General features: G+C 40.1%; 1 protein-coding gene across 1 annotated transcript; it reads right to left on the bottom strand.

Annotated features, from left to right (window-relative positions):
* Positions 1 to 258: 258 nt before the first annotated feature.
* On the bottom strand, positions 259 to 44747 carry ARSJ (arylsulfatase family member J). The gene is made up of 2 exons (XM_074154851.1): positions 44371 to 44747; positions 259 to 1660 (listed from the first exon to the last, which is right to left on the bottom strand). The coding sequence occupies exons 1-2, from the start codon at positions 44745 to 44747 to the stop codon at positions 259 to 261; spliced, it is 1779 nt and encodes a 592-aa protein (XP_074010952.1).
* Between the last annotated feature and the right edge of the window lie 16201 nt (positions 44748 to 60948).

The following is a 60948-nucleotide window of genomic DNA, read 5'->3' as shown; positions in this document are numbered from 1 at the left end:
GGTGTTATCGCCATTGTTACATGGAATGTAGCCATGATGGGTGAGCACCATTCATCCTGTAGAGGAGAAAGTTTGTCATGTGGACACTTACGTACACTCAAGGCAGAGTGTTGAGATATCTTGTGCTGGTGAAATCAGAGAAAAAATTAAAACATGACAACTTTCATCCATAGTGCAGAGCTAGCATTTCTAGTATATGCTGTCAGAAGTTCAAGAAAGTTGGGCCAAGCTGACCTGGAAAAAGAGTGTGCTTAGAGTCTATCCACCAGCAAGACGTGAACGGCAATGTAATGATTGCCCTTTTTTCCGATTTGCTTTTTTCCTGTTCTTATTCTTCTTTTGCTTATTGGCACCTTTACTTTTATCTGATTTCTTTTTCTTTTCATCCTCCTTAAACCATGGACCCCAGACTCCTCCATTCAGCTTCGGGTTGCTCCGAGGGTCCTTAGGTGGGTATCGAACGGGAACTGCAGTCTTATTGAACTGTGAAAGCCTCCGCAACAACTGCTTCACTACATCTGGATACCTTGCGGAGAGGTCCACTCGCTCGTATGGGTCAGCGGTTATGTTGAAAAGCCACACTGTTTTGCCAGCTGACCAGGAGACGCGTTCATTGTGCCAGCGGTTGGGGCCCGCGTTACTGAAGGCCTGTGGAGGTACCCAGTCGCTGTATCCCGGATTTCCTGTCAGTAGTTTCCAGTGATTCACTCTGATGGCAGACTGAATCGCGGTGTTCCAGATCCCATAGCCAGCTGCCCAGGACCCATTTTTGGCTTTGGTGTAAATCGGGTCAATGTTGTGTAAGATGTCCACCCGTGGAGAACGTCTGCCTTCGCTAATGGTTTCCCATATATCATAGCCATCCAGCTGGATATCTTCATCGATCTGCCCTTCTGCCAGTGTGATCAACGTGGGGAACCAGTCCGTGATGTGCACAAGCTCCTTACACACAGACCCCTTGTTTTTCAGAAGGGGGCTATGGACAAACCCAACAGCGCGGATGCCTCCTTCCCAATAGGTCCCTTTGCTTCCTCGGAGAGGCCAGTTACTTCCTCCTGCCATTGGCTGCCCACCATTATCTGAAGAATATATGATGATGCTGTTCTCATAGTAACCATACTTCTTTAAAGCAAGTGTTACGTTGTTTATGGCTTCATCCAAACAAGCTAGCATCGCAGCGTATCTTCGCCTGTTGATGTTATTGATTGATCGATAATGTTCAAAATACTTGCCCGGTGCCTGAAGAGGGGAATGAACAGCTTGGTAAGCAATATATAAGAATATAGGTTTCCTGGGGTTGTGTGAAGCTAAGATTTGTTGTACTTTTTGTGTGTACATCTGTGTCGAGTAGATGCCGTTGTCATGATCCCAAGCAGCATTGTCGTTCTCGTACAGGTCGTAGCCACATATCCCAGGGCTGTCACATTTGAAGTGAGTGTAATAGTCTCCGCTGCCTAAGAGCGAGCCAAAGAAAGTGTCAAACCCTCTCTGCGTGGGCATGCATTCTCTGCGGTAAAACCCCAAGTGCCACTTGCCAACCATGTGCGTGGAGTAACCAACCTCCTTCAGCTTCTGAGGTAGCGTGACGTTATCCAGAGGTAAGCAGTTGGGCTGGGTTGGCCGTATAATGGAGTGCTGGAGGCCGGTGTGTATCTGGTACCTGGGGGCAGAGAGGAGACAGGCATCAGGTGGGGTGGAAAGAAAGAAACCCTCAGTCCCTTACGCATGGACACAAAAATATTCCTATGCATGCAGCAATTTTCTCTGGATATATTTGGAAGTGCCTATGTCAAAAAACTAACAAGGTCATACTATTAAATCTGCTGAAACAGGAGAACGGCATCCGTTTGGCTTCACAAGGGTGTAAGAGCGGTCCCTCCCCCCTCCCTCCTTTGGCCAGTGGGCAACAATGCTGAACAAGAAACATGACACAACAGCATCACACACTTCCCGCCTTCATCTATAATGTTTTAATTTCCGTTTTAATTTCCTTGTAGCTGTGAGCAATGCCAAAGGATCTCAGAGGCAACGTGCTGCCTGTGAACCATTATTTGGGCAATACTATTTTAAAGCCAGCAGTCAAACTCGGAGACCTTTCTGGTATCCGTTCCGCATTATGGTCATCCATCATCCCATTGGCATGTGGGCTATGACTGAGCACAGATATTACTAATATTATAGCAACCGAGTCAGTCATCGGCATGCACATGATGGAACACCCACAGTCCCATGCTCCAGCATTTGTCACCCGAGTAAGACACATAGGCAGTTCCAGTGAAAGAGGTTTATGGGCGATCACTCAAAAGGAAGCGATAATTTAATCGCTGGATCTTGTGTTCAGCAGTCGTTTTCTGTCCTTGCCTAACTGTTCCATCAAATGTTTCCATCCATGAACTGAGCTAGTCAAAATACCTATATATACAGGAGCACAGATATTTTGAGGTATGTTTTTTTCCTCCACAGAAAGCTTTCACATGTCTCCATTTAACAATGATTATAGACGATTACATGGATAAACACAATTTTTACAATGCCTCATAATTTGCTAGTGGTAAACATATCTACAGAATATAAATATGCTGGACTTTGAGCATGTAACAGCAGTATATTTAAGGGATAGGATAATAAATTCTGCAGTGCCGTACAATCTATGCGTAAAGAATACATATGGCCTCCACATGATTAGAAAATGAATTCAGTGTGGTCAGTAGTAAGTGTCAAAAATCAAGGACAAATCCGTCTATACCAGTTTGACACTAAAAAATAAAACGTGACAGCACATTGTAAACCAAAGAAGAGTGTGAGAATAGATGAAGTTCTCGGTCATGAATAGAACAGTGAGGTTCACCAATACTGTGAATCTTCCCCCAAAACACTTTCTTATTAATTTGTGCTAGTAGGAGTTGGGACTTCCTGACATATTCTGCTAGTACTGCCAATCTGATGGGCCTCCTGAGCTATCTAGAAAATCAAAAACATTAGGTTCTGCCTGTCCATAAATAACTTAAAGTCTGCTTTTATACAATGTCTTCCTGGCCAAGATCTTAGAAGGCACCATAGATGTCTTTAATGCCTGCCAATCTGTAATAATTGTGTAACTGCCATTTTATTCTTGAACTTACTTCCACAGAACCAGAAGCTCTAGTCCTCACTAATTTATTGCAGAAGTCTGGGCGTTGCTCTCCTCTGCTTTAAGCTAGCCTGTACCCAGTAAGTTGCAATGCTGCTGCTTTTCTTTGTCTCTCTGGCACTGTGTCAGAGCATTGTTCCTGTCACCAGTTTGTGGATCTGGAGCCCTGCCTCCAATTGTCCCCACGCTCACAAGCTGGTGTTGGCCCAGGAGATACTGCAGTAGTTAAAGCTACGCTCAAAATTATGGGTTTCTGGGATCTGCACTTTGCTTTTGTAAAAGAAATGTCATGCACACACAAATACCCACATCTTTGCCATGATTCAAGTATAATATTCTTCTTTTAAAACAGGTGAGCTACAATAAGGAAACCAGGCTGACCAATGGCAGTGCCCCGTATTAAGTTCACTCCATCTTTGAGAGTCCTCAGGGAGCTATATTCACAAGGCATTTAATTTCCTTCCCCTTCTCTTAACTCTCAGTAAAACTCTCAGTAAATTCCCTTTATTTGAGGGAATATTATATAGGCCCCATCCCTGAAGGTGTTCAAGACCAGGCTGGATGGGGCCTTGAGCAACCTGGTCTAGTGGGAGGTGTCCCTGCCCATGGCAGAGGGTTGGAACTGGATGATCTTTACAGTGCCTTCCAACTCTAACCATTTTATGATTCTATGATCCAACTGAAAAAGTCCTTGCCCCCTCCCTGCTATTTTAGTAAATAGCTTCTGCTTTTGTAATCCTTGACAGCCTCCTCTACCTTGACATCAACCCCCAATCCCAGCCAGACAGTTTCTCCCCTGATAAATCAATTGTGCTGGAAGTCAGAATTTTCTCTAAAAAAGCCATGTTGTTGTAACAGAGATCCTTCCACCCTTCTCCTGGTGGAACAGGCAACAGAATTTGCAACACATTGCCAACCAGCGTGCCTCTTGACAAAGCCTATGCAGAAAGTACGATATTCATACAAAGTTAATTCTCATAAAGAATTCATAAACAACACGTGGCTTCCCCAGCTAGGGTTTTTCAATTATATATCCAAGCATGACGTTCCTACGCTGTTAATCTGACAAATCTGACAAACCAAAAAATATCAAGAATTCGCCTCAGTTATACGTATTCTTCTTGGGGAAATCATCTGGCATACAGCAATGCATTCTATTTCAGCAGTCCCCTCGGTAAGTTATTCAATATGCTGGCTACAACGCACATACAGGTGTCCTGCTTCAATTCTCTGCCGCTGTCTTTTTTCATGAGACTTTGGTGTGTTTCCCATATGCGTGTCTATGCTATTTATGGCATAACTATGCTTCTGAATATACATATATGCACACATCCAAATAGATGTGCATCTTTATATTCATATATGTAAAAAGGGACCTGCAAAATAATCAGTTTTATGTAAAAATACTTCAACTATAGAAATGTTTCAAAGAAATACCAACCTCTAATTATCAGAATATTCTTTACTATTACAAAAATGGTGAAGATCTGTTTCACTTTTCTGTGCCACATGCCTTCCTAATTGATCCATTATGTGCCAATATTACTTTTTCAGTGAAAGTATTTTGTTTCCAAAGCACTTGCAGACCATTCAGGGAAAACAAAGTAATCTGAGCAAAAGACAGTTATTATGTGGAAGTAAATGGCATTAATAGCAAGAGGAAAAGTGTCTCGACATTACTGTTTTGAAACTGTATCTGTACTGTGCAAGAGAAGAAAAAAACTGAACAAGGCAAAACATAAAGGAAATAAGAGGCAGATGCTGATTTAGGGGGAATTCTCTAGAAGATAAACTCACGAGCCCACTGACTGCCATGAAACGTCTGTGAAATACATACTATAGATCTCATCGCTTTCCACCACAAGATTAGCTAATTCTTTAGAATAAATTGGTTGAATTTAATCCCAAATGCAGAAAGCAAGTCATGATCATGAATACTCTGGAATTCATTATCATATTTACAACAGTAGTTAACAGTTAAATATAAGCAAATGCTGACAGGCCACAGAATCTAGTTTTATAGTTTTTTAGACTTTGACCTTTGTGGACATTATTTACATAAAGGCAATATGCTGATAATATTCTGTATAAAGTATAGGTGTTTTGAGACTTGACCCCTCCAAGGTTCTAGATCGTGTTTGCCTGTTAGATACCTGAAATTTGAAACTTGCACAGCAAGGAACTAAATAAAATATACGTGAAATGTTCAGCTAATAACTGAAAATAAATTTATCCTCTCTACATGGGGATGGCTCTTTGCGCTTTTTCTACTCTAGTTCTATTTCACTAGCAGGGAAGTTGTTCAGATGTTTACAGTAAAAACACTGTGATAACTGTTCCAGCCAAGGCAGCTGTTTCGTGCTTGTTGACTGTTACACCGCTTTGTTTACTTGTTTGTGGTGGAAACTTTAAAGCAAGGGACTCCCAAAGGGAGTATCTTGATGACTTCATAGGACCTTTGCTTCTTGGATGAGAAGGAATATTGAGAGGAATATTTCAGAAGTTTCTGAAAATAAATATATAAACAAACAAATCCTCCATCCTGAGTCTGAGCTCATGATACTGCCTTCCAACATTATTTCCTTCCTGTTTTAATCTAGAAAGACACAAAACCAGCGGCTTTTACATTACTCCTACCTTCAATCTCAAGGTGAGGAGACCATTAAATTGTTAAAGGTCAAATGTACATTCAAGTGCCAGAGTCTTTGTGGTTGTAAATCACCACGGGGACACTAAAGTCATTTTGGCCTGAGCTTGAAGAATGCATTAGCTTTTGTAGGCTTAATTTTCCCCTTCTGATGCCCTCAGTAAAGCTAAATTAGTTTCCCAGTTCTCATCTGGAGAGCAAACCCAAGTAGAGAGGTGGATCAATGGCAGTAATCTTTGCACATTTTCACTACTATTCCCCTGAAGCAGAGAGCAAGACTGAAGGTCTGTCTAGTAGAAGAGATTCTCCTGGCATGCCTCACGTCCCCATGGTTCTTATGCAGTCTTAAACATATGTAGTCCAAACCAGTTTTCCTTCAAAAAAGTTTCCCTAAGGAGTTTTCTATTCAGTATTTTCCCCCTTAACTTCAGGGTGGGTTCTGCACTGAGAAAGAAGCTGGAATGTTTCTAATTTTGTAATGTGCATGTAGAAAACTATTGATTTTAAGCTTTCATAACTTTAATATACTGCATCAATTGTCTTCAAACTGAGATTCTTTTAAGGCTCACTGAAGATTAACAAAGAAGCACAGTTTGAAGTTTCTAATTTCAGGAACTTTTGCTAGCACAGTTCTAGTTAGTACATGTGGAAAATGTATTTTTATTACTCTTGCATAGCTCAGGATATGTTGAACAAATTTTCTCAATTTTTAAAATAATAAACTCTAGCCTAGGACTTAGAAAATAATATTTTAAATAAAAAAATAATTTCCGAGAAGGAGTTGCAAACAGAGCAATAGCACCAAGGTACACATGCCACATTAATTAAAGGGATCATTACTGATGATTATGCATGCCCTTGTTCAAAATAATAAAACACAGCAAGTAGCTACCACTCTACAAAGAAGTTTAGGGACTGGTAAATAATAGTCTTTGCATCTTACCTGAAACTTTTTATAGCACAACAGCTAGAAATATAGCTATTCCAGATGAGTAAAGAATACAGAAATTGGTGACATTTTTGCTTGCAGATCCCCAGTCCTCAGAGCTCAAGGTTAGAGGGGAGAAAAAAACCCTCAGCATCCCACTTGCCACCAGCAAATCATTAGAAGCAGGACTTGATGACCAGTAAGAGAAAATATATATAATTAAGACTTTTATATAGCGGATGGAGGCTTTAGCATGGAGCCCACGAACCTGAATCGTTTGAAAAGCTGTTCCTTTGGGCAGATATGTTTACTCTCATTTACTTCCAAGTTGTTTCAAGCTCTGCAAGACACTTGTGAGGGAAGCAGAAGCTGGCCAGAATCTCTCTTGCTTTCAGACCTCCAAACAGGCTGGCGAAGTACATGGCAGTGAGATGCAAAATTCCTGATCAGACATGGACCAACATGAAAGAATCACACAAAAATGATGCTGCGTCAGAAATATTTGCCATAAAAATGGAATCTTTCATGCTGAATCTGCTAAGTTTTTAAAACTAAAATCAGAGAGCAAAGCTGGAAAGGGGGCAGGTTGATAGGGAAGGCACTGGTGCAGAGAGATAGAGCTAAACTGATTTCAGTGAGATGCAAATAAAGCTATCGCAGCCTGACATGAATTGCTGCAAAGCAGCCAGCAAGTATCAATTCACAGTCCCTTCAGATTGATGACAAGGAAAGCCATAGCCTGTAGCCCCAGTGCTTCTTTCTCATTTTGTATTAACTACACTTACTGATGTTTTTCTAAACTTTCACATCTTATCCAGTCTTTACCTAACTTAGAGATGGGCGACAAGTCTTGCCTTTCCTAATTTCCACTTATCATGCTTCCATGAGAGCAAAAGCTGGCAGCGGGCATCTCAGCATTTGTTACGGTAGCAAGTTTGAATATCTGTTCTAGACAAAACCAGGTTTAGCTAAACTACATCAATCATGTTTTGTCAGTATTGATGGCCTATGGCAACTGTGCACTTAGTCCGTGGGTTACATTTTCTAAATGCTAGCAAAAAATTTTTGATTTTCATGCAATGTATGAATTATTTCATATATTTCATGCTTCTCAGAAACAATCTTAAAGAGCCTTGAGCCTATACTCTATAAGTTACAGTTTGTCTTTCAAAAATAGCAGCTGTGCAGCAGCGCGGGAGAAAGTGTTCTTTTTCTGTCCTGAGTTCCGGATACTTGGTTCCAAAGTAAAGTTATACCCAAGGCTTCAGTTCAACATATAGTTTAAATAAGAATGTGATTTCAGCCAGGTAGTTGGCTGAAACAGGACCAAAGTAAGCAATCAAAGTTTGTGCCATGAACGTGAGTGATGCTCTAGGTATGGAAATAAACTCTCCAGTCAGCCGTGCAGCATTTTGTCCTGGTTAAAATTCTGAACAACACCAAGGAGTGAAGGAAATGCCTTCTACATTAGAACATGATCTGTCACAAAACATACCCTTTTGCTGAACAATATAAGTTAAGGGTAGAAAGGATGTATTGGCTTACGCTGCCTATTCTTCTATGTGCTTAAGATTGTGGGTAAGATATTTTGCATATCTACAACACTGTCCCAGTTGTTTTAATTAGATATGAAACACTTTTATTGATATGTGCAAATGGTACTATAGCTAGGGAGTTACTCCTCTGAGATGGTTGGTGCACGACTTACAGAAGAAAACTTCCTTGTAGAAAAAAAGAGGAGCAAAACTTATTGCCAGAGTATGGAGACAGTTCTTCACTGGGATATGAGTTACAGAATCATAGAATGGGTAGAGTTGGAAGGGACCTTAAAGATCATCGAGTTCCAACCCCCCTGCCATGGGCAGGGACACAGGAGTTACGTCTGGAGGGTTCAGATGAGCTCTGCTGCAGCAGGTGGCATACAGAATACTGTGCCACGGCCTGACCAGCACTGCTTAAATTTTTTTTTAGAAATTTGAGGGAGGCAAAGACTGTCCGTTTTCTGAAGTAGGCATGATCCCTCTGGTCCCCGTAGTCCTGGTTCCCAACTATTCACCTGGCTGAATGCACACTGGGATGAGCCCTGGGAGCATGCCATTGCTTCAGGTTTCTTGCTGTCCCTGGGGAAGAAACAGAGGTGTGCAGACAGGGAAGCCCAAGGGAATCTGAACAGCCCCCTCAGAACGTTTTCTCTGCTCAAGTCTTCTGCCACTGTTAGACGTGTGCCAGAAAAAAACTCTATGAATCTGTCAAGTTGTGGATGCCCCATCCCTGGAGGTGTTCAAGACCAGGTTGGATGGGGCTTTGGGCAACCTGGTCTAGTGGGAGGTGTCCCTGCCCATGGCAGGGGGGTTGGAACTAAATGATCTTTAAGATCCCTTCCAACCCAACCATTTTATGATTCTGGTTTGATCATTTAACCATTTTTATCTTCTACCTTATAACTTCAAGATTTTGGGGATGGAGGCAGATTATGGATGTAGACAGATCAGAGAAGCAAACGCAACGTTAAAGACAAAATGTGAGCTCTGGACCTTTGTAGACTTTCACTGTGTCAGCCCACAAAAAACAAAACTGAAGTTTTCACATGCAGACATACACACATTCATTTCATCTTCAGTTGTATTCCTTGAATTTTTACGTGCTCATAAATCAGAGCAGAAAAATACCCACTTCTAAACCAAGTGTTTACATAAAAAGTCTAATTCCAATTATTTACTGTTTTATAAACTCTGGCAGTGCTACTGCAAACATTGGACTTGAAAGATTCTGAATCTTGCTCTACTTTCAAGTTTTTGAGGGGTGGTGGTGGGGTTTTTTTTGTGTTTTTAAATGAGCTAAGGCTCTTCCATCAAATCCAGGGAAAGAACAGAAAAAAAAGTAACAATTTAATCGTGGACTAGTAACGTTAGTTTTGTTCCAGTTACCTTTTTCCAAGGACCTACAGGAGCTGAGGTATCCTTGTTTAACCAAACGCCATTTGGATTTTGATGCATTGACTCAACCTCAAAGTCATTTGGAAACTCTGATCTCATGCAAGCCCTGACATTTGGTCATTTGAATAATGTCCTTACACCACTATATTGCTTATACTGCAAATGTATTTTTATCATCCAGCACTTAGAAATGCCACCCAGAGTTACACTAACAAAAATAAACATTTATCAACAGCAAGAAAAAGAACCAGAGGGACTTCCAGTGAAATCCTTGTAGCGGTTCAGAAGCTTCAGCGCAGCGACGGACCCTGCTGCTGGAAAGCTGGAGACCCAAGCCAGAAAATGCAGGTTTTTGTGGCTCTATATTCTGATAAATTTTGCATCTCAAAGATATGCACTGGCTCTACTATCTTTTATCTCCCCAGCTCCTGCTGACCCAACGGGCACCCCGGGAGCGAGGCAGAGCTTGGTGAACAGCGGGAAAGAAACCGCTGTCTCTAGAATTGCTAGCTTTAAAGGGAAAATAACTGGCTGTGGAACCAAGCTGGGAGAGAAAAGAAACAGCAACCTTTATCTGCGTTTCCTCGGGGTTATTCTCCCTGGTTGCAAGGGCAGGGAAAAATAAAAATCATCTAATGAAACTCAAGCAGAAGTTTCAACTTTAAATCACTCCACAAATTAAGTTGTAATTAGTATTTTCAGACACTAATCCCTATTTCTTACAAAATGTTATTAAACTGGCAGCATATCCACCACTAACCTTTCCTGTCATTGAGACAATTTATCTGCTCAAATGGAAGTACATAAAGGATAAAGGAGAACGTGGGAGTTGGCAGCAGCTGGAATGCAGATGTGTATATGCAACTGTTGTTTTCTTTGCTCCCAGTTTGCCGCAGCTGTGGAAATAGAGCACAACAGTTCCAACTTTATCACTAATGTTATTCATTTGGAAAAAAGGGGGGAAAAATGTGTGATTGCATAATCAGCGCTCTTGGTGTCATGTCTACATGTAAGTGACATGAAAAGAAAACAATTTTACTAAATACTTTGCATGCCAACCACAAATCCAGACATTGCCACCAAATTCTGGGCTCTCAGCAAAACCAGATCCCATTGGATATTACACCTAATCAACATGTTACAAGGAAAAGAAATGCAGCACTGGCAGTTCAACATACTGGAGCTACACTGGCAAGAAGAGAAGTTCACATAAACAGACCATCCCTGCATCTTTCTCTGAAGCTAAGGCAAGCAAACAGCAAAGGAAAGCAAATTCATTAGTAAGGGATGAATTTTTTTAGTCCCAGAAAAACCTCAGAAAGTCTCAGAAAACCAGAAGAAAGTTAGATAAATGGAGTCTAAATGCCATAAAATGGCACCCAGAAGAATTTCCCCCTTGGGTACTTCAAAAAGTGGTCTGCAGACCCTGTTGCAAGCACTGCATGAGGCAGGAGCAAGACCAGCATGTCAGAACAGGGACATGGCCCAGACCAGTTTCTAAAAGCTTCTTCTCTTGTGCTACAGCACGTAACCCCTGAGCATTGCAAGTGGGTAAAAGTGGCCTTTGTTTTAACCTGTGTGTTCACTGCTATGCTGGAGAGAATACCATCTCAGATACTATTCATATCCTGGACTAGTCATTCTTACAATAGAGTAAATTTCAACATGTCTCATTGAAGCATTCTGCCCAAAAGACTACATTAATTGGTAATAACACAGGCATTTTTACATTACCAGAAAAAACCCACCAACTTGTCACATACACATGTGAAATATTTTTCAACTAAAATTCTCAAGGCTGAAACTCATAATTCTGTGACTGTTTAGGAAAATTACTTCATCTTTATATAAGAATTTATTCAGTGAATGCACCTAAGGGATGTGAAAGATATTCATTTTATGGCTGGCTTTCATAAGAAGACATCTTTCATAAAAATGACATACTTGATAGTGGTCCTTAAGGTAGCAGCCAAACAGTTATTTTCTTACCTTACACTTTAATTAAAGTACCCATTTTGACCATGAAGTACTATTTCTGCATGAATATTGTCCTTATGTATTATTCATATATCCAGTACTTAGAGTCTATATCAATCTAAAAGCTGTAAAATGACCTTGAATTGACAGCAAGGATAACTGAGGACAAAATGACAAGATGTAAAATATAGGTTAACTACCACCATATCATGGTTTTATATGATATCATTTGAGAGAGATAATTGCTTTATAATTAAAGAACATTAGGACATTGGAAAAAATCAGGATTATTTGGAGCTTTGGAGACATCTCAAGTGTTTTACATACCTTCACACAACATCCAAACTTTGTGAAAGCTATAATTTTCTATTAGCCATTGAACAACTATATAAACATATAATTTCTGAGCATGACATTGGAGAATGTCATGGTTTCATCACTTTATTGAGCTTAAGTATATCACAGGCCATTAAGTTTCTTCTGAAACTTTAGATTAGTCTTTTAAGACTCTAATTTAAAATTAGAGATAAATTATTATTGAGAGTATGCTAATCAAGTGGTAATGGGCACGGTCTGTCTTTGGTATTTATAATATTTCTATTATCCTGCTCTGTGATACATCGCAAGATCAACTGTCTCAAAGTACCTATTACGGGAAAGGGAGAACAGATTCTAGCCCCCTTAACCCACTCAAATAGAAGGATCAATTCCATCAATTTCAACTGAATACTCTTTAGGGTAAATTTTTGTTCAGTGTCATCAAAATATCAAAATGAGTCCATGAATTAATGCATGAAACCCCTTTTATAGCATAGAGATTAATTGTGAATGCTGATTAATTAAGAAAAATTCTTGGATGATTATTTCTGTTTCATCTCAACATTGCTATTCTATTTGTTCTGCTTAATGTGGTCTATCTTATAATGCTATTGTAAAATGTATATTTGCATCAAAAGGAAATTATTATCTCTGTCTTCATCTCCCATATCTCATGCAGTGATGCAACACAGAAGGATATCCACCTAGAGCAATGCGACATAACTGAGCATGGAAGTTTAAGCTTAATTACACATTTCACAGAATCACAGAATCTTCATGGTTGGAAGGGACCTTTGAGATCATCGAGTCCAACCACAACAACAACAAAAAAACAACCAACCCCCCCCCCTCCAAAAACCCAAACAACCACCCACCCACAACTACACACCACACCCACCCACAAACAGACACGACACAACCCAACAATCTTGGGCACTAGAGCATGCCCTGAAGTGCCATGTCTACACGTTCCTTAAATACCTCCAGGGATGGCGACTCCACCACCTCCCTGGGCAGGCTGTTCCAGTGCCTGACCACTCTCTCAGTAAAGTAATTCTTCCTAATATCCAATCTAAACCTCCCCTGCTGCAACTTCAGACCATTTCCTCTGGTCCTGTCATTATTCCCTTGGGAGAAGAGTCCAACACCTACCTCCCTACAACCTCCTTTCAGGTAGTTGTAGAGGGCAACGAGGTCCCCCTTCAGCCTCCTCCAAATTAAAGATGCCCAGTTCCCTCAGCCTCTCCTCATATGACTTGTTCTCTAGACCCCTCACCGGCTCGGTGGCTCTCCTCTGGACACGCTCCAGCACTTCAATGTCCTTCCTGTAGTGAGGGGCCCAGAACTGAACACAGTACTCGAGGTGAGGCCTCACCAGTGCCCAGTACAGAGGCACCATCACTTCCCTACTCCTGCTGGCCACGCTATTCCTGATACAGGCCAGGATGCCGTTGGCCTTCTTGGCCACCTGGACACACTGCTGGCTCATGTTAAGCCGGCTGTCCACCAACACCCCCAGGTCCTTTTCTGCTGGGCAGCTTTCCAGCCACTCTTCCCCAAGCCTGTAGCGTTGCCTGGGGTTGTTGTGACTGACACTTGTAATTGATACTGCTGACACACCAGTTGCATATTGAACGATAAACGGTTTTTCAAAACTGAAAAAGTGAGAGTGCCCAATCCACTTAAGCAACATAACTTTAGGTTTCCCATGACTGCAACGCCCACCCAGAGACCTCCTGTTGAAGATCTTTAACATCAGCATTCTTGTCAGCAAGATAAGGATGCCCCTCACTGCTGTCTCTACAGGTACTCTGGGACAGACACAAGCCAGAAATCTAGCAGAGCTTCTGCTAGAACCTGAGGTAATTCTCCAAGAGAAGCTACAGCCCTGATAAAATGAAGAATAGCTTTATCTGGATAGAAGAAAAAAAGTGCCTTTTGACTTATCCACAAGATAGACAGTTTTCTGGGCTGACATTTACTGGCAACAGCAGTGGCCCTGAATCATTAGCAAAGGGAATAACCTTGACTTGAAAGAGAGGGCTGGGAGCCAAGAGACACACTCTCTTCTGGGTCCTGCATAGTTTTAAGCCTGAGCATTGCATCCGACCTCTAATTCTTTTGTCCTTCTGACACTTTCATATTCATTTCTGAAGGCTTTTGTGTTTCTCATCCCTTTAAGCAGGGATGGCACTGTGTCTGGTGTACAACACAGATAACGCTCAAGACGGGCTTTTTAATCTTCTGATGAAACACACTGGCAGGATGCAAAAGAGCCTCACTCTGTTGCTAAAACCAGTTTGTAACTGGATTTGTTAAAACAACACTTACAAGCATCTACTTATTTACCATGATTACTGGCAGTTATGTACTAATTCTGTCGCATATTGCTGGCTACGGACCTAGATCCTGCTTCCTCATTAAATTCAGACTGTTGTTAGCGCTACTGGATTTTCTTTCTTATTTTGCTATTCTCCTGAGAAATAAAATTCATTTTTCAGGACTGACCACAACATGCAAGGCCATTATTGCTCAAGACAATGGCTGGCGTTGAAGGTGCTCTGTGCAGTTCCCAAAGAAATAACAGATTAAGGTGAAGTATTTTATTAACCTTGGTCCCAGATGAAAGGTTCCTGATTGACGATGTGGGGAAATGAAACATCTTTGTTTATTCACAGGGGAGATTCAACATGGAAACGAAATGCTTTCGCTGCCGTTCCCTGCGTGGATGTAGATGTGGGTGTGCTTTTGTAGCAGAGGAAGGGAGGAGTGGGCAGCAGTGTTTCAGGGCTGTCAGTCATCTGTGTGACAACTTTTAACTAACACATCAGGGATATTACATACTGTATAATATGGTATAAAAAGGAAAGTAAAATGTCTCTATTCAAAGCACGATGTATTTCTTTAGGGATTTTTAAATTCCTGTAACATAGTAAAAGCATAGAGATAAATTGAACTCTTTCCCCACATATTCTTAAACACTGCGGCCATCAGTTCGTTTCTCTCTTAAAAGCTCCGTATGCTGGAGGTCAAAAGGACAAAAGCAGCTTCGGCAGCTACGGTGCCCAGCTCACTGCAACCCTTCCCTTCTAACAGGAGCAAATACTGAAACACCCTGAGATCCAGCTCCCACAGCTTTCTCCGACGCTGCCAGCAGAATGCTGGGACCTTGGTGCTTCCTAGGGCTGTTTGCTGCTTCTCTGCCCAAGGAATGTGAGTGGCTATCTCTGCACTCTGTCCAAATTAGGCAAAGGCTAGGAAAAAAATCAAGGCTGCTACGTGGGAATCAGAAAGCTCTCTGTTTCAGTGATTGATGGCAGACCCCACGTTTGGTGGTCGCATGACGCCAGGGCACAGGGCACTAGGAAACCCCCTCCCCCCTTCCTCCTGCACTTGTCCCTTCCCTTTAGTCTCCTACACCATGGAAGAGAAGAAACTCAAGTTAATAAGGGACAGAGGTTAATGGCACATCTGTTTCTAGACCTCCCTGTGACTAAATAATGAAGTGATTTGGATAAATGCTTCTTTACTTCCCTCCTAAATCCAGCTTAGCAAAACAAGTAGTGCTATCTTGGATGTCACCGCTGTGCTCTCTAATCCTTTCTAACGGTCAGTAATTTCTTGTTTATACTGTTCCGAGTGCCCAAAAGCCTAACAGAAACTGAGGTCGCAGTGTGATAGGCCTGGAAATGAAACGGTGTATAAGACAGGTGGTGAATGGAAACAGGTGCCTAATCATTGCTAGTCCAACAAAAATCTAGAAACTACGTCTCTCACGTATATAGCAATTATGTCTAAAACCAGACAAAGCCTACATAAAATATTTGCTATAAAATGTTACTATATTAACGAAACTATGCCTTATTTAAGATGTTAGTAGGTGATTTTGATCCCAGACAAAACACCACAAGAATGACTCATGTAACGCAGTGAGCTCAATAAGCATAAGCGTAAAACGGACTCACACTAAGTTTTGGCAGTATACATTCAACAAATTAAACAATTAAATCCTAGTACATTCATGGAACCATTGGTGCCATCACTGCTGTATGCTTGCCTTCTGCAGGGATTTCAACCCCCCCCACACACCTGAAAGCATTTGTTTAATAGAGCAATATTAGCATCACATACCCTACGATAAGTGATTTAAGGACAGATATTCTCTTGAAAATGTGTCATTCATATTAAGGTAGGAAGTATACTATTCTGTATGTATAATACTCTATACTGTAGAAGAACTTCAAGGCAAAGAATAACTTGGCAGAGGTGGACGGGATTATAGGCCTGATCCAGACATCAAAGCTAAGGATGACATTTTCACTGACTTCAAAGAGCCCCTATCCAGATCTCCTATTTTCAGTACTTTGGATCAAGCTGCCCTTTCCTCACTCTAAGGCACTCAAATGGGACACTTGATAGTAGCCCATTCTGTTCTACCAAAAGATGCTCATACGTTCATATTTCTCTCGTTCAGCTCTATGCTGTTCTCGAGTTCACTACATCCCACACATGTATATTATACAGAAAGAGTGAGCATAAATTATGGTGTTGTGTTACTAATTGATTGCATATATTATCATAGATAATGAATTTCCATCGCTAACTTCAATAGTTGAAAGACAAAATCAACATAATATTGTAAGTTAAAAACAATTAAGAAAAACTGAAGTAATTTCAATTGTGATCTTTTAGCATATGAGGCATTTACTTTTTCAAAGATTTCTTTTGGAGTCATAAGAAATAAAACTGTTTTAAAAATTAAAAAGGGAATTAAAAAGAAAAGTAGTGAATCCTGGAGAAACATTAGTTGTTAAGGAGAAAGGGAAACACATTTAACATTTATCAAAGTGTTTGTTGCATTAAATAGCTATAGAGCCCTGACTCATGAAGATCCCTTTGTATGGACAAACCTTTCACACCAGCTTAAATTCCTTGGAGATAGAAGAGCTTTCTTGAATGGGATGGGTTTAAACAACTTCCTGTTCTTGAACTGAGGCTTAAGTGCTCTTCCAGTCTTTGAAACATCACAAGAATTTTTGAAACCAATCTGTAAATGTTTTTATAGCTAAAGACACAAATAGGTCCTTAACAGGATTCTCAAAAGCATGTTCCTAAATCTCCATGAAATTAATACAAGTTACAGCAACTAAAAAAAGATTCCCTGATTCCTAATCTGCATTATTGAGCTTCTTTTAAAAAAATCTGGGACTTCAAGACTTATCTGTAACCCTTGCACTCCACCCAGCACAACTGAATTTGTTAAAGTGGGTACAAACTTAAGTATACTTGTGTGTGCATGGGGTGGTCTAATATGACATTTGGGTCCTTAGAGTAGCATGACAGCTTTTTTATCAGGACAAAATAGGTACACAGTCCAAACTGCTTATTCTGACAAAGGAGATCAGTACATTGTTCTCTATTTTGACTCTTGCCCCAGTAGAACTGTATATTGTTTAAGTAAATATATGAATGATGTAGTTCTCTCTCCACCCCCCCCCCCTTTTTTTTTCTTCCTTTTGCAAAAAGGAAATTAAAAGGGCATACTCTGTTTTCTCAGAGGTTCCAAACCAAAATTATCATCATCAAACAAAAGCAACTCCTACACATGTGATCTTCAACCGTAGGGCTTCTTGTGGGAGCCAAGCATTTGATGATAAAGACAACAGTAAGACTGTAACCCATCACTCCTTTTCAAGTGCAATTAACTAAGTGGAACATTACTCAATCAGTGGCAAATAACTTGTGGTTCCAAAATCATCTATGTCCTTTCAAGGTTGTGAAATTATGGATTTCAGTGGTTAATAATCATGGCAATAACGTCAAAATTAACAAAATGCTGTAATGCCAAGCAAATGAAGCATCATCATTTAGAATCCGTTCTTGTTATTTTCAACGTTCACCTCTGTGTGGGGAGAGGAATATAGGAATTGTGGGGATTGTAAAGGGAAAAGAGGGAAGGAGAAGAAAGAAGAATCAGGCATGCTTCATATCTGTCATGAATGAGAGACAAAATACTTCATTCTTTTTCGGGAGCCAAGAGAGTTAAAGGAGGAGAAAATTGGCACAACTGAATGCAGGCACAGTAATTTGCTGACATTGTATAGTATTGTCTGCATTACGACTGTACAATACCACACAGAGCTGATGAGTTGTGACAATACCACAGAGCTATCTTCATTTGGGAGAATGTGAAGATGTTAATAAAACTGCCCTATACCAGAACATCACATCTGTTCAGTTTTGTTTGTACGAGACTGTTCCGTTCACCAAACAAATCTGTCTTCCCAGTGTAGCTCTAATGGGTCACATAGGAGGGAAGCAGCCCAGAAGAAGCTGTAAACCCTTCGGGGAGCCTATTAGCTAAGTCAGTAACAAAATTCTTATCTATATTTTCCTATTAGTAACAGCAATATATAACTCATTTACACAGTTTTCCCTTTTCATTCTCAAAGAGTCCCACAAAACAGATAAATCAACATCCCTATGTTAAATATAGGCACTCCGAATTAGGGAAAAATGAAGCATCTCACAGAAGTAATGCAGCGCCAGAGGCGTAACTGTAGAAAGAGCCTTGGTCTTCCCAGTCTCAGCCTGGGGTCCCACAATGGCATAAGAAAAGTCCACAATTTGGGTCAGTGCCCCAGAGATGGAAAACAAGAGAGCTCTTGAAAAGGCAGCCTCACACAAGGAAAGGTTAGAAAAGCAAGAACATAGTTGGATGCATGATGCTCTCTGTTTTCAGTTACAAACTACATCAAATTTGTGTCGTGACAATTTTCTCTACAGATTTTTATCCACCTAGATTTACCAAACCTGAAACTTGCTGTACTGTGTTTCCTTACTACGTGCAACTTGAGCTTAATAAGTCATTCCCAACCTTGCAAATACTGTCTGAGTGCAGTGGGCTTATCAAGGATCAATTAACCAGGTTTCTCACAAGCGTGGGTGCACGCTATAAAACACATTTTCAACCTGTTCTGCAAATGTGCCCCTGCAACTTAACCATGCTGTCTAAGTGCACCAATTCTTCACTAGCTGTCCCAGTTGACTTGTTCAATATTCAGCACATAATATATTTTGAATTCTAGTAATCTGGCTGCATGACTGTAAAATTCTTCAACAGTTTGTTTTATGCCCAGCTTTTCCTAAGCAGTGCGCTATAAATTGTGGGACTGACTTCTTAGCTTTTATTTGTGTTAAAATCAAACATCTGTTTTTCAAAACCAGGCTCGCATATGCGTGTTCCAAATCAAAACGCAAGAGAGGTGGCTAAAGAGTCAGCAAGAACAAAACGGGATAGAAGCAAAAGATCTGTAAAGCCCTAGCTCACATTCCTTGGTGAGCAAAGAGTCTGGGCTAAACACGCATTTTGGCTCTGACTTGGGAAAATGAAGTTTCTTCTATCTTTCTGATAGAATCTATTTAATCGACAGGGAAGCTGTGCTGACGGTCATTTGGGGAAACCGCATCAATCTCTCCCAGTAAGAATGGCAACTGCTGCCCCATACCAGGAAGAAAAGAGATGAAAAAAAAGAAGGGAAAGATGAAAAATCCACAGAAATCACATCAGAATCAGAGTGGAACTTAGTGATTTCATTAGGGCTTGATCCAGTTATTAACATTACCTGAAACTTTAAATTAAGCCTTTCATTACCTGTTATAAACTTTCCTTTACAATTTTCAGTAAATAATATTTTAGACATAAAGCCAGTGGTAGGTATTATTACATAAGTGCAGTATGTTTAAAACAAATAGCTACTCATCTAAAATCAAAAGAAATTTGAAAAACATCTAATCTAGACATAATGATATGTAATAACAGTGTAAAGGACACCATGAGCTAGCTAACAGACAACATAATTACTTCTCAGGCTTTTATTACTTGGAAGTTGAGATTTCTTTTCTGCTTTGGGGGGCTGAGGGAGGGGATTTGGCCTTTGTTTTTTTTTTTTTTTGAAATGTCATTTGAGTTTAAACCGTCCAGTAAATTTTTGGATGTTGCTTCCCTCCTGCCCCTTTTTCATTTGCAGATTGCTTTATTCTGCAGAAAAAAGAAAAAAAAAAATTGTGGCAAACTAGTTCTCTGCACTTGGTCACAATGAGCATAGCTTGGAAATGATGCATCAGCCTAGGAACAATAGAATAGCAAAGAACCAAATTACTGTATTTGGAAATGACGTACAGCCTGGGACAGTTGCAGAAAAGCCATGGCTGGACACACTTTCTCTAGAAATATATGTTAGGTTCAGTTGTGGGATGTGAAAGAGTGTTTTATGCTGGCTCTTTAGTTCTTTGGTATGTTACATAAGCACCCTTTCCCCTTTATTTTTATAACAGTACATAAATATTTTATGAACTATAGGTCTTTGAACCGTGTTTCTCTGACCCATTGACCGATTCTCATTCGTCTCTTTGAAATTGTATCTCATATGCTATGAGAAACTTATAATCCTTTTCTGTCAAAAAAAACCCAACAAAAAAACCACAACAGTAATTCTGTTTGTTGCCAATGCTACACGTCAACTCGACGGACAATAAATTCCCACTTAATGTTAATATCAAGGTTGTGTGGAGGCAATTGTATTCTGATCTATTAGAAGCAGTAAAGCTCAAACAGCTTTTAATTCATTCTCTATACACCTTAAGTTAGCTACTCCCAAAGATACAATTAAAAAAGGATTAAAGTCAATCCTGATTTCCACCAGAAAAATGTAAACATGGCTGTATTTGTCTATGTATCTTATTGCATATCTGGAATTATAGCTGACAATGACACAGAGGCTGTTCTGAGGCTATTCCAAGCTAACATTCAGTGCTTCATAGAGTGCACAAGGTTCTGCAGTATTATGGAAAAATAAATACCTAATGCAAGGCATTTTACACAGCCCATTGAAGTATCTCAGCCCAACACAGCTGAATAGGCCTACATTAATTACACTTTCTAGAATCTTCCAAACTTTTCCAGTTCAAAAGTGTCTCTTTTTTTTTTCCCTTCACTTTTTCCCATCTGTCTTCATTCTCATTCCTGTGGGATGAAGGAAAAAATCCCATGCTTGAAATTACAGTCAATTGCAATTCTAGAATCCAAGCTACTATCATTGGTTTGAGAAGGAAATGTCTACTTTCCTTCTGAGATTACCTGCATTCCCTCAACATGATCTGAAATATCTGTTCCAACTCTTTCTGAGTTGAACTCAAAATTAAGACGTTAGCTGTAGTATGATTTAGAGCACTTGCTTATGAACAAACCTCCTTTTTATTTCATTTTCTCCGGAAAACTCTCTCATCAGTATTTCTTCCAAGCATATTAATATCCTTTGCATTGGCTACATTTAAGGACTTTATGTGCTAGAATAAAAGCCTCGCTGGGTCACTGTGGTTCCTTACTGGGGTCACTGGGACCAAACCAATATAAGCTTCACAGATTCACCTGTGAGAAGTTCTGATTTTGCCTTCTGCTCTGGTTTATATGATTTTCTTCTGCATGAATGTGACCGCTTTCCCCGAGTTCACCTATTTAGATCTCTGAAAGGCTTCAGGAATCCAGTGCATCTTCTACAGGTTTTACCACATTTCAAAGAGCCTATCACTAGACAGTCAGGATGGATATTCGCATTGTTATCTTTTTTTTTTTTCCGCTGCATGTTAAACTTTTTCAGCACACTAAAAGCACTTTTGAAAAGTCAGAGTAATTAAATCTGGTCAGCTTTCTGGTGAAATAATATTCCCATCCAAAAAAATACATTAGAAAATCAGTGAAACCCAACCTTTTAGCAGAAACAATACTACCAAAAGTTTAAATAGGAAAATGTCTTAGAAGAGACAGACGCGTCAGCCCTTATCATTAGCGCTGTGGCCTGAGACTGGAAGAAGCCCACATCTCTACCAGTTGCTCTTTTTAGCACGTCCTCTGAAGAGGGTCCCACCCTACACTGTAGGTGAGAGCTCTGCAGACTCAGTCTTCAAGACAAAGAATAGCGCAGCAACCTAAATGAAAGGTGAAAGGAAGAGACTCATTTTTCTGACAGCTACAGGACTTAACAAGGGATATTGGACAGACAGGGTCAAGTCCCTGCACTCAGGTTCCTGATTCCGACCCCAGTCTCAAAATCATGTCCTTCAACATTAGAAATTAAGAATTTGTTATGTCTTTTGCAGGAAATAAATTTTTTTTTTTAAAAAAAGCTCATAGCAGGAAGGTTGGAACTAGATGATCTTTAAAGTCTCTTTCTACCTAAACCATTCTATGAAACTATGAAAGTCCACCACCACCTGAAACTCTTGTTTTCCTTTTGGTCTCATGCATCAGTACAAGGTGGGACACTTTTCAAATCTCAGAAGAAGAAAAAATGAGAAAAATACCTCTAGCTCTACTACAACAGAAGGACATAAACACAAATGGCAAAACAGGAGTTCAATCGAGGCAGGCACAGATCAGATGTTTACACAACTTCTAAAATCGTTGCAGATATTCTAGTGGTTAGAAACAGAATCCTGGAGCCAACAAAGCAAAAAGCACTGTATTTTGCTCATCCACCTGTTTTTCTTCTGCTTTTCTAGCTGAAAAAATATTTTCCTTTTCTTGCTATCTTCTCTTGGGATGGGAAAAAAAAAAAAAAAGATAAAATTCTCATTCTCTCCTTGAATCTGCTAATTCCAAGGTGTGTTACTGAGACAGGAAAAATATCACAACAATCTCACAATGTTAAAAATTTCAAGTGTGTGACTATTATGAAGCTCTTGATTAGCCTATAGATGGAAAAGATAGATTTAAATTAGCTTGCTGAACAAGTGGAATCATGCAAAGCATACTATACCTTTTAATAAAACCCCAAAATGCATGTACACTATTTCATGCTCTCACCAGAAAGAATGATTTCTCCCACTCACTCCCTCAGGAATGTGCTTACAAAATTCCGCTTCTCCTGACTCAATAACTCCTACTTCAAAATTCTTCCCAATTATGGCTATGTTTTCAGCTGCTTGTTTAAAACGCGTTTGATGGCCTTTTATTACCTGCAGACAGTTTATTTTCTAGAAAAGAAACCGAAAAAAATTAAACACTGTGCCTGCATATTGCACTTTTCCTTCCTAAAGTAAACTGGCAGCTAAAGAAGAAATACGGATTCAGGAAAAGTGGAATTTCTCTATTGATTTGTCTCAAACTTCCCTTGAGATGTAGGATGAAGTAAATAGGACTCCGACTTGTCATTAAATAGCCATCCTCTTGAGATCTCGTTCTCTTTTCCCTCTCTCAGAGGTTGTCCACCCCAAACAAAATTTGCCTAGGTCCTGGCAGAAACCTACCTTCAAAGATAGTTTAAGCTAATACCAAATTGGCAAAGCCAAAATTGTGTTCCTTTTTGCTCCCTCTGGCACCTGGGGACACGTTTGGAAAGGGGACAGATTTCAGCAAGGCAAAAGTATCAATATCTTAAGCCACACTGCTAAGCCGAAATGAATTTGCACATCACAGCTCCTCACTTTAACAAACCAGAATAATAATTCAGTTTCCCCCTCTCGCAGAGGATTGCGAAACCAACCTTACTCATGTCACTAAAGCTGTGCGAAATCCTTTGACAGAAGCAGCTATGGAGGGCCAAAGCTTTAAGACCGAAGTAGCTGCAGTTTCTATGGTTTGGTGATTTTCTCAGACGTCTGTGATGACAATTACAGATACCGGATTTCTTGCCCTTTATCCCTCTGAAAATCGCTATCAAAAATTCCTAGCGTGAATCCAGAGTAGGGTGGGCTACAATGAAGGACAGAAAGTGGAGGACATCAGGCCCATCTTATCTTATTTCTTCCCTTTTGCCATTTATCCCCCTCACCACCTAGCACCCGTACTGGTGCTCCTGGGGCTCTCTCGCCCCGCACAAGCCCAAGCAGCGTGGGGAAGGCAGCACCTTCTCCCTCCTAGAAAAAGTTTGGCTCAACCCCAGGTTGTCCTCTTGCTCCGCCAGCTCTTGTGTTATCATCCACCTACACAAATTAAGACATGGCTTCTTTCCTTCCTCACTTTCTTAAATAACGAAATGATGAGGTGCAAATTTAGAAGCAAGTGGTATCAGCAAACACACGCAGCCTGTGAACGTTTGGTTGCTTTTTTTTTTTTTTTTTTAAAGACTAACGACTGTGTGCCATACATAGTAAATAGGTTAAATCATCTATTTCAGTGAAGGGAAGCAATCTGTTCTCTCCCTGTCATGTTTTCTGGCATGTCAATCTCCAGTTGTACCACGGGAACTTGGAACACCCAGTTTTTTCACCACAACCCTCAGTCCCAACAGGCAACAGGAAACAAGAGGGGACATACAGTTAAGCTGCTTTCAGTATTTTGTGTTTGTGTGTGCGCATTTCTCTGGGTTTTTTTTGTTATATTACCTGCCTTCATGTGCCAACCACTTACCTAAAATAAATCTAAATAAACCCAGACAGTCCATTAACTAAACAACTAATTTAAGAAAATTCACATTGTTATTTCTAAATGCTATATCAAATTATAGCTTTAAGGGAATGACATTTTATGTTTAATATATTATTTCTATTTTAATATCTTTTTCATTAAACAGGGAATGACATTTTATGTTTAACAATTATTTCTAATTTAATAAGTAATATCTTTTTCATTAACCATGGCAAAACAGTGTATTAAATAAAATCCTGTAAATAACAGTGTCACTGGGTCTTAAATTAAGTTCATCTAGCTAACACAACAAAGATATATTAACGTAAAAATAGACTAATGGAAAAATGATGCTTCTGAAATGTACATCAAGTACTAAGAGAGTGCAGTCATTTACTGCCAATTAAGAAAACTGGCAAACCATGTAATCGGGACTTCATCTCTGGAGATGGATGAAGTTTTATCTCTGGCTAAGGCCATTTACTTGCTTTATTTCCTGTGTGTACCACGCAAGAGACAGACGCACATACTTGGCATTATCGCCACATCACACTGTATCCCTGGCTCTTGACCAACTTTCTAATGCTGCCCTGAGCATCTGCAGAGTCGTGATGAGTGTAGGAAATGTAAGTGTCTCCTATAGGGTTGTATATCACCTTCCCCCCCATCCCCCCCCGCCTTCTTTCTGCAGGCATGGAGAGGACATTGCCATGACAGGAGGTGGCGTGGGCTGAGCATGTTGGGTTCCTGGTCCCCGAGGCTGACTATGCATCACTTGCTTGATAGAATGCCAACGCAGAGGAAAACATGGACCACACTTTCCCACTTGAGTTACATACTCAGCGTGACCCACACACCCAGCACAGGGATGGGAGATGAGGTACAGTCACTGGTTGTCTTTGGCAAAAAGAATTAAGTAAAAAACATAAACTGAATTAAAAAAATTACATCTTCAGACTGCAAGAAGCACTAAAATAAGTCTTAGCTTATCCTGATTTATATTTACAGTAAATTTTGTAGAGTCAATTTCCATGCAATCTCTTTCCTTTGCTGAGGTTTCCTAGTAGAAATGATTGAAATTTATTATATGAAGTCTGTGGTGTTTGGGCCATTTGCATAAAATATTTTAGTAAACTTTTGAAGGCTATGAAGTTAAATTTATGCTGTGCATCTAGTTCATTTAGACTGACAATTTGAATACTTTCCAATATGAAGTCACTAACTGGTCTGCACTGGACCACTGTAAACCTGGATTATTTCCATTCATGTCAATGCAATTGATGTGAAGATATTAATTGTGAAGGGCAGCAGATTTTGATGCATTGGAGGTTTTGGGGTGAGACAAATTGACTGCAATTAAAGCACATTTCTTAAAGCCCAAACTGCTGAAAGGTTTCTTTGAAAAGAAAACTCTTTATGCAGGAAAATATTTTTAGTTTGGATCAGCGAACTATAGACAGACATGGTTTCTGTACGGCATTAGCAGCTGATAAGCCTAGAGCAGACGGCGGAGGGGAAATATTTTAATTCCATTCCTGCCTGGCCAGTGTTGTACCAGCACCAACTGTTTCAGACACTTTTGCAGCGTGGTAATATTTGCAAGTGTTTCCTTCAAAAATGTGCAGAATTTAATTCCAAGTACGCAGGACTGTTTTGACACAACTTATCAACTGCTACCAAACAGAGCAGATTCAGATCACACTTGTTCCATTTGCTAAATTCAGAATTTCCCACATGCAAGCCAAGGGAATTAGGCTAGACAAGGATAGGGTTTTTTTGGACACTTTTTTTTCTTTTTAAAGCCAACTACTATGTCCACGTACATTTGTTGCCAGCAGATTGAAAGTTCAAGTGAGACAGCAAATTTATTTTCCATAGAAGAATGGTGGTAGAGAAAACGAAAACTTTTATATCTCCCTTGCTAATCTTTTTCTAGATACCAAACCCTTCCTTGGCAAACGGAACTCAGTGTTCCATTATTTTCCCTTTCAAATTGGACACGAGACAGTTCTTTTAAAAACTACTTAGAATTATGTACATGATCATTTGGTATAAATAATTTTGAAACTAGAACTCTTCTGCCACCATTTTCATTTGGATGATGATTCCTAATACAGTAGTTGCACTTTACAAAAATTAGGTCAGGCAATACATTAAGAAGGCCAACAGACATCTATTCTACAGACTGTTCTGTCATCACTGCAGTGAAATGTCAGTATTTCTTTTTAGAAGTAATGTATTTTTGAGCACGGAAGTTTTTCTCCTAGGAAGCCTTTCTTAAAGATACTTCTTTAGCACCTATTATTTTTCAATAGCGAAGGTTTAAAATCTTCAGCATTCTCTTCTGAAAATTATGAGTAACACTGAGTTTTCCTAAACTACAGTACTGTGCACAGAATCTGGCCAATTCACAAGGATGTTTTACTAATGTTAAAGGAAAAAAGACAACAAAACCTGCCAATATTCAGAAAACAGGAATCCCTGGCTGAGCGACAGATACTGCCCTCTCCAGTAATGCTAATTTAAATGAAGAAACTGAATTTCATTTTTTTGTGATATAATCTTGGTGGTTGCAATCCAGCAAGTGATTATTTTTCCTACCTTCTTCATCATAATCTATGTTCTTTGGAGAAGAAGAGAAGAATTCTTATGCACAATTAACAACATGCATAGTTTATTCCTGAAACCAAAACCTCATTTGCTGATAATAAGTGACAATTCCACTTTGCTGGACATGATTCAAAAGAAAATAAAGGCCATATTTCTAATAAAAACAGGTATCAGCTATAGTAGAGGAAACACCTGGAGCATACTTGATTGGTCATCTCTAATCTTTAAAACCTAATGAGGCCCCAACAGTAATTTTGTAGAAAATGGCCTTCCTGTCAAACACCATATGTCTACTTCAAAAGACCTGAAAGCTTCAAATGGTCTTTTTTTTTTTTCTTAAAAAGAAAATGCCTTCATATATCAATGTCTGTTAATTCATGAGATTGTTTCTCTGCTGAGGAAAGACTAAAGTAATGAGAATATTAAAGAGTGCAAGTGTCCTTGTGTTATTGAATATAGAGCTGTACCTGCATATTAGCTGAATATGATTTATGATCACCTTGATCTGCAATACAGACAATTTTTTGTGAAGAAATATATTCAAGCAACTTATCTTGAAGGTCTGTGAGCCACAAGGCTCAGCCCCACCTATAGAGAAATTACAATCTGTAAAAGACAAATCCTTCCTTGCTCACTATTGGAAGTACACAACTGGGATTCAGACCAGGACAGCCTGGTTTCCTGGCTTGCACCAGTCGTGTTCTGCCAGCTTCAGCCCGACAACATGGCTACAGAGAAGGTTCTGTCCACTCATCTTGGTAATTGTTCGCCTCATTTCTTCAGAGAAATACAGAAACAAATTATGATTGGACAATCAGCCTATTCCTCTCTTTATTTAATAACTGCAGAGGACATCAAGTAATACTCTAGCATAGCAGGATGCATTGACAATGTCATGGCTCATTTGACATTGTAATGCCAAAACTGGACATAGTTATTTTGTTTGATGAACCAGAAACACAGAGAAGGGAGAGCAGAAACACCTCAAAACCAAACCAAAGCAAACGCCCAAGACTCAAAAAGCCCAAGGCTGAAAAATATATCATGAAATGCCTATATGATTCCTTAACTAATCCTGGAAATATACTTGGCAAATTCAGTTTCAAGTTCTAAGATAAAGAATTTGGAATAAATATATTTAAGCTACAGGCTTTTTCATTCTTAAAGTACATCCATGAGGAATAAGTAAAAGCAATTGGGTTAATTACATTTATACTGATTTTTTTCATATAGGTTATGAATAAATTTTTAAGGTGAAATTTATACATAATAAATTTCATTACTTGTGCAGATGGTGAATTTGCACTAGTACAACTGCTGCATTGCCTTTCGGTGAGTTGAAATCCAAAATGAACTTGAATTAGAGGAGTAGCCTGAACTAAACAGAAGGTGATTCACTTACAACAACTGCAAAGTACTGTTTTAGGTAGGAATAATCAACTGCACAAACTTATTTTCTCACAGAAAAAAGATCTGGGGCTTACTGGTAACCCAACCTGAAGCTGAGTCAACACTGACTTGTTATTGTGAAAAAAAGCATCATCTCATTGGCATGTATAAAAGTGATCAGTTAAGTAAAACATATGACGTCGTGTTTAAAGTAAGACAATAAAACAGCTGACAAAGGTTTTTCAGGTCTGTCAGAGGAAAAGGAAACACATTTGCTTCATATCCAAACATTCAGAGCAGAGGGGGGGGACACATCTCCAACTTGGCTGTTATCTTCTTAAGGTTTGGGGCGGCTTAAGCGCACTTTGACCTGCACTGCACCAGAACGTGGGTGTTCTAACAGGAACAAACCCATAAGGATAATCATCTTGCTTTAATTTGGAGATCACAGCTTAACTGGTAAAAATAGTACAAGATCTGTTGTTCTTGTGACATTTCCTACCCATCAGCAGTGGAAAAAGAGTCATACACTCATTGATTTGGCCAGATTTTCTGCTGAGGTAAATTCACGCCAGTAAAGGAGCTGATGTACTGCCTTCCAATTACTCAACACTGAAAATATTTTAGAAACTTTGGGATTTAACACAAAATATCAAGGCAGTACTGGTCAAACTTGAACTGGAACATCGTGTCCTATTCTGCGCGTCATTTCTCATGAAAAATAGGCCCAAACATAAAAAGTCCAGAGGATAATGTTAAGAGTCATCAGAGGTATAGAAACCAAGATCTATGGGGAAAGACAGAGAGAACTGATTTTACTCAGGGTAGAGAAGGGAAGAGCAGAGACGTGATAATAGACTTCAGACATATAGAAGATTTATCGCCTTTTTGTAGCAAAGTAAGGTCTTCACTTGGGAACTGTCAAGGGATCGTAGGCTTAAACTGCATCAAGAAAGATGGAAGTTCAACAATTTAAAAGCTATATAACTGAAACTATAGCTAAGACTGGCTGGAGAAAGCGTGGAAATCTTTGTTGAAGGTTTTCAGGAACAAGTTATTCCCACATATTTTAATAATATTTTTGTCACAATTTCCTAAAGTAGGATGGACTAGGTAAGATTTCTTAAAACTCTGTTTTCTAGAGGTATTATCTCTATGGATACAAAGCAGCAAATGCCAGTTTGTTCTCTCCATTCCTAACTGGCCAGAAGCAAGCCAGCAAAGTTCAGGAGTTGCGAAGAAAAACATCTGGAGAACACTAGCTGTGTGGAAGCCAGTCAGTCCAGCTGATATTGTATTAAACAGAGCCCACTTTGCCGTGCAGCAAAAGCCATGATATCTGCAGAGAGCAGCTGAGGAAACTCAGTCAGAGCAGCACAGCGTTTAATTTCTTCTCTGAGCATAAAAATGGCAAGTTCCTCCCCACTGCCAGAACACTGGCAGCCAAGCCAACCATCCTGGAGAGAGGCTGAACTCAGGACACTGCCGCAACCACTGCCACTGTTGTAAAAAGAACATCTGCTGTTCTCAAAACACCTTGTTCTCCTAACAGATCACAAACCCAAGTGTAACAAATCTCCCTCCGCTGCTAAGACAAGCTGGTGGGAGGAGAGAACTGAATTGCAGGGCTCGTAGTAAATCAGTGAAGCGTGGTTTGGTTTGAATAAAGAAGGGTGAACTTAAAAAGGTGAATAATCTTGCCTATCTATCATATCACATCACATATCATATCATGTCATATCTAATTAGAAACCCCTGAACTGTTTCCAAGTGCCTTAGGTTTGTTTTCTTTTCAAACATTCTTAGGATTAGCACAACCTTTGTAAAGTTCCTTCTTCTCCCTGTTAGTATCACCTTTTCTCTCCCAGTTTTAAAATACTATGCTGATAACAAGCTACAGGGTAAAAATCAAATATTTATTAGAAAATCTCCTTTGGCAGCAGGCTTTTAAACAGTTTTAAAATATTTTCAGAACTATCAAGGAGTATTATCTACGATACTCTTTAAAGTGTATTTACTACTGTGATCAACTATAACTAATCCAGCCCTAAAATCCTCCGAAAAGGCAAATATAAATGTTCTTACCTTACAGGTACAAAAGCTGCATGCATGCATACTGGTAACTGATTAACATGAAGATAAATTCTGATCGAGTCTGAAAGATACATCAAGCTTGCTATTCAGCCAAAAAATACCTGAAGAATTAGAGTGGGAACTAAAGGACAAGATGATAAGACCCTTTCTTATGGAGAAGACTTGGTTTGGCTCCCCTTTGCTTGGTGCTGGAGACAGGATAAGGAGGGAAATGAAGAAAATGGATTTAAGTCTGGGCAGGCGAAATGATTGGCCTTGGAAGCAGAGAGAAGATTCCAAAAGGACAACCTGGTGGGCTGGTATCCAGGAAAGCCTGGAAGATCTTTGGGAAGCTGCAAAGGTTTAAAACTGATTCTGGAACAACTGAAAGGCTCAAATGTTTTCTGGGAATACTGTGAAAGAGGTCAAAGAGGCATCCCAAACGATGGGCGGGAAGTGTTGCACAGAGAACCAGTATTACTATAGTGCTTTTCCCCTAGAAGGACAGGAGACTGCAAAAGGAACTGGCAACTGGGTCAAGTTAATAACTGTTGATTGAATTTCAGAATGTCCCCTGCTCCAAACCTGTAACAGCAACATCATAAGAAGGTTCACTGATGCAGATGTGCAAACTGAAGCTTGGACAAGTTACGCTGTGGCCATAACGGCAATCCAAGAGAAGATTAAGACCAGGGCAGATGTGGTAATCCTTGTAGTATGCTCTAACCAGCATCCCGCTTCATCCCAGCCCTTGTAAATAAAACTGCCATTGTCCTTCTTGAAAGAACTTCATCCAGCAGAACTCTGCTGGATACGGCTCTTCATTTGTTGTTTATTTCTCTAGCAGTCAGAAAGCACACGTGGCACGGTGCAAAGGATTTTATTCAGCATATTTTACACACAGGGGGAGCAGCCATATACTTCAAGTATGTAACTAAGGTGTTTTGAGTCACCTCCTCAGAGATGTCCATTTATCAACACTGACTATATATATATATATATACACGGCTATAAAGGGTCCCAGCTTTGGTGCTTTCATTTGCACGTAAGTTAGATGCCAGGAGCAGAGTATGTGTAATGGCTTGATTACTCCCTAAGGGGTGAACTTACACAAAAAAGCTGCTTTTCATGGTGCCAGCCATATTACTTTCAACTACCACTGTTTTTCTTTCACAAAACTTTGCATTATGAATACCAAATCAAATGTTTGGCATGGATACCTGAATATGAAAACATTAAAAATGTTTGGGTTTTTTGTTTTCCATTCATATATTCCATATAATAATTTAAATCAATGATTCTAATGCAGGAACTTATTCTTAATTTACAGTTACTATCAACCTAACTGCATTCAGTGTTAATTAGAAAAAAATACCTCTTCTCACACAAGCATCCCTACCATGCCTGTGCCTCATCTTATTTTCTAACACAAACACACACACACACCCACACCCACACACCCACCCACAAGAGAAACAAAAATCAGGAAAAAACTTTAGCCTAGTTAACAGAAAAGGAAGAGGGATTGTTCATTTTTCCTCGTACGTGACAGGTGCTTTCACGCTACTGGGAGGGCTTCCAAACGCATAAACCTGGGCAAATGATTCCAAGGCCAGAAAGTAAAATTTTTGTCATCTGACAGCTTACATTGTTTTTCTCCTGCATCTGCTTCTGATAAATACATTTATTATGAAGATCAATCATTTTCTAAGGAGTAGAAATGCCCACCAAGCCTCCCCCCCAAACCCAACTATGACATATAATCATTTCACGCAGAAACATGTTATTCTGAATTTTTTTTTTCTTTTAAGATGTCTCAGACTGTGACTTGTTTATTAAGAAAAACACAACAAAATACCCCACAAACTTAATTTTGCCTTACCTAAGCTGATTCACCATGGTTAATGGTAGCAAAATATATGTTTTTGTTACTGAAGTGTGCCGGTATGACTCAGTTACATAGAGGAAGCATGTTTTATTAAAAGTGCCATCTTGACATGACAGTTTTTCAGATTCAAAAGCACTATAAGGACTTGCACAGAAAAGCTACATCTCCACAAACAAAGCTGTTAAATCAGCTTACTGGTAAAGATCGTGCCTAGTGAACCAATGCAGTGTAAGAGATAACAGCTAGAATTCAGACTGTTAAACTCCAGTGCTCTTCAAGGTCACATTTAGTATCAGCGGGCAGAGTACCAAAAGGATGCTGAGGAAAGCCACTTGGCTTCTAGCAGCGACACAGATAAGAGCCTTGAGGTTAGCATAGAAGACATTAACAGGCCACTTGAGCTACACTTCCCCAGTGGAAAATAGCCAGTGCTTTGCATGGCAGAAACATAATGTAGTCTAGAGAAAGCCCTGAGCTCAAAGCACTCAGAAGCATTTCTACCGAAAACATCTCTGAAAATATTTGACTCCTGCAAATGGAGGCCAAGAAGCCTCCTGCTGCTGGGCTCCAGCTTGCCATCAGCTCAGCCCTGGTCAGCTGCATTCTGCAAAGCCTCATCACCACTAGAGAAAGCAGTCCCAAAATCTCAAATGGATGCAAGGAACACAAAAACAGAAGCCGGGAACGATGGAACGCCGATCTATAAACAATGTCATTGTCTCAGGTGGCAAAAAGATACAGAACATTGAAATCAACAGAGAACCTTAAAACTCCGAGAGAAGCTACGTGCAGTTTCACCGTGGGAAGCACATTACTGCCAAAGGTTATAAAATGAAATCTGTGACAGAATAAAGACTCAACAGGGCTCTAACAGCGCCAAAGAGTATTACCTAAGCTCTTAATCATTACCTAAGACTGCATCACTTACAGCACATATACCCAGCATTACCAAGACAGCCAAACACTCCTCAGTTTATCACAGAGCCTCATTCTTTTTAAGCTTAAATGAAGCCTTAAAGGTTTTGCAATGTAAAAGGGCCAAAATTGTACAGTTACAATATTAAGAACCAAGGAAATGTTATCTTCCTTCTGCACTGTATACCAGGTTGAATTCTCATCTTCCTATTAAAATGCACTCTATATCGTAACAGCAGCAACAAAAAAGTTAAGAAGAAAGAAGACAGAAAGAAATCTCACAAGTTGTATAACTGCTTCGGTGAAGTACACACCTCTCTGCCTTTAGCAATGTATGTACTTTCTGCATAGATCCGGTAGAAGTACAGGTGACTGTTCAGAATTTGAGAGAAAATGCTAAATTTAGTGATCTTATATTCTTACCAGTATGCTGTGTTCTTATAGAAGCAAAATTTAATAGGGCTGTATTTGCAATGACTCAGGAGAGGGAGTGTTCAGATTGGTTGAGGGCCATAAACCAAATAGGCAAACACTCCAAATACTTTATTTTTTTGCCTAGAGTACTTCTACAGGGGGAGAAACAACACAGAAGTTGCTTCTTCTTCCCCTTCAGCAGGAATTTCATTGTGACAAATCACAATGATAAAATAATTCAAGTTGGCAGCGACTTGTGGAGGTTGTTTGGTCCAACCCCCTACAAAAGCAGGGCTAATTCCAAGCTAAACCAGATTGCCCAGGGCACTCTGCAGTTTACTTCAGATTTCTCCAAGAATGGAAATGACACAACCTCTCTGAGCAGCCTGATCTAGCCTTGATGCAACCAGTGCTCATTGCCTTTTTCCTTTCTCTGAGCATCTCTTGAAGAACCTGCTCCTGCCTTGTCTGCTCCTGCCCAGAGGTAGCTGAAGAGAGGGATGAGCTTCCCCACAGTCACAAACCTCAAGTCTCAATGCCTCACCTCCTCTATCAGGCGGTGAGAAAACTGAAGAAAAGCATCCTGTACAACAGTCAATTCTAGAAGCAGACTGCAAATCAGAATGAATTTGCAATTATGGTAGTAAAGTAAGTACTTAAGTCAAAAAACTCTGCTTTACGGGAAATCAGCAAACATACTATAATAGCTTTCATAGAATCATAGAATGGTTAGAGTTGGAAGGGACCTTAAAGATCATCCAGTTCCATCCGCCCTGCCATGGGCAGGGACACCTCCCACTAGACCAGGTTGCTCAAAGCCCCATCCAACCTGGCCTCGAACATCTTCAGGGATGGGGCATCCACAGCTTCTATAGGCAACCTGTTCCAGTGTCTCACCACCCTCAAGGTAAAGAATTTCCTCCTAATATCTAATCTAAATCTCCCCTCTTTCAGTTTAAAACCATTACCCTTCATCCTATTGCTACACTCCCTGATAAAAAGTCCCTCTCAAAAACAGGACCATGGAACACTTAAGGAAGAAGCTGTCATTATGCTGTGCTCATTAACAACTTCACTAAACTAACTGCAGCTGCTGGCCCTTAAAAAGAAAAAAAAACACCCTTCTGTTGAAGAGATGAATGGAAATATGAAAAAGTTCATGAAACAGTTTTCTTAAGTTTACTAAAATTGATAACCTGGTAAAACTAATTTTCCTAACAACAGTCTAGATTCCAATTTCCTGTACACTTTGCAATATTTTCTTATTTCCAGGAGGAAACAAACAATAAAAGAGAGTTTATAAAGTCAGTGTGTCCCTGCTGTGTAATATAAGTTGGCAGGAGGCCTAATTAGACAACCTCCAGAGGTCTCCTCAAACCCAGTTTTCTATGATTCTATGAACTATAATACATGACAACTAAAACTAAGTATATAAAATGTGATGGTAAGTATGGTTTCTACAAAGCTTATTAAATTCAGAGATGCGCAATTAGCACAGTAACTATATCTATTATAGTACATTTAGACTAAGGATACTACATTGCTTCCCCCTGCCCCAAGATTAATTTTCTCCACACTCTCCAGCTTCACATTTTCCTCAAATTGTAATGTTTTGTCAAACCTGTAATTTTCTCCTTCTTCAAAACAGAAGGGGACTAATTTCTTATGGGAGCTTGTTATCACTGAGATTGCCTCTACAGCAGTACCTTATTACCCACTTACGTTCTATAAATGTTAAGAAAAATTACATAACGTTACCTTATAATGGGCCAATATTCTCTATCAGGGAAGAAACCCTTTAAAATGCGTAAATGAAGAGAAAGATGGACTGAATCTGAAAACAGACACAAGATATTTACTTAGAAAACAGCTAATATTCTGATAAATGGATGTACGGGAATTAAAACATCCTCCAAAAAGCTGAATTAATATTTCAAAATTATTTTTTTCAAAAAGTAAAAATAAAAGCAAAATAAAAGCCAGAGCAAGCCTAGGTCAAGAATTGTGGGCCTTTCTTTTGTACTTCTAAAATATCATTTAAAGCTTCCAAATATTGGAATAAGCACTTCCATACTTATGCTTATAAATCGTAATAATCAAATATATTTCTGTGACTTATTATATGCCCTTTGAAGGAGGCATTGACTGCTTTTTCCTCCACCACATGGGACGGGAATGCACACTTGGTGAATCACATGTAAGCTGTGATTAGCTCCCCTGTGCCCTTGCTGGTGCCAGGAGTTGAGCATCCTTCCCTTTGCCCATGAGCCAGACGCAGTTGCTCCATGGACCACAACCACCCACCCACAGATACTACGTGCCATGACAGTGAGAAAGCTGCCATGCCACAAATGCCTTCATTAAACAGCTGCTTCAGTGTAAGAAAAATGAGGTATAGTTTTGGTTCCTATACAGTGATTTTCCTGCCCTTAGGTTGAAAATAAAGGCTCTCGGGGCACAGCATACTTACAAGATTAATAATGTCTACTTTAACACTTATTATCTAATACAGGCTTTTCATATATGCCTTTGGGAAGATAATTTTGTATTTGAAGCATATTAAAAAGTGTTTAATGATCCCAGGTTTGTTTTCTAACTCCCTCCAAACCTAGAGCACGATAATACGGCTATAACAACCTGAATTAATAAGCAGGTGATAGCTGACACAGTTAATTAACATATTACAATTGCAGTTGAACTAGAATCATGAAACATGTTTAACTTATTTCTTATTATGAGCCAGCAGGTACAATAAAGTTCCCTATATAAAATTCTTCTATTTCATCACAGACCACAAAAAGTCAAAAATTATTTTAGTCAAACCTCAATGGTTAAAACATCTTTTATATTAATATTTTAAATTTGTTACCCATTAGTGTTTTTTTGATTTCTTTCTGAAATCCTTATATTGATTTCAGCTTACCAATTTACATTTACAGAGACAAGCTGAGGTCACCAGCCAGATCTACTGACTTTTAAGTAAGAACAATAATAGATTGGGCAGGTATCATAAAAAGACTGCTGATACAGAGAAAGCAAGCATATCCTACACAGGCGCAATCTTCGTTTACTTTGTACTATTTACCATGCATATATTAATGAAATATTACTCTAAGGATATGGAATATTACAATAAGAATATCCTCAATTCTGGGGACTGCTTTGCTAGGCACACATCACGGGAACACAAAATAACAGCGAGGTACATTTGAAATGGATTCAAGAACGATCAAACATTTTATGTTTTAAGATCTCCATTACCTTAAAACATTTTTTTATTAATGTGTGCAGAGGCCCTTATTCAACACAACAAATACACAAAATTGATTTAAAACCAAAAGTGCATAAAAACTCAAAACCAGAACTAAGACACACACAATTATGAAAACGAACCACGGGTCTGGTATTATCTCCAATATAAGTGTTACAAAGACAACAAGAAAATAGACAGATCTTTCCCTTCTTCTGACCTTCAGCTCATAAATCTGGAAATTCTTTCCATGAAATTTAAAGTATTTTAATGAAAAAAAATGTAATCTGTCCAAATTTTAAGTCTCACCTAACTTGACTGTCTTGGTCTAAATCCTTTGAGATGAAAGTAAACCCCATCTTTTTACTACACAGTTTTATTTCCAGACACCTATCTCAGTTTCCTGTCTCGATTTGCTTAAAGGGTCTCATGAAGGAAGAGTAACATTAAAAAGTGAAAGTTGTCACAATAGGAGTCCACTACTACCACTCATTCAAGTTATTGTTATAGGCAGCAACAGGCATCACCAACTGCAAAGCTAATATATCAGGAACAACGCTGAATGAGCTAAATTCCTTATTATTTTAAGCCTAACTTTTCCATGGAATATAATTTCTCTTTTCCAGTTCAAAAAAACAAACACAAAACCCCCACAGGAAACAACCATAGGCTAAAAGTCTAGAACTTAAATTTATTTCCAACCATGTTTCTTTAACTTACTGTAGTTTGTATAACTTGGACAATGAAAAATAAAAGTTAATCCATTTCCACTATCTAGTCAGTTATGTGTCAGATAACACCATGTCTGTCTTCTAAGCAGCAGGCCTAAACTATCAAACAATATTCTTAAATGTTACCAGAAAGCAATGCAAGAAAGTTATCACAACCTGTGCTACACTTTGCTATTTCCTCCACGTTATTTTTTTTAATCTTTATTGTTTGCATGTAGTTTCCTTTCCCACTCTTTCCTCCTTTGTTCAGTGCATTAGTAATTATGGTGATACGGGCAGATTTCTTATAGCTTAAGACCATAGAGCAGTTAGTTCAGTACTTGGATCTAATTTTCTGCAGAATGAACAGAGAAAAGCACGGAGCCAGAACAAATCAAGAAAAGGAAGTCCTTGCATTTAATTATTTATTCGTTCTCTGTGTATGCTGTGTGTGTATATATATATGTGTGTGTGTATATATATATACATATATATATATATGGACAATGTCATCCTAAGTGAAAGACATAACAAGAACATGGAAAAAGATACCTCAACATCTTTGGCAGCAGTCCCACAAATTGTCCTGAAAGAAGCCAGCAGAAATAAATAATTACATACCACAAGAGTTATGAAGGCCTAGGGGGAAAAAAATCTTGAAAATTTTCAGAGAAAATGAGGATATGGAAAACAGGATTTTCTAGGAGAAAACTGAAATGAAACTTTCACACAGACTACTTTCTCTCAGAATGAACACTGAAATAATTTCTAGCATTTAAAAATATTTTATGAACACTCTCCTTCAGGACGCCTTCTGTTGTTAATATGTACTTCAAATGAGCCACAGATGACTACGAGTTGGACGAGAAGCCATCCAGTTCAACCCTTTTCCCCAAGACAGATTCAACTATATTATGTCATTCCTGACATATTTGTCTTGTCTGTTCTTAATGACTGCCAATGAAGAAACTCAGCAATTTCCCAAAGCCAGCTATTCCAGTGTTTCACAATCTTTAGCATTTGAAAGCTTCCCCTATAATCTAACCTGAAGTTTTCTCTCTACTCAAGAAAGCCCCTCATTTCTCGTACCTTCCATCGTGGTACTGAAAACACATTATGCCCTTTCTCTTCGCATAGCTCTTAAAACACTGAAGACTTATCATGTCCCCTCTCACCTTTGCCTTCTTTAGACTAAACAAGTCCATTTCTTCTGATCTTTTCTCCACACTTATCTTTCTGAGATATCGGATCACCCTTAGCTGGCCACTATCCAGTTATGCACATTGCTCTGGGAGAGCGATGCCCAAGTTTGGGCACAAGTGCTCCAGCTGTAGAGCAGAAGGGCTGCTTCTCATATCTACTAGGCTCCTGTTTATACAAACTGGTATGACGTTTGCCTTTTTTGTAACAGCATGACGTTGCTGACTTTATATTCAGTGCATGATTCACTATAATTCCAGCTACTTTTCTAAAGAAATGCTGTCTAAGCATTGTTCACCATCCTCTGCTTGCAAAGTTATTCTTGCTCCAGCATAGCATCTTCTACTTATCACTGCTGACTTTAATTCTGCTTTTTTTTCAGATTATTTTTCTAATTTGTAAGGATGATTTTCAATATCACTACAGTCCCTTAATGCTGGCAGTGTCTCCAATTTTAGTGGCATATTTAATCAGAACATTTTATTTCATCATCCAGGTTCTTAATGGAAACACTGATCAGAATTAAACTCAGATCAATGACTGCCAAGACTCTACTTCAGAGCAGATAAAGTATCAGACCATCTCTTGATACTTCAGCCTGATGTTCTACATTCCTTCATATTTTGTTAACTACAAAATAGGGAATATATATATAATGGAGTGTTACATACATTTCCCAGTATTCCCATCAAGTCTCTGAGACCCTTCGTTTCAACTCAGGGCGCAGAAGGTAACTTCCCAGTCACGCGCCATTGTCCTGGATCCTTCTCAGAGCAGCCAAACTGCTGAAATTGCAGTTTGGAGCATTAAGCACCCAGGAGGCAGGGAAAGAGCAGGCTTAGCAAGAAGTCTGAGCCCCCAGAATACAATATTTCTGTCGGCTTGCAAGTCAGCTGCACTACTTTAAATTCAAAGTACTTTAACTTTCCTCTAGTCTACTTCTGATTGTCAAAATAACTCTTAGTTTGCCGAGACACTGTCATTTTTAATGGTGAACTATGTATTGCTACACAGGGATGCCAACAAGAGAATACATACTAACTAGATAGATATAGCTGTATATATTTATACATGTGTAATATTTCTATAATTAGATAACAGATGTAATTACTTATATTAAAAGAACACTTTGATTATGCTTGCTGATTATACAATCTATTTCTGTCTGCTTTGGATGAGCAAATTCTCAATATTTCATTTTATCCCAAGGAAAAAAAAAACCGATTTATTTCCCCAGACCTTCACCATTTCTCCACATCTTCCATCTCCACATTCCATCCATCATGCAAAGCTCATTCTTGAGATTAGCATTGGGCTTCCATGATTCATAAGCATTCACTGTACAAGGGAGTTCAGATTCCTGAGTGGTCTGTAACCCCTTGCTGTGCATCAGTTTCTACAGAGACCCCTACTCTTGCGTAGGAACCTTCCCGCGGCCCAAAGGGATTCCCATGCACATAATGGTCCTAAGTCTGATGGTCAGCAGAAAACTGGGAGCCCTGAAGATGAAGTAGGCATCCGCTGCCTACGTAACTCCAAAAACTTTTATGGCATATTATGCCTAGATTCCTTCTTTTCTAATCAGTCAGTCTTATTTCTCAAATTCCTTTGCTAAATTAAGTATTGCTCCAGCAAATACAACTACATTGCGTAATACCCTCTATAGAATTGGGTCAGCTATCCCAGCAGATGTTCATCTAAGCTTACAGTCTTTTTGTCTCACCAGCTCAAAGGAATACTCCTTTTGGTCATAACCTTTCAAAATTTCTTAAAAAACTCTGGGAAACTGTCCACACACTGACTATGCTTCAATAATTCTTCATTTAAAAAGGAGATGACTCTTCATGATAAAAAAATGTAACAAATTATCTAAATAAGCAATACCACATGTGACTGTAACAAATCAATCTTACACTCAATCAACTCTCGTACACGCACATGCAGAAAACTTCACACACAAATAATCTTAGATTTTCTTAGTACATGACGTGACCTGTATTGTTCCATAAATCAAGATCATCTTAGGCCGCACTGCCAAACTGGTCTACAAGATTATTGATGCAATGAAAAATCATCAAGGCTATTAAGCACCCAGATACAAGAGCTAACTCAGTAAGTGCTTGGCCAGCCGGCTGCTGGGCGCCAGCTGAGTATCCCTGTGTGTTCTTAACCCCATTTCCCAGTGGGGAGAACTTGAAGACTTAAAGTCTGAGAGGCTATTTTTTTTTTTTATCTTCTTCTATGTAAATCACAATAACATAAACAACAGAAGAGCGTTTACTTTTCATTTCTTTCATGGATGAATTAAAAAGTAGTCTTTTAGTTTAGCTGTGTTCTGTACCACATTCACGCCTCTCTGTATCCTAAGGATACTCCAGCATGGCTGATGTATGCACACATGCAAATTTCTTCTCACCTAACTTAGTGCCCGTGTAGGACAGGTTTCGCCTCAGCACTAGTTAAAGCTAGGTATCCTGAGCTAGTCTGCTAAAATTAGTTAGTTTATTGAGGCATGCCTATTACTTTCAAGAAGACAACAAAAAAGTACTGTATCACACAATGCAATTGGTCTGGAGGACAACTTATGCTCAGTCACATCCTTTAGGAGACAAAAAAACCCCCAAAGCCAAACATATCTACAGTCTTTCTATAAATTATCAGCAGGTCAATAACCTCTTGAGTATATTCAGGCCAATGTCCTGCTCAAACCAGCACAAGCAACGCGAGAGATGAGTTTCTAAAACCCACCAATTATCAAATTTTCAATCCAGCTGTAAGAGCCCTGGCTGAGCTGCATCCCCAGAACCCCATCCCTTACCTCCCGGCAGGCACAGCACATGGCACAGCCCACTGGCTCACACTTCTCCTTCCCCATTCCCAAGATTCAGCTCAGCTGCAGCCCCCCTCCCCACACCCATAAATAAAGCCCAAAATCAAAAGCTGTGGAAGCCAGCCTTACTATTAGCCTAAAAGCAGTAGCTTTTGATGGGATGGGGAAAGAGGTAATGCTGGTGGAGAGCAAGAAATTAAATTAGGCTAAAGTCTCAAGCCCTGGACATGAGAAAGTAAATGGAGGGAAGTAGGAGGTCAGAAGGACGGGCTCACCAGCTGCTACACTATGGTGTGGTATGGCATGAAGGGGAAAAAGAGCTAATTCTACCTTTTAACATGTCACCTCCAACCACCTTCCCCGTACTCACTCACTGGCACAGGGCAGCTACCAAAAGAAGAGGCTCTTTACTTGCACGAGCCTTAGAGGGACTGCCTGGAGACCTACAAAGAATTTGGAGCATTCCAAGTCACTTTGCCTTAAGTCTAACTTCCACTTGGCAAAGTGAGTCAGTGCTCCCCAATGAGTCTGGTTTGCATAAGTCCCTCTGTTTTATGTAGATCAATCAGGTCATGTTTGGACCAAGTTAGGCATGGAACTTCCAGGTCACCTTTCAGTGGATGAGCAGGCTCTTGGCCTTGACGGAACTCATTTTGGAATTCAAAAAATACCACTGCTTCTCCTGGATCAGAAGTTTCTGAGTCCTGGCATTTTAATTAAGGTGCCTCCACTAAGAAATCATTAAAAGCAGTTATCACTAGCATTTATCTTCACCCAGCATGGATAATAGTAACCTCTGAATCTGCTTCGTTAATACTCTCCCCAAGCCTATTAACCCCTCACCATTCCCTCCCTTATTTCTCAGTCATGCGAGGCAGTCGGTTCTCTCTGCTGCTCCTTTTTCCCAAAGTAGAACAACATGAAAAAAAACATTCTAAGGGTTTTAGACCAGCAGACTAAGAAAATAAAAACGAAGTATAAGCAAATTTCTTTTTTCCTATAAAAGGTTCCAAAACCAAAGTAGGCAGATTTGCAGAATCATTTCCGCCTGACGAGCTGATGAAAAGAGCAGGGTTCCACAGAACATGCCCACCTTTTACTGTTAGTATATATTTACATGCAAACTGCTCTGTATTTAATAAAGGATTAAAACAGTTAAACAGAGTTATTGTTATTCCTTACTTCACTCTTATTTTTTATTGTGGTTAGACAACCTCTGCAGCCTCTGAGAGCCAACACAGCATCCCGGTTCCCCTGGAATCCCATCGTCCTGTTCCTCCGGCCGCTGCGTGAGTCACTGCTGTGCAGCATGACATTCCCTTTGCAAAGCACTGGTTCCCAAACCACCGTCCTCAGAAAGCTGGCTGGCTACACACTGCTGGCCCAGGTCCTTCCTTCCAACTGCTGCACAGCTTTAAAGACAACCAGGATGCATTAAACCCTACCCTGATGCACGTTTCCCTCCTAAGCTGTTACTTTAGTTGCCGCAGGGCGACTATGTTCTTGTGAATGAGTGAGTAGGTGTCTCCAAATAACCTCTCTTCTATGGCACACTCCACATAAAGAAAGAAGTAAAAAAAACCACCCACGTGGGGAAGTCTTGCTGTAGATAACGTGTCAGGTCTCCATGAAAATCTCCCTGGTCCAGCAAGTAGTCTGGGAACTAGGCCGGGACCAGGAATTATCTCCAGCTCTACCATATGGAGACACAAGACACCACGCCAGTTGCTTGTTTTATTTAAACATGTGTTTCTTTTACCAGCAATATTAACATTGCCCTGTTCCTGTTTATACTGAAGGAAAGGAGAAAATAAACTAAGTAACTTTTTTCCTCTCATTTTGTTTTCGCTCTTTTAAGAGTTCTCTGTTCCTGTCAAAGTGAGTTAAGCTGAACAGAAACAAGGTGGTTTTGTTCCAGAGTAAATGTGTCCACACTTGCAGTTACTTGGGAACGGTTCCTACGGTTCAAATGCATACCCCCCCCCAGTTTAATCCTTATTAACCTTCACATGTAAGAAAGCCCTTACGTTGGGTGATTGGTTAATTACTTAATAGACAACAATAAAACACAATTTACCACACATGGCAAAGTACACAACACCAATCCACTGCTTTCATCATTTTGGTGAGGCACCTATTTCAGTGGCATAAAAGCTTCTAATCGTGTGCAAAGCAGCAACTGCATCGTGCCAAGAGCCGTACTGCAGCTCAGAGGATCCTGAGCGAGAGCCTGGGTTCCCTGCACTCGTCCCCATGTGACATGCTGGGAAATCATCTCGTAAATTCAATATAACCCTCAGCGAGAACTGGCATTAAGGCAAGGTTCAGCGAGACCCGTGATCCAGAGTGCCGGCTGCAATGAACGCACTGGAGAAAACGCAACGCTTTCAGTTCCCCAACACCGATTCCTCCTGGAAGTCACTCTGAAATTGCACAGCGAATCGGAGCAGATCGCTTCCAGTAACAGCAGCATTACTTGACAACTAGCACGTATGTTACTACTGCAGTAAACGTAAACGTACTATAGCCCTCCGCAAGGGTAGCTTGGAGTGCTGAATCCTTATTGGCTCGCCGAGAACCAGTTTTTATTTTGCTATTTCAAACATATTTAGAAAGTCTGTTTTGTTCAAGGTTTTTAAGTGAATCAGAAAGGCTACAGGCTAAGACAGAGCTGTACACAGCCAGGTCTGCGCTCTTTTCAGCAGCGTTTAGGCCGGTGAGGGGAATGATGAAGTAGTAGTAAACTTACTTTCCAGTGATAAATTGGCTTCTGGATGGTGTGCACATAGGCTGAACATAATAGTTCTCCAGTTTAACCCCTTCAGCAGCTAGCTTGTCCAGAGTGGGTGTCCTGATCTCCGATCCGTGGTACCCTACGTCTCTGAATCCCTGATCGTCAGCCAGGATGAAGATGATGTGAGGCTGCGAGCCGGGGTCGCCGGCCCCCGGCCCCTCTCCCGGCCCGCTCCTCGTCGCCTCCGTCTCCCCGGGGCCGAGCCGGAGGCTGTCCCAGGACAGGTAGCCGTAAGTCAGGAGGCTGAGGACCGAGAGGCCGGCTAGCAGCCCCAGGGCCAGCATCTTCCCGGTGCCGAGGCGGCGAGGCCAGCTGCGCCCACCGCCGGCCATCCGCCTCGGCTGCAGCACGGGCGGGACGGAAGGGAAAAAGAATAATAAAAAGAAAACACACCGAAAAATAAACTCCCAACAAACCGAGAGAGTCTCCGGGGCGGGGGCCGTCAGGGGTCCCGCCGGGCGGGGAAGTGGCGAGCAGCCCGGCTCACGGTAGCCACCCCCAACTTCCAACAACTCCGGTGGCGCCGGCAGAGGCCCGCGGCTGGTACCGGTGCCGAGTGGGCGAGCAGGGCCCCGCCGGGGCTCACAGCATCCCCGGGGTCGGTGCCCATGGCGGGGCGAGTCCAGGGGCGACCCGGACCGGGCCGGGCCGCCTCCCCCCCGCCCGGTCCCCCCGCCCCCTCCGGCGCTGCCGGGCCGCTCCCGCCCCATCCCCGTCCCCATCCCCGCCCCTCCGGCTCCCGGAGCCCGGCTCCCCCTCTGCAAACCCATCTCCTTCCCCCTCGGCAACTTCTTCCTTGCTTTCTTCTTCCCATCCCTCCCCTCCCCGTCCTCGCCTGTCCCCCGCTCAGATGTCGCTGCCCCTTGTTGTCCCCCCCCGTATTTCGGAGGCTAACCCCCTCCCTCCCCGCCCCCCCTCCCCGGGCTACAAAGGGCAGCCCCGCCGGCGAGTCCCACCTCTCCTTCCCAAAGCTAGGTGGTCGTTTTTCCCTCCTCCCACTCCGCCCCCCCCCCCTCCCGTCCCCCCCCAATATTGATTGTTTTTAAATGTTTTCTGAAATTGCCGCAAACATCTGGAAGGTATGAACGTACCGGATTTGTTTTCAGCCACAAACCAGTCCTGAAGCCCAAACCCTCCAATTCTGGTCAGGCTGTGGCAAATGGGAGGAATGCGCCTTTTCAAAGTCCTATCATTTTTGAAAATTTGGGTTAAAGTATGAAATGTGCTGCAGTTGCAAAATACAACTTCACCCCAGTCCTGAAAGACACTGAAGCAAGCAGAAACTTAACATTCATGCATGATGAGGCTAAACTGCAGTAAGTGTGCAGGTTTGACCTGTCTAACATGAGTCATCATGACAGGAACAACTTTTAGACAAACTAGATTTTACAAGCATTAACTCTTAAACCACCACTGGGATGAAATCCCAGCTCTGTCTGGGACCTGGGAACAGACAGGCCGGCTGGTATCCCTCCCACAGGAACGCTTCCATCTCTCTCTCTTAAAATCTGATGGATTCTAGTACTGAAAGTTCAATATACTCTTAAAAGTTCCCTCTGCTCCCCATGGCTCTGAGTAATACTGCCTCGAAACAGCCTTCTGTAGCACACAAGAATATTTTAGGATGGGGAGGGAGCAGGGAGCACAACTACTGGAGCAGCTTCTCTAATGAAAACTTCCTAACTTTATTATTGTGTCAGAAGAGACGGGGCGGCACGACAGTCAATTTAATGGTTCCCAGAGTTAATATTTTTCTCCCAGGTACACCTTCCTTCTCCTTCAAAGAAGCTTCCATGCACTAAATGAATAGAGCAGACAGGAAGCAGCTCCTTGACTGATATCTATAGAGTCCATATTAGATATCAAATGTTGGCTTACACACTTTAGTTACCTTCAATAACATTGCCTAATGCAAGTGCCTGGATTTTGCCTGCCTAGATGTCTGCACAAATGTCATTCAGTTCATAACAGCACTTGGTGTCCTCCTTCTAAAGGGAAAAGTATAAACTCATGCTGTCTTCAGGGAACTTTAATTTGGATCGAATCTAACTGATTTTGTGCAACCTAAGGTGAACAGAAAAGTCCCCACTCTAAAATTGCCACTGATAAAAGAGCTATTCAGAAATAACTAAGTGTTGTGCTGCAGTTTACAATGCTGCAGCAGGGAGAACATGGAAGTAAAAGTGGATTTAGTGATTTTAATGTGCTACCCTAAGGGCTTGTCCACACTGGAAAGTGCTATTGATAAAATTACATCTGCATTGTAAAACCTACCGAGTTTAATTCCTGAGGTAGAACACCTTCTTCTGAAATCAGAGAAACTTCACAGCACGTTAACTCAAGCTCTTAAAAAAACCCCAAACAAATAAAAAAACCCCACCCCCAAAAGAACAAAAAACCTAACCCTCCAAAACCTTACACTGAAGAAACCCTTAATTTTTCATCTGTTGAAATGACATTCTCTTTAAAAGAATTTTCTATTCAATTTTTTTACTCCTGCTTTTTCCCAACGTTTACAAGACCAAAAGAATGCATATAGAAACCTAAAACTATAAATGGTAAAACACAAATTGGATTAGTAATGCTATTTTGCCTTTAATCCATCTCCTGCAAAATGGCAAACAAAATATGATGTCCTTTTAATATAAGCTGTAATAGCACCACGGACCCAGACAAACATTAGAGCATCACACAAAATACCTGATCAAATGTATACGTATTTTCTAGTGGTTAAATATATTTTTAATTATTTTGTTTGTTTGTTTTAAAGATACCACACAGCAGCTATCACAGTACACTTACAATATAATCCACACATTATGATATTTACATGTAGTTTTCTGTAACTTGACATACATGATTTTGCTTTTATAATCAAAATATTTCCAACACATTCAAAACATTCCGATTGGCAGAAGGCTGGCTAAAGGGAATCATTCCTGAGTGCAACGAGTACATCACCAACGTTGGTGAGCAGAACTACAGAATCATCTAAAAGAGAGTTTGGAATTAAGATTGTTTGAATAGTAGAAGAAAAAAGAATAATCTATCATTACGCAGATGCAACAGAGTTTCCCTCCCTAAAGAGCACAGCTGTTAGCAGAGAGCAGGAGATCACTGCTTTCGATTTCCAGTGCTGTCTTCTGCAAGCGCCCCATTAGCCATACCAATCCCTGCTAGTCACCACCCTATTTATCTCACTTTTTATTTTATCCTTTTTTTTTTTTTCCTTTCCTACTTTTGTAAAAACAAAAGCAGGCTTACGCCAGTGAAATACTCTGCTGACCTGCAAGTAAAGAGGCCTTGGAAGATAACGTGCTATTAATATTCCACTTAAGAAAATATTTGCAGACACTCATGGTTTACACCGCACGTTCAGGATGCTTGGTGAAAGGAACAGAAGAGTTGTAAAAGCTGGAGGAAGGGTTTTTCCCTTGGGGAAAAAAAAATACTGAACATTCATAGGTATTTAAAGTTGAGTGTGGTGAATATATTAATTCAAATATACAGTAGTTAAAATTGAATTTATTATATCATTAGGAAATGATATATTTTTAGTACTTGTTATGCAGTCTCTGTGTGTATTAAGACCATAAAATTAACTCAATCAAACATGAGGGGAGAGGATGACTTTAGCTGAAGGCTCATCCGTAGTTATCTTCGGCCAAGGTAGGGGCTGTTAAGCATGCCCTTTTCTAGTTATTTCAGGTCAGGCTCATGTCTGACCTTTCTGTTTCTGAGACATACATATTGGACACACAAATATAAGCCCAAGAAGATAGCAGCTTTATAAAGTTCAGCGCAGCTGAAAAATTTAAGGAAACTGTTCCTTCAAAAAAAAATTAAAGGAGATTGTTCCTTCCAATCATGACAGAACCAGTGCTAGCACGGACAGCAAAGAATGAGTCTGGTAGAAGGAGTTTCTGTCCCAAGACTGGGCTCTGAGGAATGGTCCTGGGAGGGATGTCTCCGAGTCATGAGAATAGGATTCCCTCCACGCTGCCAAGCCATTCACAGCTAGACTGCGTCAGGTTCAGGAAACAGGGTATCTAAAGGGGTTCTTTTTCGGGGGAAAAAAACCCAAAGCACGTTGTTTTAAACAAGAAAAGCAGGAATAATAATCATAAATGAGGTCTTGAGAAGACAGCTTGTAGGAAAAAATAGATTTAAGTGCTAAAACTCCTTTGATAATCTTATAACTGTTCTTCTAACACTTAGTTCAGTCTTAGAAAGGTAATTCTTGCTAGTTGGAGACTACATGTTTCTTCTTACCTTCAGTAACAAGCAAGGTCACAATTCAGGATGTGCATTCCAGTGCTCTTCCTGGTTATGCCTCAGGACAGAAAACTTTAGAACAGCTTTTTGAACTGTTATTTTCAGCTTAATAGCTACAACTGTTGTAAGCGCAAAGTGGGCTTTGGCCTACACACAGTCAATATTCTTCATATCTCCAAGAGCAGGAAATGTTATTAGGCATTTTATTTTTACCCTGGTTAATTTTTGCACACCCCTGTCCTCAACGCACCTTCCTAGTGGGGAAGGAGAAAAAGCAGGACTTCCCTGCGTTCTGCTTCTCAGGTGGATGCTGTGCTTTTGCCAGGCACTCATCACTGGAAACAGCATATTAGAAACATGAATAAAAACCCGGTGAGTCACAGGACTTACATCAGTCCCTTCGCCTTCATTGGTGGACCCTGGTAATTAATTTACAGATGTGCTACTTGTGAATTATCAGATTCCACCCATGGCTTACTCCCTGGTTTATGATGACATAACCAGAACTTTGCCGTTAACTTATTCTATATTTAACACAGATTTTCCTCGGTTCCCTGCCGTATTCCTAGGCAAAGCTCCAGATTCTGATCTCAGCTGCCTGCAGTGATGTAAATGTGCAGTCGCTCAACTGATGCCGATAAAGCCACTCTGGAAATTTAGGACTTGCCCTTAGATATACCTCTTATGTCAGTCCCTGTAACGACTGAAGCAACACAACTTTAGAGCTGGTGATTGCCTCCCGTTTCCCAGTTACGTAGGGTTTGTGATCCCAAATGAAACAGAACCAAGTCTTTATATTTGTAAAGTCCTACTGAAACAACTGCTTCTGGAAATGGCAACTGGATGAGAAAGAAACCTGAAGAAAGGGGGACATTTTAGTAGCAGATGCCAGGGAAAGTCCTAGGCTCACATGGTTCTCAGGTACATTAGAGATGATATAACCCCTCTCAACATGAAGTGGCTATGCCACTACATGGTAGTTAGATTTACTGACCAATTATGAAGCAAAGGAGCTGCATTTGCTGTGTTTACACCATCTATTCACAGCTAGGGCTGCTCAGCTGTAATTGTAAAAGAAAATTTTGCTGCCCCATGGATGAGGGTAAAATAATTTATTTTGCACGCTCAATGGGGCAGCTCCCTTACACGTTTCTGAACACCGCTCCAGGCACTGCTCAGGACTGAGAAGCGAGCCAGCTTTATAGACCCCACTTGGTGGCCTGTCACAGCCGTGCCATGGGCTTGGCCACAGATCCGCATCCCTGATATGACATCAACATGTGTAAATCCACAAGAAGCATCCTTGGACAGAGAGACTCTTTGGCTTAACCCACTGCTGGTGGGTTTCTGCTGCAACAACGCTAGCACTCTAAGGGCTCAGATACAAATGTAGACACGAAATCTCCTTTGATATTTTTTTTTTTTTTAGTTTTTAACGCTCCAGTCTGGATGTTGTGAGTCAGGGGCGTGGACATTTTACTGGCTTTACCGAGTTTGCGAAGAGCCAAATAATCTGAATAGGTTACAGTGCACATTTAGAGGCTGCCATAGCCATCAGCATGTTCCTGCTTTGAAGCTTTGGCACACTACTATTAAAATCTCTTTCTCAGAGAGCAGCTGTAATCCCCAACATGGTTTCCTTGCCACAAACACTACAGAAGGAACAGTCTCATTTGTTCCTAGATCGTGGATTTTTACACACAAGGTCACCTGTCTTGTTTAAAACTTGTCTTAATATTAGTGCAGTTAAAAAATCCAGAGCAAGAGAACTGGGGCAAAGCATGACCTTATCATGCAACATAAACCTAGAAAATTTAAACAGGATGGATCTTTTCAGAATAACTGAAGTTTTTCAGTGGAAGAGAAATCTTTGTAAAGAAAAAACCTTTTCTAGTTTATGAGGGATAATACTGCAGCCTCTGTTAGTGTTTTACCAACTGCCTGTCATTCACAGAACAGGACATTTTTTTTCCAGACAGCAGTAAAGCTGAAAATACAGATTGGTCAAAAGGGTACAACTGTAGCAAAATATAATTCTAAGTATTGCTTTTGGCCTTGTGAAGTATTTTATGTCAAGGTCACGGGTGCACAGCTGCAACAAAGCTGTCCCTTTCTAATGCAAGCTTTAAGGGGGAGGGATGCTTTTAACTTGGAATTGTGCAAGGTCTTCAGAAGGAAGAATGCTAATGAAGTGCTTGTAAGGCTCAGGATGTTTTAAATACTTGTTAAATACTAGAAATGGCATTTGGATGACTCACTGCTATACCAAATACAAGCTCCAGGTCATGCATGTAGAACTTTACACATTGTAATGTCAGAGATTACTTTGGTAATAAGTTTTAATTATACCTCATAATGATTGGCAATTAAAACAAATCTAAATAAATTTTCTGAAGGACCCATAGTTCAACCAGCTGTGCCTGACCAAAAGGGAGATTACAACATAATTATAATGAGCACATACAAATATGCTTGCATACACTAAGTGCTTGCTATAGTTACTGTCCTGTGCTCACCTGGAGGGCAATGGGAAAGAATTTTCACAAATATGTCTATCACAGCCTTCATTTTTCATTTTCACAGTCTAATGTTACACTTTTGTCAGTGGTTCTCCTTAGTTCTTTTAGAAATAGAGCCAATAATGGTATCATCCTTTCAGAAGTGTTTAAAAATGGTGACAAATATTCTGGCACCAGCCACATCTACTTTGATATTTATAGTTTTGTCCTGCCCCCAAATGTTTTAACGATTGCTGGCCTCTTAGGAATCTACAAACTCTTCAAGCTATGCAACTGTTGGAACTCCTGATAAGGAATATATTGGCTTCAGAGCCTCTAGAAATTTCCTTTTTCTGTGAGGAATGGTCCTGAATTGTGATGAGCTTATATTCAGAGACTCATTGAATTTTTTTGGATGGAAGAGACCTTTAAGATCATAAAGTCCAATGGTTAACCTAACACTGCCAAGTTACCACTAAACCATGTCCCTTAACATGCAATTTGCTGCAATTTCTGACTTTCTAGGTGCACACTAGTGCAATGTGTTTTCTTCTGTTGCTGTTTCATACTAGGAAGACCCCTGCAGGTTGAACTCACCAAATTGTTTTATTTGCACAGTGCTAATATAACGTTGTGCCATTTGTTTCTTAGAGAGCTCTTCTTCCCTTCTCCAGCTTCATCTCTACCATCTTTGATACACCCGCTGAACAGGAGATGGCATTTATGGCCCGATGGAAGCAGGCTCTGACCCACCCACTGCCACCACGGGAACGCCTCTACCCACTTTCCTTCCTTCCTCTACCTGGCTGCCGATACTAGTTGACGACATTCTTTCCCTCTTTCACATTTAATTCCAAGTGACCAACCAGTCAAAAAAGTTCCAGGAGGGGCATGCACAAATGGAATTTTAATGGTTCCTCCTACATTTGCTAAAGAGAAGGAACACAATTTGGTTTGTGTTGCTGCAGCCTGGGAAAGCGAATGAGAATTTGTCCCAGAATGGGATGAATCAGTGGCTGCAACGGTTTAGCGCAACTAGATCAGGGCAACGGCCATGGAAACAGTATTTCACAGCTGTAGCTTTTAAAGTTTCATAAGTGATGCAGTATGACAGGATTGCTCAGCTGAGTTCTAATATTCAAGTAAAGCTTATAGACAAATTTATAAATAGAAAACTCTTGGACATCTGTTACAGATCGCCTATTGGACAAGTAGACTTAGAGCTGAAGATGAACACATTTCAGTTTTATTTCTCTTATGCCTTTACCCCTTCCACTATCCCTACATCATTATCCTTCTTATGCCCTACCACCCGTCTTCCCCCCCTAAGCATTTCTAATAAAGATTTGATTGAATATAATAGTGCTGTACACACAAAAGCCCCAGTGCAGGACAAATTGTCCAGCGTTGACATTTTATTTGGTGACAAATTGAAACAATTGTGCCTGAACTGAAACATCTGCTGTTAGATTCCCAGGACACTTACCAGGACACTGATTTTAGTGTCACTGAGGAAGCATGGATTCTTAAAAACTAATCAGTCGGTCAAACAAAAAAAACTATGTATGGTTGGGGAGAGTCAAGATTTGCAAATAAATATTTCAGGAAATATTCACTGCTTACTTGACAGTGGTTGCAGAATGCAGTTTTATTCCAAGAAAAATGACATAGGAAAGGTAATGTACTAATTGGCACAGGTATGTAAAAAGATAGTAGTAATTAACGGAGACGGCTAAGCTCTAGCATAGGGCAAAGCCATATCTAGTGGTCTGACAAGGTCTGACAATAGGTGTGCAGATATCTCAGGAGACCCTGAAGGACTGTATAACAGCACAAGGAACTCAAAAGATTGTTATTAAATATAGGTCTACTTGAAATTGTGTATTTCATCAAGTTTTGGGTTTTTTTTCATTTTTGTTTTTTTTGGGGGGGTAGGGGTGTTTGCTATTGGTTTCTGTGGCTGTAAAAAAACAAATGCGGAAAATGATGTTTTAAATATCTGGTTGGAACCATTAGAGTTGTGGTGGGCCTCGTTTTGTACTATATAGACTGTTTAAAACAGAGTAGTTGTGTTGATTTGCATTGATTCTAGACTAATACTGGAAAACACTAAGCAGCAGACCGAAGCATAAGCAGTTGCCTATGTTTACATTCACTTTGTGCTAAGAGAATATACTGCCAACCAGTAATACCTGCATGGAATTTAAGTATGCCATTTTCAAAAGCTTGTCTTTTCTTTAGACTTGTACTCTCACAGCCATCATTCTTCACACCAGTCTGAAATCCCCTGCCTTCCTATTCCACAATACTGATCATACTCTTGCTTATCGGGTTTTTTTTTCGCTCTGGCAAGTCACTCTGCAGACCACCAGGCTGGTTCTTTGCTTCCTGGGAAAATCTCTAAAAGGTTCTGAGTCAATTTTGTATGTAAGAAATAATTTATTTTTTTAAATTAATGCACCTGCTTCCATACTGATGATAGAGTGAGCATGTATGGGCCAGTGTCTGCTGAACAATGGTCGAGATGAATTTTTATTTTATCTAAATGGAAGATTAAGCAAAACATTCTCAGAAAGTAGGCTAAAAAAGTGTGACGGAATGGTGACTGGGCTCTTGCTCCCAGGATGTATTACTCACATGAGCAGTACTGGACCAACTGCTTCCTTTCATCCATTTCTCAATTCTTTTATTGCAACTCTCTCGCTTTGTAACTTCATCCCAGGACACTTGCCTGACCTGGTTCAGCATTTGAACTGGTCTACATATAGTGTTTTCTCAGCTTTTTTGGCCAATCCTCCCACGAGGCTGAAACCCCACTACCTATCTTTCTTATAACTACACTGACCGCGTAGGGCACAGATACATGAGATAACTGGAGATACGTATGTTACACACAAACTTCATTAAAGTTTCTGTGCGGATAGAGCCTTGTGAGCCCCCAGTTTATAGCCCACTGGAAAGGGACTCCTTGGTGGACAGGAGTTACTGTTTTATTAACCTCTGATCTTGTGTTGCTACGTCTATTGCTTGTTATGAATAATGGGTTGCATGTGCCTTTTTTGATGCAGGCACTTTTTTTTTTCTAGGATCTAGGCTGAAAGCATCAATTCTCCAGAATTAATACAGCAGCTACACATATAGGTGACATTTAACCATTTTTACATTGATTCAGACCCAAGTCTGGAAACCTTTTTAAAAAAACCCCATTGCAACACTAAAATTACTTACGGTATCCAGCAGAACTACTGTGTATTTTGTGTCATAGAGCATCAGGTAAAAGGATAACTAATTTGGCAGAAAATAAGTGTTGCTTAGGAACAAAAAGGAATCAAAGAAAAAAAAAGCATTCATCGCATTATACTACAAAAGTTGGCCAGAATGGAATTCAGTGTAGCACTGTATCACGCAGAAAAGTAAAATCTATAGGCAGCAGTGTGTTCTGAATGCTAGGACAACCAAAAATTGCTGATTAAGTTCAATTAGTAATTAAAAAGCATAAAATGTGACCTTTTGGATTCTACAGAGGGCAATAAGTTCCAGCTGAAATGCTGTATAAGAGCGTGTCATGCAAATTAGAGCCTCAAGGCTCTACTGCAGTGTAAGTAATAACAATGAGCTTGAATTTTGCAGGTAGGGGGTTTCTATCATTTCCTCTGGGAATTCACAAGCAATCTGAAAGTCAGCAACAGCTTAGATAGGATTTCAGCTGGGCCTGGATGATTGCCAGAAATTCTGAAAACATACCATCCCTCTGATTCCCCAAACTGAAAGCGTAATAAATTAAGAATTTTCTGAGAGCCCTTTATAGCGTTCTGCTTTGGTAATAGCGCACATATCACTGCTTGGATTAATTAACTACAACCCCAGCATCATCCCAGGCTCACGGATGAAGAAGCCCCATCGATTCTCTCTTCCAAACAGCGACAGCCCCCTCTCCAAATTCCTGCCAAGCATGTTTAATGGCTCGCATCAGGCTGTCTTTTCAATTACACGCAAGCCTTTTGAAACATCTCCACAAGAAACCAAACACTGTGGGGAAAGAGGAAACTTAAATCCTATTTCAGGAAGACCACTGAAAGAAAGCTTTCCTTTACTATAAAAACAAACTAGAGCTTCATCAGCATGGCCTGTTATCTTGCCCTCTAACCTCAGCGCAGATCAGTTCTTATCTATTCTCATTAATTGCTCATTCCTTCATTCTCTTTCCAAGCAAGCAGCATTGTACAGGACTCATTTACACACTGCCCCGCTCCTGTGAGAGGACTTTAGACAGACACAGTCCTGCAATAAAATCAAGTTTCTCTCCCAGGTGGGTTAGCGTTTCCTCCACCACAGATAGGGAGTAATTGAAATGAAAACCTCATGTCTCCTTGCTTTCCCATTTGGGATGAATTACCCATGCAGACACTTCATTGCCAGCCCTGTACTACTGACAATATCATTAAGCTTAGCTCCACCAGGGACAAATCTTGTTAGACACTGAACAGTAATACTTTTATGCTACCTAATGAGTTTTGCGGTGTTGCATGTTACGTAGTGAAGCAAATACCTATCCTGTGCAGAAAAAGTAAAGGGCAGAGCCTTCAAAGCATCCATTCTTAAAAGTCTGTATGTGTTTCTATAGAGCAACCATTTCCTTTTCTTTGAGAAGCACTCACAAGATAGAACAGGCATCTCCTATTTCTTTGCGGTTTCCTTCGGGTTCGCAATAAACATCTGAGTTTGTGCCGCAGGCTGCAGAGGAGTTGAAATTTTGCAGAAATATCTTTGTGTGAGCAGATGTAGGCACATTGGCGACTTCAGGTAGCTTCCCAAATGCAGACTCAGAAAAAATCATTTCCTTTGCAGCTGAAGAGATGTTATTGCACGGTGCCTACAGATACAAGGAACGTATTTTGACCAGGACAAATGGTTGATTAGTTTAGCCCAGCAGAAGCCTGCAGTGAAATCCATTGAAGTCTGTGGAAACAGTCCTCTCTCTGGTGAGCTATGGATGAAAACCTTGGAATGACACAAGCCACTGTAGCATCATGATTCTGCAGTTAAAATAATTGCCGTGGCTTAGAGGGAATTTTATGACTTGTTTTCCTTGTTCCCCAGCGACAGACCTTATAAATGTCGTGAAATAGAAACTATCACCACGTGCAGCAGAGGAAAAAGCAGAGGAAAAAGCCCTGAGACACTGTCATTTCCTCAACTGAGTGTCAGTAGTTTCAGTATCAACGTACGAAAGTCTTGACTTATTTGATCTACAAGTTACATTTTTTCCGTGGGAATAGGCTAACTGTATGTATTTGGTAAACTCTGTTCTTAAATCTTAAATAATTTGCAGCTGCTGGTAGGTTAATGTTTGTGTATATGTATATGTATGTACACACGCTCTCTCTATATATACACACACATTTTTTATATCTCTATATATCTCATATGGGTAAAAAAATAGTTGTTTCTGTTGATTTTTGATGCTCTTTATTCCACAGGTTCTTTCATCCACACTATGAGCCTAATAACTCCCGCTACCCCAAAACCTCAAAATTTTGGGCACAGTAATAGCATGTATGGTCTAAACATCCACTATTATAACTGTCTTAAATTAAAAACATAAATTGTATTTTTTGCAATAAAAGTATGTGACATGTAGAAATGTATACTTTTAAGTCATTAAAGCTGTATCCCTCTTTTGGTTTTGGGAAAAGAGGTATCAAGATACAAACTCTTTCTATCACTGTAGAAAATTCCTTCTAATATTGCATCTAAGGTAAACGATTACAATGTAAACAGTTATAAATGTATTCATGAAATTTAAAATATCGCCAAAGCTCCATGCCTTCTGATTGTGTGTCAAGCATCTAAATTTCATGGGATTTTAAAAAGTATGTTTGTTTAATACATTTTGAATCCCATAAGTCTTCTGAATTTTGAGTTTTTAATGCACTGTATTTTCAACTGTTTTTTTTTTTTAAACAAAAAAAGGCTAGAACACACCTCCCCCCCTCCTCAAGTCATGTTTCTTTTTTCTCTCACACTTAGGTTTGAGTCCATAAGTAAATTTTCAGATGGTGATAAAATTGTAAAAGCCAATAGCCCAGTGTTTAGCTGTATTTCACCTTCTGTTTGCAGAAGTTAAAAAAACTTAGTGGAGTTTTTAAAATAGAAATACGTAGAGGCAAAATCCAAATACGATAGCCATCATTAATGATAAAAGCAGACACCTATTTTACATAGAAGCAAAATATTAGGTTTAAAGCACTCAAGGAAGAAGTAGAAGAAATGCTCTGTAATTTGCTAGGTGACCTGTGACTGAGGTAAACCATAAACATTGATTAATTGAACGCCCCAGAAGATATTTTGATTGTACTAGCAGAATACAAACATTAAAATTAGTTCTTCAATTATTACTTGGTTGCTCAAACTCATCTGTAAAAATCACAGTCTGTATATAGGCAAACCACACAAGTTGCTTACTGAAAAGCAAAGAGCCCTGTGTTTGCTTAATATACAAACTGCCACTGATTAAAGATTGACTTGGCAACCTTGTAAGTGTGACTTGAAAATGCAATTGCCTGTCATGTCAGCAACCTGGAGGCAAAAACCTAGGAGGTCTTTTCCAGAACGGCCTTGCTTGCAACCAGCTCCTCATCTCTTGTCTAGTTTTATCTGTTCTGATGAAGACATTAATTTCAATTGCTTGGTTTACAGTAAACCAGACCTCTCACAATTATTAACAATACATATCAAATCCTCAGTTCTGTTCTTATATGGCTCATTCCAAACAAATATCCCATGGTTGCGGGCCCTAATCCCACAGATACAGCAACTTGGATATGCTTGGTGGCATGAAACAGGAAACTTGGTTGCTTTCCATATTTTATGACTAATACTGTGGACATATTAAGTCTCAAGTGGAAGGTATTGTGCTGATCAGACTTTGATCTGGAGCCTTGATCCACGTCTCCTGTTTCCAACGTGCAGCATAATACTCAGAAAAAGAGTCCCTTGGGTAAAATTTTTGGGGTAAAAAGATTTAAGTGTGCAAGGTTGGATCTAACTCATAGTAACAAGTAATATACTGTCAGTGGAGACTCCTATATCACTTAACATATAGTCGCTGAGGGTTCGTATGTGTAACTCCTATGATTTCCAAACTACAGGACTTTCTCTTCACCTGTTGTTTGCCAATGGTTTCCACAGACTGTTGAACCACAGAATTCCAATATATCAACACAGAGAGAGCTGTCTGCTTGGGGATAAGCAAGAAAATTGGATCTGAGTTAGCTGCAGCTTGGAATGTTAAAATGGATTAAACTCCCCATAAGGTCGCTTGTAATGAAAGTTAAAATGACCTTAATTTGGTTTAGATTGTTCCAAGACTGTTTAGATGCGTTCGACATCCTGTGTAGTCAGCTGACATCATTCCAATAGATTATGCTGACTTGGTGAGTTGCACTACTTTAGCAAGAAAACAATTATAGGTAGGTGTTTTCTTTTTTAATTAGAAGTGACAGGATCCCAAACATTTTCTGCCACAAATTCTCTTTGAGTCATTTCTATACCTCGTAAAGAGATGTTAGTCACCAATTAGGCTCCTGGAACCCTGTAATTTGCCTAAAACGATTAAGAAATGCAAATCCAAAAAAGCTATGATAGAGAAAGCTGTGTACTAGGGACATGGGGCGCTTGCTTTGACACAGGTTTTGGGTTGGAAGGGACCTTGAAAGGTTTTGTCTGACAATGGCATAAAACTGAGATTCCAAAATGTTTTCTCACACGTTCTTTACCCATGTCACAGGCAATTACACGTATGAACAGTTCTGTCCCAATGTACAGGAAAAGCAGCGAGAATGCCTATTTTGGGGGACACGCCCCCAGTTTATCATTGGCTCTAGAATAGTATCAACTAGCAAGATGACTTTCCCAGCGGGATTTCAACGAGACTGAGGTTATTCCACTGACTTTCACAACACCCAGGGCAGCCTCACAGACCAAGATTATTTTGGAGAACCCAGTAAGGTCATTACCACAGATTTAAGAAAACCAAATATGTTTTATATTTATGACCTTTTTTCCACATTTTGCATTTTAAGTGTTGTTATTTAATGATTTTTTTGCCAGCTGTTCACCTATAAGAAGGGTGAACTATAAAACCAGTTTCAAACTGTAGATGGTTTTGTAATCATACAAAGTTAAGGGCAGCAGCTAGGGACAGTAGCACTCAATAAAATTTAACTACTTAAAGTAAAACTGGCACCAGTATTTTCTCTGTTAATATGATTATCCCTTTGGAAATTACTGTATGACACATTGTGCTTCAAGCAATCTGTCTCCTTTCTTGTTATTGCACTGATAGTAGAGATTTGCTTAAGGACGTATTTATTTGTTTTAGAAATTCTTCAGGAAGAAAATGTAACTGAACACCAATGCAGATTGCTGTAATATCATGTACTGAACTGATTTTAGTATATGTGTGAATATTACTGTTTCTATGGTGATTGAGCACCAGTTTTTGGAGAGGAACACTAAATTCACATAGGCAAAAACCAAGCACAAACACACACACACACTTGCTGAATGCTTTTGGAATCAATTCAGGATGATTTATCTTCCAACGGTAAATTTCCTACGCATGTAACATTCACTAAACAGTTTGAGCACTATGTACAACACTTTACTGGCTGAACTACGCCCTGGGAAGTTTTTTGTGCCAGGATAGAAGAAAGTCAGCCAAAAGGTAAAAGTGGGGGAAAAAACTCCACCCACATTCCTGCTTTCAAGCAGGATATTCCTCTTTGTAGAGAGGGGGAAATAAAACAAGCACTCATGTAAATAACTGCTTATTAATGACAAATAAGCAATTTGAAGTGGAAAACTAGGAAATCCACTTAAGCAAGGTCTAAGAGAAATCTGCTTGCACAACAACACAGCTAACGAGTCACAGAGTTTTTGATGCTTTCTTTCGAGTGACAAAAACTGTAGGATAAATACAGTTATATACAAAAGAGGCGTGATTTTGCTAACGTTTTTTGACTGAACTGTGCAATGTCAAATGGTGGGGGTGCATTGAGAGGGTTCTTTTAGTATTCCCAGCAGAAGTTTTAAGAAAAGAACTGGCTTTTCCTTATACTAGAAGTGGTAGAAAAGCTGCACGAGAGAATATGAAAACAGGTAAGTTTGAAGCTGGCTCCTTGCTGAACTCAAGCAATTTGATTTCTGTTTTTGCATTTCTCTAGCAGCAGTGGTGCTTTATGCCCATACCATGCATTGTGTGGTTTATGATTGAGACACATCACAGATCTATTACCTAGTGTGACAAACTCATTATTTGGGAATTACTGCAGTGAGTAACGTGAGCAGAATTTGCTTTATTGCCTCAGCATATTTGAGCTGGCAAATGTATTATGATTGTGTCTAATTCTGTGAAGACAAACAACTCTATAGTCATCATTAACATAGGCTGTAAATGCTATCCATGCAACTCTGCAGAAATTCTTACAGGCATGGAGGAAACCCATTACACCTTATATGGAATATAACACACAAACGCAACCTCTTCAGTGTACCAGCTGCAAAGAGGGGAGCAGAAACACTGATGCAATCAGAAAATACATTTCTGATGTGCAGAAATGGAGCAGGTTCATATAATTCAGTACATATGTAACCCTAGGGTAAGTCTGTCAGCATAATAAGGATTTTCACAATGTCCGAGTGCTGCCTCAAGGCGTTTGGAAACACCTTCTCCCTGCTGGCTCCTAACAGCACCTGG

Source organism: Numenius arquata, chromosome 10 (genome assembly GCF_964106895.1).
Source record: "Numenius arquata chromosome 10, bNumArq3.hap1.1, whole genome shotgun sequence".
NCBI classification, from domain to species: Eukaryota; Metazoa; Chordata; class Aves; order Charadriiformes; family Scolopacidae; genus Numenius; species Numenius arquata.
This window is presented reverse-complemented; position numbering and strand designations above follow the sequence as displayed.

What these genes read in the sequence shown, in the direction of transcription:
- ARSJ (XM_074154851.1), bottom strand. Translation starts at nt 44,747, where the DNA reads ATGGCCGGCGGTGGGCGCAGCTGGCCTCGCCGCCTCGGCACCGGGAAG. An exon ending in AGCCAATTTATCACTGGAAA is followed by an intron (nt 1,661 to 44,370) that starts GTAAGTTTACTA and finishes CTCTGCCCCCAG; the next exon opens with GTACCAGATACACACCGGCC.